The sequence below is a fragment of the Notolepis coatsorum genome, assembly GCF_963971535.1.
Source record: "Notolepis coatsorum genome assembly, chromosome: 13".
In the NCBI taxonomy this organism is placed as follows: Eukaryota; Metazoa; Chordata; class Actinopteri; order Aulopiformes; family Paralepididae; genus Notolepis; species Notolepis coatsorum.
The window spans coordinates 51,926,967-51,999,055 of NC_140177.1; the positions used below are offsets into that span (position 1 = coordinate 51,926,967).

The window sequence follows — 72,089 nt, forward strand, 5'->3', positions numbered from 1 at the left end:
AGACATATGCGTTAAATAATTGGTTTCCTTTTTACAAAGGATTTCGGCATTTAATGAGGTAAAACTTTTAATGCCGTAAAACCTTGTTCGTAAGCAGTCCTACTCCAGGCATTTCATCACGGAATGAGTAACACATCTGTCAGTGAGGAAACTTATGCTACATTAAGCTTTTTAATTTTAGTTATAATGGTGCTGACCTAAAACCAGCAACCTCCCAGCTGCCATCTTGGTTGTGTGTCCTAGAAAACAGATGACACAGCTGTCACTGGGGGGAAAAAAACTATACTCCAACGATTATATATATTTTTTTGTGTTCGACAGAATTAATGCTGGCTTAACGTGGTGTTAGACCAAATCACTGCATGTCTTTGAATACAATACAATATTAACCATAGATTTCAAGTCATGTTTCATATTTATATAGCAAAAGTTGTTGGGTTCAAGTGGATCATGGCAGTGTTAATGTCAATTAAATGTGTCCATTGTTTTCCATACAGTTCCCCTGTATGGAATTGTTTATTGTTTAAACTTCTGTCCTATTGTAATCTTCCTAGCGAGGTGAACCATTTACATCATGCTGCGAATGATTAAAGGACGTCTTCATCTCCATCTCTAGGACATGGCCATAGAGGTGGATGAGAACGGTACCCTGGACCTGAGTATGAAAAAGAGCAAGGAGAATGTGAGAGTGCAGACGAAGGTGCCTTTGGAAGACTCGCTGTCTCCCCCCGAGTCCACCCTCGCCAAGGGGGGGAGTGTCCTCATCAACCCCGCCTTCTACCAGGCCCTGTGTGAACGAGACAGCTGGGATAGCCCCCTCCCCATGAACTTCAGCAAAGCACAACTCATGCAGGACAAAGAGGTAAAACTACAGTATGTGAACAAGCACCATCATTTTTACAATAGAGGCCTCGTATGGCATGTGTGTGTAGTTTGTCTTTCTCCTAGTATGGCTGCCTGTAACAATTGGTAACCCGTTTTCAAGAGAGAATTCCCTAATTTCTGTGCAGTGGTAGAGTAAGTAAAACACTGGAAAATAATGAGATTACTATTCTACTATGACTTGTTTACAAGATCCAGTAATAAGACAACAAATTATTATGTTTTTGTTATATATTCTTTATTATTTTATTATATTTCTCATACAGTACATCAACACATAGCAACCATTGTTTTGCAACCGTTGCCTCCTCCATTGCCATGTACAAAACAAGGGTTGCTATGTTAACAGGCAGCCATGCTGGAAGAAAGAGAACGACACGAACAAATCCGTGCAAGGCACTCTAGAACCCCCGAAACTCCGACGTCATTTGAGGGACCAACCGCTGTACAGTAGCTGTCTGTCACCATGCGGTTTGACAGGAACACACAAGCGATAGGAGCATCCTGTGTAACATCTCAAATTAGATTCTATGAACTTTATCGATGTGACATTTAATTAGGTAGTATAAATGTTAGTACTTGCATTTACATTTTAACAACTTTGTTGACATTCTTATCCAGAGTGATTTACTATAATTAGAAACCATAGGCTCACTATATAGTAGCCAGTAACACTGCTGGTAAAGAAGTACAAGGTAGAAGACAGTAGAAGAGTGAAAGGTCATCTGCTTGGAGACCAGCGTTAGGGGGCTTTTTGAGACCTCTATCTATTTTTTACAGTATTTAGTGTCTTGTCTTTCATGTGAGTCTGCATTTATCTTTGTCAGATTAACACACAAGTAATTGTAGAGCTATAGAAAGTGGTAATTTTTCATTACTTTCAAGGAATTCTTGCAAAAGCTGCTAGGTATTATTATATTGTATATATACTGCATATACCACAGAACCCGGCCACTTGTATATTATCTAATATATCTTGATGGTCTTGAGCATCATTAGTCAAAGATTTATATAAATGTTAGTATTTTTGTTGTTTATGCTTACCTAAAAATACAGACATATATTTAACTGCATTGTACTTATGAGTTATGAGTATAAGCTCCCCCAATGAATAGTATGCTTATTGTTTCATTACTGTAAAAATGATATTAGCATTCAACAATATGCAACAGCCTACAACATAACACCTTAATCCAGGCCTTGAAATATATCTTTAATACGTTTAAAAATAATAATAATAATAATAATAATAATAATAATAATAATAATAATAATAATAATAATAATAATAATAATAATAATAATAATAATAATAATAATAATAATAATAATAATAATAATAATAATAATAATAATAATAATAATAATAATAATAAATAAAGAATCAGCTAAAGAAGTTGTTCTTCACAGTCTGTGTTCTACTGAGGTTGAAATCATAAAGCTTCAAAATGTGACCTGCTTATAACTCATATACAACATCTGTTGGTGAACAGAATCTTGCCCTTGAAAAATAATAAATAAAAAGAAAATCTGAACGTCACAGCTATACATTATAAATTCCATGAGGATTAAGTATGACTTTAAATGGATAGTATGGTTTACAACAGCATAAGTATCCTTAAGCATAATCGCTTAGCCTTGCACTCTAACCTCTAGGGCTTGTATTCTAAGAGTATTAAGTGGTGAGTTTTCCATTGATTATTCATTTTTAGGTCACTGCAGATCATGAAGATTTGTCACAGGATGTATAGCGGTTAAGGAGAGCGTGTTTATTCTCACTTCCTAGCAGGAGGATTTTGATGAAGTCTCCCTGGAGGACCAACACTACCAGGGAGACGCCAGCATGTCAAGCCCCAAAACCAAGCTGCTATTAAGAGACGCTAAGAGGGAGCTAATGAGGTACATAATGTTACACACTAGGTTGGTTTTCTTTTTACGGGGGGGGGGGGGGGGGGTACACATCTTGAGGCATCTTTACTCAGTCATCTGTGTATAATGTGAGATTCTCTTTATAAAGGTCAGCGGACAGATGGCCAGTATTAATAACAAAAGTGTAATTCCAGCCCAGACCTTTGCTTAAATAGGACAGTGTAATTGAAGTGAGTTAGAGCACACTGGGAACTCACTGGCCCATTATCTACCCTATCATTGGCCACCCTCTTGCCCGTGATACATCACATATCATTGTAACCGGTATGTCTGCAGGTTCTATGTGGAGAGGAAAATGTATCTATTTGAAAGTGAGTTTTTACCTGTACGTCCTATATGCAAGCTTACAACTCTTCGGTCTTGTAGTTAGATGTGCATGTTCTATTGGGGGGGCGCTCTTGAGAAACGCCCTGCGAGAAAAGTAGGACTGTCTAGTTTCCGCAAAACACAGCTTACCCGCAGATTTCTTCCAACACAATTGAATGCGGTGCAGTAACGTTACTACTATGATTTTCTACTAAATTTCCCCGCTGTACTAACTCTCCTCCTCAATGTATATTAAGAGGTCTCAATGTTTCTATATAAAGAAAAAAAGGGTTCAGTGAATACATGACAGGTTCAAGAGGAGTACAGCACCCCACATGTCCTAAATATTTGTATTCTCTGCAGCTGTCCGACTCCAGGCTGTGATGGCAGTGGCCATGTTACGGGAAATTATGCATCACATCGAAGGTAGCTGTTATTAATCACAAACACATTAGCATCAGCTAGTAACATGGACTAGTTCAGGGGGAAATCTTGTTTATTGTTACATTCTTTTTACCTGTGATGTAACTTGTCATATTAGTCATGCATATTTTTTTCATTGAAGACCTTTTTTAAAGGAATTTACTAACATGTATGCATAATGACGATTATGTATTGTATTTAGATCACCCTTCTTTTTTAATTCAGCCGTGTGATCAAAGAGTGCATTGAAATGACTGTGAGCTTTTTATATCCTCTATACAGTGTGTCTGGATGTCCCCTGGCTGACAAGACGCTTAAATCACTGATGGCAGCCAACTCTCAGGAACTAAAGTATGTGTTGCTCTCATCTTACCGTTGCTAACGGATGTTGTTTACATTTAAGTGCACCGCACATTTTTGCCTTTTGCTGCTGGGGTTCACTGCTGTCCTTTGAATGCTGTGCATTACACACAAACTCTAGCTACTTACTGTAACCTGCACTTGTTTGGGGGCGTTTGTATTGCTTTTTATGCATATATCAACATGACGCTATTGTTCCTGTCTTTGCTATAAAAAGACACACCTGTTCTCTCTGTGTCTCTCGTTCTGCAGGTGCCCAACACCTGGTTGTGATGGATCTGGACACGTGACAGGAAACTATGCTTCGCATAGAAGGTAACCTGTGTGACCTCACCTGAATACAAATGAGGGGGTCATCAGAACTGTGGAGGAATTTCTTTTGTCATCACAGACATTTAGTCTGAGCAAACAATTCATACAGATATAGTCATGATTGGAGTCCCATTTTACACTTCAAGCTCACTGCACTACAGAAAATGCTTGCTGCACTGCAGTGAGAAACCTTTTTGAACTTAATGTTCTTTTAAATGTTCAACTACCAAAGACACTCAGGGAACCGTTAAAAGACGCTAGTTTCGTGTAGTAAAGTTGTAAAGTAGTTGTAAAGTTTGTATTCCAGCTCTTATTTTTTACAACAATCGACCAAAGGAGTAGGCTGTAGTGCCACACTGCCACACTGCAGTACTAATACCCTATATATGTATGATAGCGGCCTTCTTTATACAAACTCTATAATATTATGTACTTAGTATAGCTAGCCTTATGACCCTAACCGGTTCACTAAACTAAACTGTTGTCCTGAGAAGTCTGCTCATTATTGTTAAACCATAACTAATCATAACCGATGTAATGTTTTCCAGTTTGTCGGGATGTCCCCGCGCCAGAAAGGGAGGCTTGAAGCTCACACCAAACAAAGACGAAAGAGAGGAGCAAGAGATGAAGTAGGATATCCCTCCGATTAGGTCGTCTGTCCTGTTTGTCATCTAAAATAAAGCACAGAAATATCACGAAGCAGTCTTTTGATGCTCTGCAGAGGGTATTATACCTGGAAGCCATTAAGTTCCACAAAGGAAATTATATTTCTGGTTTTGTAACATTAGTGAATTATATTTTCCTCAGGATTAGCAGCATGTTTATAGGGCATGTTTCAGCCATTGTTATTTTTTCCTATTGCCTTTGTGGAATATCTGGCTCATCACTCGCTTCCCTGAGTGCTTTCTTTGTAATTACTGTATACCAATGTCATATTAAGAAAATGCTTGATGAAGGGCTTCTGTACCACTGCACTCAGTTGAAGTGCAATCATTCCAGACAGTTATCTCTGAAATAGTGCTATTGAGGAGGGTAAAAAAGAAAAAAAAAAAAACTAATGTAATTGATTTGCTGCTTAAATCCAAAAGTCAGATATATGAGCTCTTGTTTACTTATACATCTGGACGTAGATTTTTTTTTAATTACTAATGCGAGGGCAAGAGCTTAGGAATTAGACTGGAATAGATCTCATACACATTAAGAGAGAAAGGGAAGTGAAAGGGGGTGTTGGGGGTGGGGGGGGGGGCAAAACTACAGTGCATCAGTAATGCCCCTAGATTATTGTAAATAGTGGACCATATGGCCTGCTCCCATTGTCCTGGTGCCTTGCATCCAGCCACCTACCTGTGATAGTGCAGATGGAAGTAATGGGACCGCTGTTGTCGTCTCCTCTAAGTGCTGTTTTTCCTGTCGAGTAACAAAGTGCTGAAACAAGCTTTCCATCGTGGTGCCTACTGTACTGTGTACCTGTACCATTTCATATCATCTCCAGCAACCTTTCCCCTTTACCGACAAGGGAGAGGGTCGGCAACCTCAAAATTACATTCTTTCACATGAGGGGATACATGACAATTATCTGTAATTCATGTCACTCCATTACTGACCCGCAGACTATAGACCTGGAAACGCAATTACCAAACTCTTAATGATATTCAGGCAAGACTTGTGCTCGTGTTTTTTCCCAGAGCACAAACATCAATAAGCTCCATCCGCTGTATTGCATTCGTACAGTTTCGTTGTTTATTCCATCTAAACTTCCTGTGAATTAGTAAGTTGGTAATACGATTATGTGAGTCCGTTTCTAGTTTTGTTGACTAGGTTTTAATCAGCATTTGGCAGGATTAATCAACATAATGGTTTAAACAAATCTTCCGGTCCAGTTATTAAGAGTTATTTTTTTATGATCTCAGAGAATGATTTGGTTTCAGCATTTTTATATTCTTTTAAAGGGCAGAATAATTGTAATTTTTAATAAAGAGCCGTGAGAATTTATTGTCTATATCGTGACAAGTGTATAGAGCTTTTCCAGTATTATGTAAGTGAAATGAATATTTCTGGGGGGGGGGGGGGTAAAAAAGGTTATTGACAAGCAGTAAATTTCTCTGTGTAATCTTGAGAATAGGCGCCACAGCGTATCATCTCAGCGTGATTGCACAATCGTCCTGCACAATGTGTGAGAGAGGAGGACGAAATTGCACCAAATCTGACTCCCTTGTTTGTCTCCCTGGTAGATGTCCAGTAATTGGATGTGATGGACAGGGCCATATATCAGGCAAATACACATCCCACCGCAGCGCAGGGAGTTGTCCTCTCGCTGCCAAGAGACAGAAGGAGTCCTCCATCAATGGTCTGCCCTTTTCCTGGAAGGCCAATAAACAGGAACTGCCCCACTGTCCTCTGCCTGGCTGCAATGGTCTTGGACATGCCAACAATGTGTTTGTCACTCACAGAAGGTGAGACTCTGCTCGTTCCTCCGTTTTTTTCTGAAAACAATACCTCTTGGTCAGTGAGGAGTTGCGTTCTCACAACAATAGCACCATTGTTCCCATTCAATGTCTCTATCCACCACTTGTATTTCTCGGTTTTGTTGTGTCCTCTCTCTCTCCTAATCACGCTATTTATTGCCTTTTTTTTCTTTCTTGCACTACAGCTTGTCTGGTTGCCCACTGAATGCACAGAGTATCAGGAAGAAGCAGGCAGGAGAGGAGATGATGACCATCAAACTGAAAGCTAGCAGTGGTAAGATGTTGACCAAGGAACAGGGTGGAAAGGAATCCCATCCTGAGCATGAAATAAGATCAAAATGGCCGCCGTGTGAATATGGTCAATTGTGACGCGTGTTGCAAGTACCAGAGTACGGAATGACTTTACAATAGAGATCTCAGGGTTGGGGACCAATTTACTTTCAATTCAATAGATTCAAAATGTAAACAGATATTGTTGTTTGTTTGCTGACGATGGCACATTCATTCTCATTTGACTTATCAGTAGGTTGGATGATACAATCTTTTTGTAACAAAGGTTTTTCTAGTGTTTGAATTTTTTAAGAAAATCCACTTCCTGAATTCACTGAAGTGTGAATTGATCCCAATTCCTGTATCAATGACACTGAATTCATCTTAGTGTCCTAAAAAGCATTTTTCACAACATAATAATGGAGATAATGTTTTGGGATGTCTTTTTGTGTACTGTTATTATTATTGTGTTGTGAGATGTTTTGTTTCATGTTTGAAAAACAAAATAAAAAAGATTTGATCACAAAAAAAACATAATAATGGAGAATTCTCTTTTTCCCATCAAGGGTTTGAAAACAAAGAAGATGTTCAGCACTTGGATCACGAGATCAATGAACTGAACAAATCAAACCTGAAAATAGAAGCTGACATGATGCAGCTCCAAACCCAGGTAAGTATCTACCCTGAGAGAACGATTTGAAACGGTTTGAGATTCTCGGGGGTGGTAACCACTCAATTTGACAACTTTCCTTGTTCCCTCTCTTTCGAAAGCAGATTTCCTCGATGGAATGTAACCTAAAGACAATTGAGGAGGAAAACAAAATTATTGAACAGCACAACGACAGCCTTCTGAAGGAGCTCGCTCGCCTCAGCCAAGCTCTCATTAACAGTCTAACAGACATTCAGCTGCCTCAAATGGTACAGTAAGCCCTCATTTCCCGTTACGCTCCCCCCACCCTTTTTCCACTCTTGACATTATGTTCTGTTTGTTTGTTTACTAATAGTCTAAACATGTCTCGTTGCAGGGGCCCATCAGTGAGCATAATTTTGAAGCCTATGTGAACACATTAACTGATATGTACAACAACTCGGACCAGGAATACTCTCCCGAGTGCAAGGCCCTCTTGGATAATATCAAACAGGCTATTAAGGGCATCCACGTTTAAGCTGTAGAAGTGCCAAGAGGCTTCCTTGACTTGGGATAATGGCTCTAGATAGCTGTGTTTTACCGGAGAGTGCTGGCTTGGCTGCATGTATAAGATAAGACAAGGCATTGGGAAATGTGTTCGATACCCCCCCCCCCCCCCCCCCCCCCACCCCCCGTAAATACACTGCACTGAGGAAATGGACCAGCCAGATTTGTAAAATGCTTTTACTGTTTCTGCATTCACTTGATATCTTCATTCTGGTGAGATTTATACCCTTCTTGCACTTAATTATTTTGTATGGTTTGCTTGATTTGAATCTGTATTTGTTCATTCTTGTCATTTCTAATATTATTGCTATTTATTATATTTGTTCATCAATGTATTTATTTCCTCTTTTTATTTTATTTTATTTATTTCTATAATTGTAAATGCTTAATATTGGGAAATCTGTTCACTTTCTGCACATTTGTAAATTACATTGAAGCACATTCCAGTTTCAATCATGGCTTACTTTCGCCATCTAGTGTTGAATAATTTATATCAGACCATAAGTAGGATCTCCCTTCAAAGTAAAAAAAGAAAAAAATAAGAAAAACCTACCAAAACTACCGAGCATCAATATTTTTTAAGCGTTGCTTTTGGTTTCTTCTATTCCTTATTGAAAACTGAATGTATTGTTAAGACAAAGTGAACGCTTAGATCAAAAAAAATAAATGCAATGCAACTGTACTGTATCATTTTTCTTATCCAATAACAATGAAGGCTGAATGCAACTAGGAAGAGGCAACGGAGCTCTTTTAACAAAATGCAGCATCGTTTTTATTCTATTCAGTGAACTGAATGTCAGATTCAACTTTGCATAACGTGTCACTAGAATAGTAGAACTGACAGCACTAAAGAAAATCTAAATCCACTTTGTCAAGATGTCTTTCTTCTTTTTTTCTTGAGATATATAGATATTAAACTGCCTTCTGTGCCCACACTTAAGAGAGTGTGCATATAGTATGTGCCTACATGTATATGAATCCATAAAAATATACAGTACTATGTTTTGTGGTAGGACAGTATTATGTGAATGGTGTCTAATTTATTATATACAGTACAATTATTTTCAAAATTGAGAAAATGTTCCTAATGACTGTTTAAAATCCTATTGTCTCAGTAGCTGTAATCTCAAAGTCAGGTTTAAAAATATCACAATTGAGATTAAAAAAAAAGAGAAGAAAAGTGTAGTGATTATTTTGGACTTTTTTTTGTTAGCATGGAGAAAGATAAGTAAGGCAGTGTTGAAATTTAGCACCACTTTACAGCTTCTCTTAAGTCTTTTCGATCATTTTACTACTGAATATCTTATACTGCTTGTAGGCCTCTCCATTTCATCAAGTCTTACAGTATGAACATTGCTGTAATTCCTGGGACAGATTTGATAAGTAGCTCAGTACAGCCTAGCCCACTATTGTTACAACTTTCAGTGCAACATTTCAGTTTAATAATAAAAAAAAAAAGAGAAAAAATCATAAAGAGCAGTGATTTTCGTATGGCTAATCGGTTGTTTGTTTGCATTAATGCACTTTTCATTTTGTATTTCAGTTAATGATGTTGCCCATGGCTTCATTAAAAGAAAGGAAAACGATGGGACATTGCAGCAATATTGCTGTGTTATATGTTTCAATTTTACATTTGGGTTTATTGTAAGAGAAATAAAGAAGTGATTTTACTTGATCACCACATTTCTTAGTTCTGCAAAGGAAATCAAAGAAGTGCATACTTCATCTAAAAGAGAAAAACGGAACAGCAAAAGAGCCAAATTACAGTTAAGTTGTGATAAAGTTATGTAAAACCCTGTCTTTTATCCCAAATATTCAATGTGTTTTAAAGAATTTTAATCCTTTTAAATTGAATTGAACATTCTTTAAACTTAATAATCATGTATGGATCATTTATAATATTTTAATTCCTATACCACACATTGTTTGCTCAGGAAGTTGTGAAAAATATTTATTTTTTCCCCCTGTTAGTATTTGATGTTTTGTAATGTGAAATGGGTTTTTGTGAAACGATATTAGTATGATATGAAATTGTATTGTATTTTCTTTTCTTTTTTTCATTAAAAAGTAATGCTTTTTCAGTTCAAGTAGTTTGTAAATTGAAACTTCCTATTACTTTTACTATTTCATAATAAGCAGATATGCGCTATGTTGTACAGTTTGTGTATGGTAGAAATAAACTTTTCAAATGGTTGTGTGTTTCTTTCATGAAAGGTGTAGAGATCACATAAAATACAAAATAACTGCCACATAAACCTTTCATGATATCTATTTACAATGGTGGAATTTGCTTGCCTTAGGAGTTACCACCACCTGGTGGTTGATGTTAAGAAGACATGACATCTACTACAAGTCCAACAACGTATAATAACAACAAATAACAGTCAGTACCACACACTAGGGGTGTTTGGGGTAAAGGAACCAAATTACTATAATATATATATAACCTCGGCACTACCATGAAGGTGTAGAGGATTTGTAGATATTTGTGTGAAGTAATGTCACAGTATTCATGTACAGATATGTATTGCTGTGACAGAGCAACAAAATTCCAAAATAAGACATTACATTTAATATCAAATCTAAAAGCACACAAAAGTGTAGGCCCGGTGTTTAGAAATTGTGATTTTTATCTCAATTCAGTATTCAGATAGGAATACTTTGCCTCTGAAACCTGCTGCACAAGAACCAAATGGGGTGTGGAACCGAGAGCAAATATTACCCTACAACCACAAGTCCAGAGGTAACACTGCTAAATGATACAAATGTCATCATCAAATTGAAAAGGAAATTAAGCAATTTCAATTAAGCATTTAACAATGTGTTGGGGCTTGTTTATACATTTTGACATATCCTAATATGAATCACTATTGAAGTGGGAGGTAGAAGTGGGTCACTGCTTGCTTGGTCATGATGCCAGCAATGAAGTGCAACATAGATGCCATGGGGCAGATCGGAAAACTACAGTCCAACTCTTAGTTCTTGGGGGTCACTAAGGATACTGCATACAATTCAACCACCTTAGTAGCTCACGCACTAGATCTACGTGTCAGAGTTTGTATTTCACAACATTACTTGCATATAGCTGGACAACACATGTTAAATGTGGGTTGTGTGCGGGAGGGGGGGAAACAGCTGGCAAGGGAAACAGAGTAACTTGATAACTGCACACATGATGCGAGGGATGCTGTTACCCTGTTACCTCTTGTAACCGACACTTCTGGCCGGTGCCCATGGGAACATCCATGGGAAGTGTTACAAGGTTTTAGCTATCTGGGCTACCAGGGCCCCTAGACTGGAACAATATGTCTGCAGGGCTCAGGTTGGCAAAAATCTGTATAATCTTTTAAATAACTTAGAGGCATGCATTTCAACAGCTTTTTCTTGCTCTTTTGTTTATTTTGATATTTTATAGCTTGATTTTAACTTAGGTCTGGGATCTTTATTATACAAATACAACAACAGTAATAATGTTCACTTAACTTCACCAGTGGTTATGAATAGTGTGCAAGGAGGAGTATCCTTTTACATGGCCTAGCTCAGATTACTAAAGCAGAGGACTTGACACACTAGCACCCAACGGTGCTGCACTTGTGTTGGCCATCTGGTTTGATCAACCTTGCATTTCAACTTACCAGTAGTTTTATCTAGCCTTAGCCTGAAATAGTCTCCTGTCTGGAATAAAACTGGATGTTGCATAAACTTATTTTGAGCCAGAAAAATTAGCATAGCTTTTAAGACGTCACAATTAAGAGCATATCTTACCATCTAAGTTGGTCTAAAGTTTGCTACTAGTAGCCTACAGTAGATATTTTGTATGAAACAGGCAAATGGCAAATGTCTATAGCAAGTCTGACTGACTTTCTTTCTAAGTTAGCCACCAATTTAAAATAACAACACACTATTTTGTACCCCAGGACCCCATTCAGCCAGTATTCGTGAACATGCACCACTCTTTCCTAAACCTAGAAATCAAATTGGTGATGTACACAGCAAAAAGACCAGTGTTGAATTAACTCCCACAGAGTTGATTTCAACACTTTTTCAGGGTTTATTATAGCTCCACACTCTACAGTTGCATTAACACTTTCAAAATAGTTAAACATTTAACACTATGCCAGAGTTCCTTCTTTAACTCTCTTTATTTGGGTAATGTTAATTTCACTCCCTAAAGTGTCAAGTTATCAACTCAGATTTTTTTTAATGAATTTAATATATACATATTAGAATATATAAGAATGAATTCCAATAAACAAAATAGTTTTTCTCCCTTGCAGTCATTCATACAGCTGAATTAAAACATCATGAATGAAGGTATAATGTACAAACTTCCATCTGACACATTGTATGAGCTTTGCATATCAAACGGTTTATGAAATTTAAGCTCAGACATTCTTATTATACACCTTTCCTCACTTCATAATACTCTGAATGCATGATGATGGTCATAAAAATTCTCTGTGAATAGCTTTTTTGTCAGAAAAAAACGTGATCTTCAACCAAAAGTGGCATGTCTTCTTCCATTGCACTGCAGATAACAAGTCCAGCTTTATACTCTACCATCAACGTTAACCCAACTAGTTGAGAAAACATCTTTTGACAAGATCATTTCAAGCATTTCATTGTTGACCATTCTCATCTCTGAGGGAAAAAGATTTAATTGACCCATACTCATTTTGTTTGAGGGTGAAGGTTTCCCAGTGATAAGCAATGGCCATCTGATGATTTTTAGCAAGTGATTTGGTTATGTTTTTGAAATGTTTTAAATACTCTTTAAACAGCTTGTGTTTGGCTTCAAACCTCATACACCACACATGTAATAAGGGAACAATTTTCCGTATAGAAGATGGATCATAAAATGATGCTTTGGTATCAAGTTTCTATGTGGATACAAGTGCTTAATAGTTTGTGGTGGTCAACAATCAAATGCTTTAAAGATATTGTCATACCTGAGAGAAGGTGAAAAAAACTATCACCTTAGGATCATCCTCACTGTATACCGTTTGACAATCATTAATCAAACAAAGGCGACAGAAATGATGGCTATACTGAATGACTCATTAAAACCAAGAATTGTGTGCATCCCTAGATTATCTCCAGTGATTGTACCATATACCTGCTCATCACAAAATGGAAGACACAGGTCGCTTTCACATATAGTTTTGGTGGACTCGGTGCGGTTCTGGGGGTGAAGTTGCAACATTGTTGCATTCTTCATTTGGTTCGCCTGCGTTCACATAGAAATCTGTGAGGTGGACCGAACCTTCTGAACAATGTCACGCGGTCGAAAAGGGCGCTTGTCTATTGGACAGTGGAAATGTGTGTGTGGCTGCGAGCCAGTGTGTGTGTCTGTGTGTGGACTGCGAGTCCTCCAGATCAGCGGAGCGGAGGCGAGTTTTGACATGGCATTGATCCATTGTTCTATTGAAGCACATTACCACCATCCTCTCGCTAAACAACTTGTAGACCACAGTGTTTTTATGAGTGCCCACAAGTAGCTGTTTTATTAATAATATAATAAGCCGCGTTTTTTCTTCCTTGAATGAATGAATGAAAACTTTATTTAACAGATTGCAGAATGGGTACAATACAGTACGGCTCAATACATACAATTGTTAAGGGGATGCAGACCTGAGAAAGACGTTTGTCTTGTTTCCATCAGGGTCCCCCATTTTCAATTCATATAGACATTTATGACATACACAACATACATGACATTTATGGCATAGGGACATATAGGTATTTAGTACTGATACATTTGTGACATAAACGGTATTCAAATATACAGTACTGTTACCCCTAGATCCTGACAGAGTATATATGATGGGGAGGGGACTGTACATTAGGAGGGGGTGGGTGGGTGGGAGAGAAATATACATACGGCGGGGAGGGAATATACATGCGGTGGGGAGGAGACTGTCTATTAGGAGGTGGTGGGGGTTTTGGGCATTTACGGTGGCCAGTTTCGAATTGCAGCCTCCCGTAGGTGCTCTTTAAGAGCGGTTTTGAATGTGGGTAGTGATTCACATTCCTTTACAGCTTTGGGTAGGGCGTTCCACATTGTTGTGGCATAATTGCGAAACGTGTTTAGTCCCTTGTTTGAGCCGAATCTGGGTTTTACATGATTTGTTGAGCTTCCTCTGGTGTAGTGGTTGTGGTATTCACTGACCTTTGGGAAGTATTTGGACATGTACATGGGTACCCCGGTCGTATAGTGTATCTTGTAGACCAGGCCCATTGCAAGTTGCTGTACTCTGTCGTCTACTCTAAGCCATCCTAGGTTGTCAAAGTGGGCAGGGGTGAGGTGGGTTCTGGGGTTCAGGTCAAGTAGTAGTCTGACCAGTTTGTTTTGTAATTTTGTTTTAAGCGCCTTTGAGGTGCTTTGGTACCATGAGGTGCAAGCATAGTCGTAGTACCCTTGAATGAGTGCTCCTGCCAGAGTCTTCAGGGTATTCTTGTTTACCAGAGAGGAGATCCGGTACAAGAATCTAGTTCGTTGGTTGACTTTTTTTATTACATTGGATGCCATTTTGTCACAGGAAAGATTTGCCTCTAGGATGGAACCCAGGTAGGTAATTTCGTCTTTCCTTGTGACAATATTGTCACCCACTGTAACTGAGAAGCCGTCGGTCTTGCTGAGTTTGTTATTTGAACCGAAGAGAATGGACTCTGTTTTGCCCATGTGTAATGATAGTTTGTTATCAGCGAGCCATATGCAGATTTTGCCTAGTTCCGTGCTGAGGGTTTTTTCAACCTGCAACTTGTTCTTGTCAGAGACCAGCAGGGCTGAGTCGTCCGCAAACAGGAACAAGTTGCAGTCACAGGCTGACGACATATAATTTGCATAAATTAGGAAGAGTAGCGGTCCTAGTATGCTTACTTGTGGAACACCACAGCTCACTGTGAGGGGGGGGGGGGTAGAGTACCGTTTACCTCTACCATCTGTTCTCTCCCCTCCAGGTAGGATTGCATCCAGCTCACTGATAAGCTATCAAAACCAATTGCTTTTAGCTTGTCCATCAGAATGGAGTGATTGACAGTGTCGAAGGCCTTTTGTAGGTCCAGCATGACCATGCCGCAGTATTTGCCCGCGTCCACCTCTTGTTTGATGTGGTCGTTCAAATAGAGGAGGCATGCGTCAGTGGAGTGGGACGTTCTGAAGCCAGATTGGAATTCGTAGATTAGATTTTTTTCCGCCAGGTACTTTTCGACCTGTTCGTAGACTATTTTCTCCATGACTTTCGAGATGGAGGTAAGAATAGAAACAGGGCGGTAGTTGCCTGGGTCTAATTTGCTGCCCTTTTTGTGCAGAGGGGTCACTCTCGCAATTTTGAAGTCCTTGGGGACGTGTCCCTGTTTTATAGAGAGGTTTATTATGTGTGTGATGACTGGGGTGATGGCGGCTGCTGCGTCTCTGAGGAATTTGGAGGGGATGTTGTCATGGCCAGTGGCCTTGTTAGGTTGGAGGGCGCTCAATTTTTTGAGTACCTCATCAGTTGTTACCATTTCAAGTTTGAAGTCATCTTTGTGGACCCCTAGGTTTTTGTAGTATTCTACTATGTGTTCTACCCCATAATGCCCTGAGTGGGAGGGTAGTTTGTTTACCAGTGTTGTGGCTATGTTTGTGAAGAAGATGTTTAAGTAATTTGCTACATCCAGCTTGTCTGTGATGAGCGTGTTGTCCGTCTTTATGTTTATGTTTGAGAATCTGGTTTTAAGTTTTTTACTGCAGCCTAGTTGATTATTGAGTAATTTCCAAAGTTCGCAGGGTTTGTTTTTGTTTTCCTCAGTTTTGTCGTTGATGAAATTTCTTTTTGCGGTTCTGATCATGGTGTTTACGTCATTTCTTAGTCTGTTATTGAATTTTTAGTTCAACCACGTGGGCTTGGAGTTCACTGTTTGAGCTTTTGGAAAGCTTTGTCTGACTTTTATGAAGTTCAGAGCATTTTGTGTCTCTGGTTTTCATAGCGGCCAGTATTTCAGTGTGCATCCATGGCTCAGCGCGATTTTTAACCCTGGTGGTTCTTATGGGTGCCATGTTGTTGAGTATTGCTGTGAATTTGGTTTTGAATCCAAGCCATGTTTCTTCAACCTGTGTACCACTGAGTTCATCTGACCAGTCCAAGCTCCCCAGTTCTAGGTTAAAGGCCTCTCTAGAGTAAGTTTTGAGGTCTCTAGATGTGACTGTTTTGTGACAGCCGGCCTTCTGTTTTAGCTTTTTGCGGGTACAGAAAATCATATAATGATCACTTAACCCGCATGCTATCACCCCTTTATTGGAGATCATGGACTTGTCAGAGGTCAAAATGAGGTCAATGGTGGTTTGTGTCGAATCACATACCCTTGTGGGTTGGGTGATTAGCTGGCTGAAACCGTGCAGATCAGAAAATCTACTGAATCATCTTCTTCCCAAGATGCACAGTTAGATATATAGATAGATAGAGAGATAGATAGATAGATAGATAGATAGATAGATAGATAGATAGATAGATAGATAGATAGATAGATAGATAGATAGATAGATAGAGAGATAGAGAGATAGAGAGATAGAGAGATTAGATGCAGTGTGCTTGTTTTGCAGTGAGTGCTGCGAGCAGTGGTAATAATAATCACTTCCTATATTTGGTTCGCGTTTGGTTCGATGAAGCCGAACCGAGACCGACGTTTTCAGGCGGACCAGAGTTCGCCTGTTTGGTCCGCGAACCGAGTTCGACACGCATTCACACAAACCCGAAAAACCGGACTATCGAATTCTGGTCCGAAAGTCCGGACCAAACAGCCCCTGTGTGAAAGCGACCAGCCCTTAGATTTTCCAGTTTTCTCATATAATTTATCAATGGTTCCAGTATAACATCAAAAGCACATACGCAGATCTTGTTGGTGAAAAAGTGATACTAAATGAATGTTCATCAAAACTTAATTGAATTTTGGGGGTAAGTTTCTTACAACAAAATGAAGACAGCCAATTTTGTGAATTCCATGTTTGGAGCCAAGGGGATTGGCTCTGTCAGGTTCTGATCTACACTCTTTCTTTAGCAAAACACAAATGTCTGAATGTCTGCACGTAAACTTCAATGTTTCTAAAATTGGTACGTATATAAAAGTATCCTTCACAGGTACTTGATTTTAAGTACCGGATTTCTGATTTCACCTGTTGTCATATCTCACTCCCAGAGTTTTTTTCTATTGGCTCGACAACTCACATTTCAGGTTGAAGTATTTATTTCGTTTCCATTCTGTATTCAGATTTGTGAACGTGTTTTCAAATTTTTCAAAAGATTCATTTATCACAGATATGTTGGGGTCAGTTATAGGTAAAGCAGAAATAGCAGTATACTTTGCTTGTGAGCGAAGCTCACCTGTTGCTGTTAGTTCCTCCAAATCTCCTACAATTGAAGATTCCAAACTGTTAGAAATCCCACTCCCGTGTAATTTGGCCACGATGGATGAACACATTTCTTTGGTTGGATCTTTAGTAAGTCCTGAATCATTGCTCTCAGAAGGAACACTGGAAGAGCTTCATAGATTTGAGGGATTAAATTGGTCCTCAAATGCATGAGCCTGAGATGAAGTTGCAACTGGCTCACTAGAGGAACACACAACAGTTGAAGTTTGAGAAATTTGCTGAACATTGCTATGAACGCTATTAAGGTGCTTCTGAAAACCTGCATATGTTAATAACTGATGCCTAGCCTTGCCGAGAACAAAACAATTTGAACTTGTTGAACTTGTTCAACTCTTAAATGTGAAATCAACTGCTGACTGCTGGGATACAATTTCTGACACATGAAACAGGTCAGCATTGTTTTAGCCTCTTAGTCACAGAGTGAGAGTGCTACTGGCTGGTTAAGCAGTCTGGCTCTCAAGTCTCTAACTCTGGGTGACTCCTTCATTTTCCCCACATCAATGTTATACACTGTTGTCTGCAGGAATGCGTAGAAATTCAAAAGTGCAACACCATAAGCTAAATTAAACACAAAATGTGCTTTGAAAAGTTCATCACATGCCCCAAGGGAGCGTTTAGCCTGGCATGGGATGAGGTGCTTATCCATGGTGATCTTCAATTGTAGGAGATTTGGAGGAACTAACAGCAACAGGTGAGCTTCGAGCAAAGCATACTGCTATTTCTGCTTTACCTATAACTGACCCCAACATATCTGTGATAAATGAATCTGTAGAAGCTGTCAATCTTGTTTTTCTGACGTCCAACAGCGAGGAGGTACGGCTGCCGACCCTGCTGGTTGCGGAGATGCTCCTCCAAACTGCAGCATATAGGGTTGAGAAGGAAACTGAACATTAGACACAAGAATAATGTGCAGCCACAGAGAAAACTACATTATAGAAGTGACTATTCAAACATATTCTCACTGTCTAGTGCAAGACGGGAATGCCTATAGACTTCATTTACATTTCATCCACTTATTAACAATAATCATAATCATAATAATAATAATAATTTCAATTTGTAACACACTTTAGATTTGACAATCTCAAAGTGCTATGGAGATAAAGATAAAAAGTTAAATGAATAAAAACAATTAAAATGAATAAAACAACCAATGAAATGGAAGAAACATATAGATCAAAATCTAAAAAAATAAAAATAAAATAATAATTCAGGCAAATGCCTTCTTAAAAAGAAATGTTTTTAGGCCCCTTTTAAAAACCTCAACGGACTGTGGTCAACCCTCATTTACACATGTGGCTAAGAAGGTGACTTGTGACAAATTATTATAATCACCTCAATATAATTACCTTATGAAAGACTACAAGTCTCTCAATTGACAATTGCATCACATGCACTGATTTCTGGAGGCTTCGGTCACCCTGGTGCTGGAGATGTGTTGAGATGTATCAGCAACAACAGGGAGGCCATTTCTTGGCCGTAGGCTGAGGTCTGAGGTCTCTGAGGCTGAGAGTCACAAGAATTAACTGAAAACTCTTCAAATTGAATACTCTCCAAGTGTGAATGAGAACAGTCAGGGAGGCATTATGGGATAGTTTTAAACAGTCATCCATCTATTGTTTATATTTATCCCAAAAATCAGATCAACTTTCAGAGATACACAGAATAAACTAATTAAATATAGTAAAATAACTATCTCACAGGTGCTCTTGTCATAGTTAATCATAGTCATGAAAATAATGAATGAAGAAACTGTAGCTAATGCTTTAAAACGAGCTAAACAAATACAACTCACTTGTTGCCTCATCAAGATCAATTCCTGGGGGACTTTCTGCTGACTGCACCAAGTGATGCAACTCTGGTGTTGAAGTGAGCCTCTTTTATGACATTTTGGCTTGAAGAACACATCCCATTTCTGAAACAGCCTGGAGGATGTCTCGTCATCAAAGAGGAGTGTGAAGTCTCGATCCACCTTTAAGAAAGAATAATTAAATTACTACTATAGAGAAAATACTTTAACATTTCAAACCATTCTAAACATCTCATTCCAAACATACTGTACCAATCTGCAGGTTCTATACAACAAGAGGTGCAAATCCAGAGCCTGCAGGATAATGAAAGACCCTCACCACCCCAATAACAGCCTGTTTCAGCTGCTGAGGTCAGGCAGACGCCTGCAAATCTCAGCTACTAGGACAGAGCGGTTTAGGCTCAGCTTCTTCCCCCAGGCCATCAGAGCCATGAACAATGTACATTGAGTGCTCAGAACATTGAACTGTCCACACACAAGCACACATGAACACACACACGACACGCACACTGTGCACGCTCACACACGAGCAGCCACTTAACACTTTAACATGAGCGGGCACACACTCATGTCGCACACACGCACACTTATGGCCAAAGGAAAGGTCACTTTAAATTAGAATAACAGGAACAGTGTATTGCACTACCAAAGCTAACTAGCATGTCACACATGCGCTGTAAATAACTATGTACAGATACCGAGATGTCACTCCATGTTACCTGCTATCTGTTACTGCACAATGTTGTTTCTTCTTTTGATTCTATTATATGTACCACTGTATTGCACATCGTTGCGGGCAAGACCACCCGCATTTCATTGTATACCTGTATGCCGTGACAATTAAAACTCTTGACTCTTGAATCCTTTTGTATCCAAGAATCTTGGGAAGGAGGAGAGGATATCAACACTTCTGCCTGGGTCATTAACACGCTTCTGAGAGAAAGGTCTCTCTCATCTTCTGGAAAATCAGGGACTCGTCTGTGCAATGGTTGAGCAAAGGTTGAGCAAAGACATGGCTTCTTGGCAAGCATCCCCATCAAGCTGCCTTTCAACATTAACCCTTTCACTGCCGCACTACCAAATTGTTAACCCTTTCACTGCCACACGACAAAGGGTTAACCATTTCACTACCACACGACAGAAGGTTAACCCCTTACTATCACACTGGGAAAAGGTTAACAGTCCTTTGGAAATGTGGGCCTCCTGGAGAAAAGTCAGAGCTGTGCAGATCCTCGACAAATCTTCCTTTGGACTGTTTTCAGACGCCAAGAAATGTATCCTGTGCTTCTTGCAGCATCGTAGAAGTGTTCCTGAAATGAAAAAAAAATGTCTTGTCAATGTCAAGCACACAGCTTTGTGTCACAACATGCAAGTATGACATGAAAGTGACATGCAAACAATAATAACTAATACATAGCCTGTCATGTACGAAGGTCTAAGGACCACACAGAATAACAACTGGAGCTGGCTGCACATGAGCAAAAGCAGCCTCTCTCAGTAAATGCTTTCAAAACAATGTCCCAGGTAGGTAAAAAAAGACACAACACAAGACGTTTTCCAAATAGTAAATTATGTATTGAATGGAGGTAGGAATTTAAACCTCCTCCATGGTGCACAGGGGAAAAGGTAGGGGAGGACAAACAAGATATACATATAATACAAACAAACACTTAATAACTAATACAACCACGTGCCCATCATAGGACACCACAGCTAGAAGGATTAATCCACACTCATGTGATAAATGGCACCAAGCCACACAGTATTGCTTCACGCAACAGCTAGGCGAGAAGGGAAAACCTCCCTCACTCCACTCTGGAACGTGGCAGTGAACTAGTGAGGCCCCCCCGTGTGTGTGTCATCTTCCAGGTTATATCCACTCATCCACTTGACTGCCCACAGGTGCTATCAAGCAGGTGCAATCAGCTCAATCAGGGGGATGAGTGGTATCTGGGAAGGGAGAAAGAGAAACAGGATTAGAAGATGACACATCACACAGGTAAAAATAACATAACACATACTAATTATACTAACCTGATGTTCACATGGTCTTCCAAATACAGTAATAATGATAATGACCAACCCACGTACGTCACATAGCCTTTCGTGGCATATGGATTCTTGAGGGAAGGGAACAGCATCACTATCCCACTCTTCTCTGTGATTGCTTTAGTGGGGAGGTGCCTGAGAGGACATATTCAATTAATTAGTCATCTAAATGTATGCAATGGCCATGCAGTTATTTGGCACAAATAAAAAGAATATGAAACACACATACCCATGATTATCAATCATGTGAGCCACCAGTATAACCATTAAGTCTTCTTGCGGCATCTGTTAGGGTTTCTGTTGTTTGGTACTCCTGTAGTATACTTCTTCACCACCGGACTTGCCTCTTAGCACAGCTTCAATCAACTAATAAAAAACAAAAACAAGAGAATGCAAAACATGGTGATGACCGTTTTTTTTTAGAGACTCAGGGTGATATTTTTTTTAAGTGTTAAGAAACACATGAGAATCTAGCTTTGTTATAACCTGTTTAGCAGACACTGCATCACATGTATCCTCAATTCCTTGTCTCTTGCTAGGGACCTTATCCAAGATTACAGTTGATGCACTTGAGCAGAAGCTTGAGTCAAACATCTCAGAAGCAGAAGACAAGGACCAATCAGAAAATTCTAAAGGAATAGAATTTTTTTTATAATAAATAATTGTATTCGGTATGGTGTAGAGTGCTTGATTATACTTGCCTTTATATCTCACCGTCATTTGAGAAAACTGTCAGCACCACATTGCCTTGTCCAACGAGGTCACTGAATATTTCTGCATCAACTTCTGTCCCTGTTGCATCCTTGTAACTTGTGCATCAGGTGGCAGGCAAAATCTCTCAATGACTGGAAAAGATAGTAACATAAAACTGAATGTGCTTTTGAAGTCAGCACTGTTTCTTGCCTCACAGAGAATGACGATGATGTTCACGTTAAATACATTCATCCACCACTGTATAATCATCAATACATAGACCTAGAGCATTTTCTAATAGCTTAATTACATATCTGCAGATTTGGGCTAACACTGATATGATCAACTCGGTCAAATAACTCCAACACTGAACACCATTTGAATCAAAATGTGTTAAAATTACACTTTGGGAGTGAAAATCAACTCCTAAATGTTTAACCCTAAATAGGGCACTGCATTTTGGAATTCTCGCACCCAAATTAGGTTAATATCCTAATATTGCAAAAAGGTCTGAAGTGGAATTTAAAACTTGTGTAGGTGTAAGAGCTCACATAATTGTATTTATGGGCCCACAAAGTTAGTGGCCCATTCATTGTCTATGGAGCAGCTCTACATTTTACTTGCCATCATAAATTCCAGGGTTCAACTCTCTGATTTCTAGCTTTAGGAGAGAATGGTGTGTGTTCACAATTATTGACTGAACTCTCCCGGGGAACAGGAATAACATAATGTGAATTCTTAAAATGGGTGGTATTCCCCTTTAATTCAAATTAAGTTTATATGGTCACGTGTGACCCGACTATATACAACTGGAATTAATTCAACTTAATTGTGTACGTGCTATATTATCCTGAGTCTCATTTGGAGTCTCTGATCCTGGCCATATAATCAAAATATAATTTTTTCTCTGTAAATAAATTAGACCAAATAGGCCTAACAGCATCAAGGAGACCTATAACGTCCAGTCAATCTATATGACTAGGCTACCTTTAACTAGTTAAAGCAGAAATACCTTTGTGCTCTGGTAAGTCTTTGAAGTTAAATTGAAGTATGTGCTTTTGTCCTTGCTCTGATTGCCTTCAGTCTTTTAAAACCGACTGGGTGGCTTGTATTATTTATGAACTGACCACATGTTTTGCACACAAAACATTTGAATTCAGCAGGCAAAGCTGGAGTTAGACAAATAAGGTGGATAAAATGTTGGACAGCTATTTCCTTTGAAATTATATTGGGGTTCAAGTATTCAATTCCCTAAAATGTTAGTTCTTAAAATAATACATCTAGTCTACCACAAAAAAACATACTTTAGGCCTACATGCAGAATTAGGGTAAAGGTAGGCTAAAGGGTTATCTTCTCCAGTGGTGGAAAGTAACTAAACATTTGTATTTATGGAGTATAACTAACTATAATATCATTTTAGGGAACTTTATACTTTTACATCACTACATTTCAATGGGAATATTGTACTTTTTACTCCCATCAGTTACTAGTTACTTTGAAGAAAAATATTTTGCATAGAAAACATGGCAAAAATGTATGAAGATGATGTACTTAAAATGTGAAACCTGCCAAATTCAAGAGGATGTAATCAGAGCCAGCATAACAGGACCCCATGTAATTTTACCATAACCATAGGTCAATGGTTCAAGGTTGAATGCTTCCAAGCGCTAGAACACACAAACATCATGTAGAATCAGAAGAACTTAACGAATTTCTACTCATGCACAATAGAGAGCATCCTGACTGGTAACATCACCTCCTGGTTTGGGAATAGCACTACACTGGAAAGAAACAGACTAAGAAATGATGTAAACTCCATGATCAAAACAGCAACAAAAAAAATCATCAATGACAAAACCGAGGAAAACAAAAACAAACCACGTGAACTTTGGAAATTACTCAATAACCAACTAGGCTGCAGTAAAAAACTTAAAACCAGATTCTCAAACATAAACATAAAGACGGACAACACGCTCATCACAGAAAAGCTGGATGTAGCCAATTACTTAAATAGTTTCTTCACAAACATAGCCACAACACTGGTAAACAAACTACCCTCCCACTCAGGGCATTATGGGGTAGAACACATAGTAGCATACTACAAGAACCTAGGGGTCCACAAAGACGACTTCAAACTGGAAATGGTAACAACAGATGAGGTACTCAAAAAACTGAGCGCCCTCCAACCCAACAAGGCCACTGGCCATGACAACATCCCCTCCAAATTCCTCAGAGACTCAGCAGCCGCCATCACCCCAGTCATCACACACATAATAAACCTCTCCATAAAACAGGGACACGTCCCCAAGGACTTCAAAATTGCGAGAGTGACCCCTCTGCACAAAAAAGGCAGTAAATTAGACCCAGGCAACTACCGCCCTGTTTCTATCCTTACCTCCATCTCGAAAGTCATGGAAAAAATTGTATACGAACAGGTCGAAAAATACCTTGTGGAAAAAAATCTAATCTACGAATTCCAATCTGGCTTCAGAACATCCCACTCCACTGACACATGCCTTCTCTATTTAAACGACCACATCAAACAAGAGGTGGACGCGGGCAAATACTGCGGCATGGTCATGCTGGACCTACAAAAGGCCTTCGACACTGTCAATCACACCATTCTGATTGACAAGCTAAAAGCAATTGGTTTTGATAGTCTATCAGTGAGCTGGATGCAATCCTACCTGGAGGGGAGAGAGCAGATGGTGGAGGTTAACGGTACCCTATCCCCCCCCCCCTCACAGTAAGCTGTGGTGTTCCACAAGGAAGCATACTAGGTCCGCTACTGTTCCTAATTTATGCAAATGACATGTCGTCAGCTTGTGACTGCAACTTGTTCCTGTTTGCGGACGACTCAGCCCTGCTGGTCTCTGACAAGAACAAGTTACAGGTTGAAAAAACCCTCAGCTCAGAACTAGGCAAAATCTGCATATGGCTCGCTGATAACAAACTATCATTACACATGGGCAAAACAGAGTCCATTCTCTTCGGTTCAAATAACAAACTCAGCAAGACCGACGGCTTCTCAGTTACAGTGGGTGACAATATTGTCACAAGGAAAGAAGATATTACCTACCTGGGTTCCATCCTAGAGGCAAATCTTTCCTGTGACAAAATGGCATCCAATGTAATAAAAAAAAGTCAACCAACAAACTCGATTCTTGTACCGGATCTCCTCACTGGTAAACAAGAATACCCTGAAGACTCTAGCAGGAGTACTCATTCAAGGGTACTACGACTATGCTTGCACCTCATGGTACCAAAGCACCTCAAAGGCGCTAAAAACAAAATTACAAACATCTCAAAACAAACTGGTCAGACTACTGCTTGACCTTACTCCTAGAACCCACCTCACCCCTGCCCACTTTGACAACCTAGGATGGCTTAGAGTAGACGACAGAGTACAGCAACTTGCAATGGGCCTGGTCTACAAGATACACTACACGACCAAGGTACCCATGTACATGACAAAATACTTCCCAAAGGTCAGTGAATACCACGATCACAACACCAGAGGGAGCTCCACAAATCATGTTAAACCCAGATTCGGCTCAAACAAGGGACTAAACACGTTTCGCAATTATGCCACATCAATGTGGAACGCCCTACCCAAAGCTGTAAAGGAATGTGAATCACTACCCACTTTCAAAAACACTCTCAAAAAACACCTAAGGGAGACTGCAACTCGAAACTGGCCCCTGTAAATGTCCGAACACAACCCCCTCTAATGTACAGTAAATTACCAAGTATGGTCTTGTCAATAATCCAATGTACAGTTTTGTTTGTACAGTTGTACAGTGTCCCCCCCCCACCCCTCCTACCCAACCCCCCCCCCCCCCCCCCACTCCTACCCAACCCCCCCCCCCCCCCCCCACCCACCCAACCACCTCCAATGTACAGTCCCCCCCCACCCCCACCTACCCAATCCAATGTACAGTTTCTACGTCTAATGTATATACTCTTTTTTTTTTCTGGACTCTTTTTGTATCACAAACAGTACTGTAATTGCAAATCTGGTATGTCATAAATGTATAGATGTAGCAGTACTGTCTATCTGTATGTCATGTATGTCATATATGTTACAATGAATTGAAAATGGGGGACCCTGATGTAAACAAGACGAAAGTCTTTCTCTGGTCTGCATCCCCTTAACAATTGTATGTATTGAGCTGTACTGTACTGTACCCATTCTGCAATCTGTTAATAAAGTTTTCAATCAATCAATCAATCAAACGTGACCACAGCAGACTGCAGAGAGTGGCTCGATCAGCCGAATGCACAATTGGAGGTGGGCTTCCCACTCTCCAGGACATTTATAACAAGCGTTGCAGGGCCAAGGCTAAGAGAATAGTCAAAGACTCTCTAGCCACCCAAACAACTGCCTCTTTGCACTACTGCGGTCAGGCAAGCGCTACTGGAGTCTCATGGCCAGTACACTCAAAAGGAGCTTCTATCCCCAGGCCATCAGGATGCTCAATGAAACAATGAATGAATGTAACATCAACACACTTTTTAACACTCCACCATATTTGTATCTATTTATTACAAAAAGATTTGCACTACATCCATACCTCATTTTTGCATTTAAAAAATTTTTGCATGTTGTACCTCATTGTTTGCATTTTGTACTTAATTGTATACTTTAGTTTGTATATTGTATATTTTGTATAGTGTTTGGACTTTATTCTTTTTTACTGTATGAAGCACATTCTCGGGGGGCCCATACAGAACCAAGCATTTCACTGTAATGTACATGTACTATACGACAAATAAACAAAACTTGAACTAGAATGTGTACTTTTACTTTTCGAAAAATAAGCACATTCAATACCAAATACTTCTCTATACTTTTACTTAAGTATAATTTTGAATGGAGGACTTTTACTTTCACGAGAGTACTATTTCATCTGTGTATTTCTACTTTTACTTTGACTGTGTCCTTCTTCCACCACTGCTGCTCTCCTCCTTACCACCATGAACGCCCAGTGCACTAAGCAGCAGTATTGGCAAGAAGCCATGCTGCTAAATTTAGAATATGCATAGATAACTATAGCATGTGAGAGAGTTAGAGTGAGGTTATACGGGGCAAGTTGGTTTTCCAGGAACATTCCCGTTTTAATTTCCTTTCCTGATAATTCAGAGGGGGTGTCGTAATACAATTACTTTTCACACTTCACTTGAGTTATTAATTTAGGTTGTTTAATTAAAGAACAGGGTTTGTGTTGATCAGTCTTCTTTCCTGTGCACCTCGTCAATAGTGCAGCTCAGTTGTCTGCAGGCTTGCAGCTAGAGACCCAGAGAGACCCAGGCTGACATCACTGCTTGTTGCACAGAACAAAACACGTCCTCAATATTTTGCTTGACCACGTGACCTGTGTTTACATCCTCTCAGCTGTTCCTTGTTCGACGTCGCTGTGAAGAAACAAACAAACGGCTGCAGCAGCACAATCAGTCAACTAGTAGGTTAGCTAACGTCAACTAACCCAACGACGGCGACCGAACGCTGTCTAGTTAAGACACTGACTGACCAGTTCACTGAAGCGAGTTGATAACGACACAACATTGTCATTGTGAGTACTTTTTTTTCAATTCATGTTTGCTTGCGACGTGAACTAGTTTTGGTAGCGTGTCAACAACCTCTTTTGTTGTTGGCTAACGTCATATTAGTCTCCGTTTGGGCTGGATAGTTAATAATGCAGCGATGTAACGGGTAACATTAGAGAAGCCAGCGAGCTAACTAACTAACCGACCCTGCTCTGTGTGTGTTGACGGTGATGGTGGCGCACACAGGCCCGCGGTGACAACACACGTTATAGCTAAACGCTAACTGGTTAACGTCAAGTTATTATGTCGGATAACATTAACTTAACACTAACTTGCTAACGTTAGATAGGAAGCATACGAGTTCACTTCACGCTACTAGCAGCGTTATCCGTTTACGATTTAACATGAACGCTAATCTAGAATGAATCCAACTACTGTCTAATTTCCAGTTTTGCAACCCGTTCGTCAAATCCGACTTAATAATATCTAATGTTAGGAGTTTTAACAGCCTGATGGTCTGATTTATGATGAATTGAAAATGGGGGACCCTGATGTAAACAAGACGAAAGTCTTTCTCTGGTCTGCATATTGAGCCGTACTGTACTGACTACTGTACCCATTCTGCAATCTAAAATGTTCAATCAATTTCAATCAATCTGTTGTGGTTGGATGTGATGCTGTGAGCTTTAGTTAAACAAACAAACACAGCTTTAGTTAAACAAACTGGAGAACGCTTTTGTTTGTCGATCATATCAGCCTCCATTCCAGGCTTCCTCGACATGTATGACAGTTTTCCTGCTGCTAAAGATCGGGGCTTGTTTAATCACAGCCATGCGATCTGGCTAGCAATTGATTTATTTTACGTTAGCTGGCTAACGTTAGTAGCGGTAGAGGTGTAATAATTAAAACACATGTTATTCTCTATCAATTTGGCACATTCAAAATAACGCTGTCTATTTCAACACCGTTTGTGCACAAAGACAACACCGTGACATCCTGATGTTTTTGTTGTTTCTTATCGTCGCACGCAGTGCGAAAGGGCCGAGTCGAGTCACAGTGATTGGCTACAAGGCGCTTCCTGTGTGGTAATAACAGCAGCACGTGATCAGCAGCTGATAAGCTCATTGGCTTCGCACTACGTCGGTCGTGGGAACGACGCACTCATGATGTATATCCTTGTTGCGAAAAGTATTGGACGAGAGTGAGACATGCGTTCTGTTTTGATTTCAGCAGCATGGTCTGAAAAGTGAAAATCGACTCATTACTCGAAGGACCTGTTTATGTTGTTAGCACGTTCATCATCACCAAAACAAACTAGTCCTACTGCTTGACCTGACTCCTAGAAGTTGAACCCACCTCACCCCTGCCCACTTTGACAACCTAGGATGGCTTAGAGTAGACGACAGAGTACAGCAACTTGCAATGGGCCTGGTCTACAAGATACACTACACGACCAAGGTACCCATGTACATGTCGAAATACTTCCCAAAGGTTTGATTGATTGATTGAAAATTGTATTAACAGATTGCAGAATGGGTACAATACAGTACAGCTCAATACACATAATTGTTAAGGGGATGCAGACCAGAGAAAGACTTTCGTCTTGTTTACATCAGGGTCCCCCATTTTCAATTCATCAGGTCAGTGAATACCACGATCACAACACCAGAGGGAGCTCCACAAATCATGTTAAACCCTGATTCGGCTCAAACAAGGGACTAAACACGTTTAGCAATTATGCCACATCAATGTGGAACGCCCTACCCAAAGCTGTAAAGGAATGTGAATCACTACCCACTTTCAAAAACACTCTCAAAGAGCACCTACGGGAGACTGCAATTCGAAACTGGCCCCTACAAATGTCCTAACCCAGTTGTACAGTAAATTACCAAGTATGGCTTTGTCAGTATTCCAATGTACAGTGTCCCCCCCCACCTCCAATGTACAGCCCCACCCACCCACCCAACCCCACCCCACCTACCCAACCTCCTCCAATGTACAGTTTCTACGTCAAATGTATATACACTCTTTTTCTGGACACTTTTTCTATCACAAACAGTACTGTATTTGCAAATCTGATATGTCATAAATGTATAGATGTAGCATTACTGTCTATCTGTATGTCGTGTGTGTCATATGATGAATTGAAAATGGGGGACCCTGATGTAAACAAGACGAAAGTCTTTCTCTGGTCTGCATCCCGTTAACAATTGTGTGTATTGAGCTGTACTGTACTGTACCCATTCTGCAATCTGTTAATAAACTTTTCAATCAATCAATCAGTTCAGCCCATGCTGCTTTCCCGTGTTGTACAACAACAGTAGACATCTTGGCATCGTGCCTCCTCGAGCATGCGGCCTTGTTGTTGCACGTGCACGTCTGTTATATCGAGTTGTCCTCCCGAGTCCCAGGACATAATATATGACTGATCGTACATGTTTTTAATAAAGCCGGCAGCCAGCGTTCCCTGGCTGTCGGCAGGCAGTGTTCCATGGCTGTCGGCAGGCAGTGTTCCATGGCTGACTCATAGGCATCCAGGTCTAGGTCAGTGATCCAGATGCTTCCCAGGATAGCAGCAGCACGCACGCTCTTTCCATATCATGCACAGACGTGTCAACCCAGGCCACCGACCCTGCGTGTTGTAAATAGTCCACGGAGTCCAGTGTAGCAGACAGACGCATGTCTTATTTCTTCTCAGGACAAACCTAGCTAGATAGCAGCATACTTTGCTATTACCTAGCTTTAAAAACAAATATGATGTATTATTCCTCTTTGAGTTGCTAATAAACCCTGCTCTCCATTTTAAGTCCATGGATTATCATTAGTAGTAAGACCACTGCAGTGCCCAACAGCCATTTGCTTGTAAAATACCTTGCATGGGCATGACCCATTTCTCTGGCTTTATTTTTGCTGCAGAGAAAACTCAAAGGACTATGCATTAAAGAGAGAGAGGGTGGGTGGGGAGGAACTAGGACAAACACGTTGCTGCATTATCACTGTTGGTGAGGGGGAATCGATGGTTCTTTTGGCCGTCAGAATGAAAGAGCCGATGGAAAATTACCTCACCAGGCCTCACACTACAATGTCACCTCTGAGTTTAATCTTTATTAGCTGAGTCAGATGTGAAGATGCTGAGGAAGCAGAGAGAGAATTCTACACTTGTTTCCCTGCTGTATCTCTTGCTCAAGGTTTTACAGATTAGCTATGCTCATTCAATGTAACTCGGGTTGGTTTTGATTGATTGATTGAAAACTTTATTAACAGATTGCAGAATGGGTACAGTACAGTACAGCTCAATACATACAATTGTTAAGGGGATGCAGACCAGAGAAAGACTTTCGTCTTGTTTACATCAGGGTCCCCCATTTTCAATTCATCAATTCATGGTATAGGCTAACTTACTGTATGTATCAAATCCCCCATAGAATTTGTATTTTTCTTTTCATTCTTCATTTCAACAATTAAACTTTAGATTTTTTTTCGATTTGTTTAGCTGTAATGGGGAATTCGATAGCTTAGTGCTGATTGACAAGGCGGTTGTTTATTTTTTACGAGTTGCAGGACAGTTTGTCCTAACTGTTTTTGGCCTACATAGTTATAGCCTGATGGGCATTTCTTATTTATTAGATACAGTGGAGAGAGTGACAGGAAATGGCAGAGAGAGGGACTGATGTGACAACGGTAATGAATGAGGCAGCATCCATTGACCATATTCACATGGTGGCCATTTTGCTCTTCTGTTGTTGCTCAGGAAGGGTTCCTTGCCACCGCGTGAATACGCTCGATGGGCCAAGACCAGACATTTGACTAATCGGTGACCCAAGGTGGCAAATTCAAAGTATTTCCAAAAGGTACATGTCTGTAGATAATATTAACTATTATGGAGCGAGCGGTATCTTAGTTATATTTGTAAGCCAGAGAAGATACCCAGCCTCCATAATAGTCTATGGGAAAGACCAGATATTGGTACCACCTAACCTAAAGTGGCAATCTTTTGCAGTGCAAAATAGTTTGCAGGTTAAAATAGATTGCTGTGTGATAATAACCTTTTAACGAGAGGAGCATAGTGGCGGTTTATTGCATCTCGTGTTATCCCAATAAAACCAGTATAAACCGTCTGCTTAGAATTCAGCCAACATTACTGTACTCCGGAGGCTCTGTTCTAAAGCTAGAAGCAAAATAGAGGTGTCACCTCACCTGAAACTAAAGATCTTGAGGTATCACTGGCAGGAAAACCCTGGGTTTTGGGAACTGGATGTATAATGCCCCCCCCCCCCCCCTTAACTCATTCAACGCCAGACCCAATGATAGTCGGGTTAACTCGCCGACCGGTCAGCGCCAATCACGAGTATAGTCGGGTTTTAATCGTTATTTATTTTATTAGCGATATCCATTCATATCCAGCCTGATGTTATCGTTGGGAATGGGTCTGAGCTTGCAAAAGGGCAAATACCGCCGCCTACGCCTTCCAGCTGGTATTGCACTCCATTGGGAATGGTGTAGTTTCTTTTCTGGGGCGATCCGAGTTTGGGAGTTTAAATACTCAGGCGAGGTAGGTCTATACAACGATGGCATGGAACAGTAACCCCGCCCGCCCGCCCATATGTAACTGTCGGTAATGTGGTACGGACCTCCACGAGCAGTATTTGGAATGGCGATCAGATAATTGGATTATTTCTTTTGCATTACATCAGATACAAGGTAAGAACACTATATATAAATTTGATCGTTGATCTGATATTTATTTCTACCCCGATCGACGCTGTCTCTGTGTGTGTGGCTGTGTGCCGTTGGGTGCAGGGGGGGGGGGGGGGGGGGGGGGGGGCGCCGCGGTCCAGGGCTCTTTTCATTCTTGCATGAGGAAGGATAATAATGATCTAGCGTTGATTTCAGGAAGATTCGATAATCAGGCGAAAAATGTCGTGTTTAGTGTATTCCACTAAAGGGCTATTATCGTGTCTTTCCCTGGAATTACTAAGAATCACCAAAACTATACTCGTATTCAAAACGGTATAAAACGGAAATGTACCCATGAAAAAACAATCCGTTTTGTACATGTTGACTGGAAGCAACTCACTGATAATCGACGGGTGTATTAGACCCATAGCTATAATTTAAGATATATTTTAAGCACTCGCAAATCTCACAGTCCCCCCCCATTGACTTACAGCGCTGGCGTAATAGCGCCCTCTGGCGCCCCGACCCGTGGCGCCGAATGTGTTAATACACACCATTGAAGTGCCCGAGCCTGCTGCAGGGGAGCTGCTCTGTGGTCAACAGTGTCTGCTTGTACTGGGCAGCTCCCCTGGATACATTTGTAACTTGCTGAAAAAGAGCATCTGTGCTCAGTAAACTGGTACCCTGGATAAATAAAACACAAAAAGAAAGATATATATATATAGATGGATGAATGGATAAACTTACACTGTATATAACTACACTTTACACTATAGGCTATATCACACCAGTATAATTTACACAAAAGGAAGCAGAAACAAAATCAAACAAAAGATGCACACACACACACAGCATGACAGCAGTTTCAGGCACTTGAAAAAAAAAACATCTACATTGGATAATGAGGTGGCAGGCTTTAGTGCAAGCATACGTAGCCTATAGCCTGTATTCTTTTTACCACATCCAATTTCACACACTTTATTCATTTAATCAATATCAATAAAACTTTGAGTGTGTTGTGCAAAGAGCTCATCCCTGACATTGTACAATAAAGTAGAACATGAGCCTTTATTCTCAACAGACTCATGGCGGCATATTTAGATTTAGCTGAACAACATCTTGCTTAATTAATATCTGGGTTCTGATGCAATATCACTTGAGAACCACTGAATGCAGTTGCCTTATTTGGCCTCTAGGCTGCCTCACAACATTCATTCATTGAGCACAGATACTGAATATAAGGAAAGTGACACATTTAAAGCCTTGCTTGTCAATGGGATGAAAATTCCTGTCTGACTTTTACACAGGCACCATCGTTTACACTGACTGAGGTCAGGTCACTGGACAATTCTGAAACAAAACAGTTTTTCCTTGGGACCTTCAAGTCAGATAATCATCGATTCAGTGTTAGAATGTTTAGAACACCTTCAACTTGTCAGCGAAGGTCCAATTATGAGCGGCTATGTTATGTTGACCTTGATTTCTATGGGACAGATTAAATTAATAAGACAAAGCGGGGCTCGCAACTCACTTGTTGTTCCAAGGTGTTTTAATTGACAAAAAGGCAGTAGATACAACGTTTCCAGTCTTCTTCAAGCATGAATACAACACAGATTAAATTAAGCCACGTTTGATCAAAACCTCTACATCTCCCATTCGGGTGAATGGAACCTGTCATTATTATTATTATAAGGTGGGGTGGCAGTAGCCCATGCCTTGTATAAACCATGTGTCTCATAAGGTGGGGTGGCAGGAGCCAATGCCTTGTATAAACCGTGTCTCATAAGGTGGGGTGGCAGGAGCCAATGCCTTGTATAAACCATGGGTCTCATAAGGTGGGGTGGCAGGAGCCAATGCCTTGTATAAACCATGGGTCTCATAAGGTGGGGTGGCAGGAGCCAATGCCTTGTATAAACCGTGTCTCATAAGGTGGGGTGGCAGGAGCCCATGCCTTGTATAAACCATGTGTCTCATAAGGTGGAGTGGCAGGAGCCCATGCCTTGTATAAACCATGTGTCTCATAAGGTGGGGTGGCAGGAGCCCATGCCTTGTATAAACCATGTGACGCAAAACAGGAAATGAGAACGAGCTGGTTCCTTTCACTTTCTGCAATGTCTGATTTCAAGTACAGTCCTGATTGTGGCAGAACTCTCATATAGCGGTAGCGGGTCAACTATTTCATTGCCGGTCTGATCAGATATAGGCTACTCTCGCCAGGCTTATTGCTCGAACTCATTTATTGTTGTCCCTTTCAGCTCCCCGGGTCCTTTGGACATGCCTGCGGTCTAAATTGACCTCGGCAGAGACACGGCTGCGGGATCTTTCAGGCGGCATCTCGTCTGCCATGCCACTCTGAGGGGAACGGCACGCGGCACGGGGGAAGAGTATCGCACCTTTTTCTTACTTTTTTCTTTTCACCATGGGGGGTGCCGTGAGCGCTGGGGAGGACAACGATGACCTGATTGATAATCTGAAGGAGGCCCAGTACATCCGCACAGACGGAGTGGAGCAGGCTTTCAGGGCCATAGACAGAGGGGATTACTACCTGGACGACTACCGGGACAATGCCTACAAGGACCTGGCGTGGAAGCACGGCAACATCCACCTGTCTGCTCCCTGTATATACTCTGAGGTGATGGAGGCCCTGAAACTGCAGCCCGGACTATCTTTCCTTAACATGGGCAGCGGGACGGGCTACCTGAGCACAATGGTTGGTCTTATCATAGGTAGGCCTAATGCCCCTCCCCCCAAATGCTTTCGCACTACCATTTCTCATGTGTGTCGACCATTTCAGATATTAAAATATATTCACGACTAACCTGTGATAAAATTAGGCTAGATGTTATAGGGGCACAATTTATTTTGCACATAATCTCGCATATATTCTAACGGTCTAAACTGAATGCACACAATTAATTTAGTTTGGCAGTTATGGCGATTTAATGAGTTTGAATATGGCCACTCGGTCATCAGAGGACACTGGATCCTTGTTGTGTTAATTACAGCTCAATGAAATGATGAAAACGAGTGAAATGAACAAATCGAGAAGGGTTGCAATAGGGATTGCTATTTCAGTATTTCTTCATCTACATAATTTCATTGAGCTGTAATTAATGGCTTCAGTGTCCTCTGATGACATCACTGGTGGCCATATTCATACTCATTAACTGTCAAACAAAATAATATAATAACTTTTATTTGTATGGCACCTTTCATACAAAAATTGCAGCTCAAAGTGCTTCACAGCAGTAAAAACTAAAGACAGGCATAAAATGGGCAATGCATAAAGTGCAGACATAAAACAGACATAAAACGAAAAAAGCTAAAGATAGCAGCAAAGTGAACAAGGTAAGGCAAATCAGTTTTTCACATTAGGATCTAACATCCAATAGGCCTCTTTGTATACGGTTTGATTCCGTGATGTGCCCCTTTAACATTGACTAATTGTTGACACACAGTCACACACCTTCACACATAATATGATGCATTGTACATTTTAATTTAATTTAATGTAATTTAATTTTGAAGGGCCGTTTGGCGTGAATCATGGCGTTGAGCTCCACAAGGACGTGGTGGAATATGCCAGAGAGAAATTGGATGATTTCATAAAGAATAGTGACAGCTTTGATAAGTGAGTAACATACTTTGTAAAATGCAGGTCACAGTGCTAGGGACTGTCCCCGATTTTAATTGTTTTCTTTTGTCTTAGCCGACCAAGACTTTGTTAGTCGATTAGTCCATTTGATGCTTTCTCACATGCTGAATGAGTTGTTTCCTGAAAGACGATAAGCACATCTCTGGTACTAGATTTAAAGAGGTCCTTCTGCATGTGGGAAACTCAAACTTTACTGATTGTTGATGATGTCAACTAATCAGAGTTAGTTGACAAATCCTATGACTATTAGTCGACTAAGAATGTCTTTGGTCGAGGACAGTACTTTACAGAGGTACTAAACAGTACTTTACAGAGGATGTAATGATGCATGCGGTTCAGCACCACTAAACCTCATAGCAGATTTACCTTGTTTTTACTCTTTGCCATTAAGAAGTTTTTCTTTCAAATTAAATATATTTTAATGTTAAAACCTCCATTTGTTTTGCACCTCTCACACACGACTCAAACATTGCGATGAGTATGAAAATGACAAATATATACTGTACATTTGCCATGGTTCCAATGCGATTTGTGTGAATTTCCACAACAGGTTTGAGTTCTGTGAACCCGTCTTCGTGGTGGGGAACTGTCTAGAAATCGCCCCGGACAGTCACCAGTACGATCGCATCTACTGCGGAGCGGGAGTGCAGAAGGATCATGAAAATTACATGAAAGTGCTGCTCAAAATCGGGGGCATTCTAGTGATGCCCATCGAGGACCAGGTACGTGGTAGAATGTGTCCTGAATAATAGAGTAAACGCACAACTGTAAATATTGCCATGTCAGCACCTACCTGTTTTTAATTATCTGTAGATATTTAATGTTTAAATCTCCTATACTATTGCCTCATCAGCATCTTACTTTCTGCATTGCACTTTCTGGTTGGATGCAAGACTGCATTTCGTTTTGTAGGCCTACTATGTGCAATGACAATAAAGTTTAATCTAATCAACATCTGCAAGCATTATTGAGCCAGCGAAAGCTCCTGAATTATTATAGTGTCCGTCTGTAAGGAAATTGGGGAGGGGGAGGGGGTATAAAAAATGCATTGGATGGAATATGTTGGTGGTTTGAACACGACGACTTATGTGTGAGCACTCATGCAGAGAGCAGCATGCAGAAACACGTATGATGTCGGTACGGGACATGCTCACCGAGAACACTCATTTCTGAGAGGAGGGTGAAGATTTCGACAAAGAGATTTGGGGCAGAGGTCTCGCGGAGCTTAAGCAGCTCAAAGAACCGGAGAGAAACTCAGGCCAGATACTGTGGCCCATTTCAGGGTTTTACCAGTGATGTTTCCAAGCTCTCATTAGTGGTGGCCAATACAGGAAAAACATGAATATTACGATATTCAGAGGATTTAAAGATTCAGTCCAATGAAAAGCAAGTTTTTCAGTATTGTTACATATTTGAACAGAAGGTTTTGTTGACGTACAGTAAAATGACCCCAAATGTTAGAACTGTTGTTGTTGTGAAAACGATGACTAAATCCCTTTGATCTTTATCCCCCTGGATATCAACAAAATCAAGCCATTTCAGTTATCCAATCTGCCTCCTTTTGAAATATGACATAATATACACGGGTTACTCTGATTGCCACATCTAGCTGCTCTGATTGGCCCGTCAGTTAATCCCGCTATGTCTGATTGGCCTGTCAGTCAATCCCACAATGTCTGATGGGCTCATCAGTCACATCTAGCTGCTCTGATTGGCTCATCAGTCACATCTGGCTGAGTGGTCAGTGAGTCGAGCACTCCTACACTGCCCATGGTGTGTGGGACGGAGTTATCCCGCACTGCTGCCAAACCTCAAGAAGGTCACGCCCCCTCAGCCTACTGAGAGTTGGCTGTGCTCAGAGAGGGTGACCTAAAACACTTAGAACAAATCAAATGATGGATCTGAAGCTGAATAAATTATACTCATGACATTAACATTCCACAATTAGTAATTTATGACTGAATTAAGACATTATTGTACTGGTTTCAATTATTGAATTTCAATTAGAGACAGGATTGACGATTTCTGTGTCATGTAATGTTTGGCCAACACTTTAGTGAGTAAGCGTGTGCTCTAACTTGGCTCAGATTGTAAACAGAAGTTGATGTGCTATAGTGCATAACAATAGCTAATAGAGGCTTTGCATAGAAAGTTGGTATTAGTTTTCTTTCTTCCAACATGGCTGCCTGTAACCATTGATAACCACTTTTGAAAGAAATTGCTGGGGTATAGTAGGTGATAATACTGTTCCACTGTGACTTTTTTCCAAGATCCAGTAATAAAACACCATTTATACATTTTCTGTTGATATATTGCTCATATCCACACATGGCAACTGTCGTCTCCTCCAAAATAGAAGAAAAATGGGCATTTGAAACATTCTCAAGTCTATACCTCGGTAAGCTACCGCTACCTTTTCCAGACACAAACCTCGTAACCTTGCGGTATCGTGACACAGTCAACAGTAACACGAGTTACCAACATGACTGAATTTCATTATAAGCACGTTGCCCTCGCTGTACAATAATGTAAAGTCTAACATTACTGAGGGTCTCTGCAATGCAGAATTAATGGTCCTGACAAGGATGGGTGGACATCCAGCACACTAATGAGGACTGGGAAGTAGAAAATCCTTTTTTAAACTCTCCTGTAATGCTCACACAATTGATAAATAGTTTTATAGTTAGATATTTTATTATTGAAGGCTCATCTTTGTTATCTGTAAAGGTAAATGTTTCTTTTTAATGAAAAGATTTGTTTTTCCATACAAATAAAACATTGTAATAAAATAATGATAAATGTTATTTATATAGCACCTTTCATACAAGGATTGCAGTTGAAAGTGCTTTACATAATAAAACAAGCAGCAAGAGCAATGCATAGCACAAATAAAAATAGCAGCATGATACAAAAAAAATCAACCTATCAAAACCTAAGGTTCCAATAGGCTTCTTGAATCATTGTAATCTCGTCACAAAATCATGAACAATAAAATTAAATAGTTTAAACCATTGATTGAAGAGGTTGAAAATGGAATTGAATCGAACGTCAAATTGAATGGTAGATTTGGTGAATCGTTACACTCTCGGTATCGACCAGGTCTTCATCAGGGTCAGTGTTTTGGATATTAATGTACAGTATATCACAGGAGATGATTGGTGTTGTAAATAACTTCTTACATAACCCTGGTTGGTGGTCATCATATTAGACTGCATGGTAATGGGAGGTGTGACACAGTATCATTGTCCTTTTCAGTTTACATTCTCAGTTGACATTTTCAACAATTTCATACAATTAACTTGAATTTATGGGACATCATTGTTAAAAAAAAAATAATAATAATAATTCTAAATCTAAATAGATCTTTCTTCCCTTGTATTGAACAGGCCATTCTTGGTGGGGGTAGCTCACACAAACTTTTAAATGAATTATTCCCTGCCCTGCCCGGCTACCCCACACCCAACAATAAAAAAAACTTTACAAACTGAGCAGTAAATTAGTTTGGCAGTGTTCCTGGTTCCAAAATGAACAGCTAATTGATTCATTAAACATAATTGATTGCTTGTGTCCTTGGTGTGACATCACAATGGGGAATACCCCTGAACAGCTTGTCAAGGCTCGTTAATCTGAAGACCTTTTTTCAGGTAACAACCTTAGCCAATTTACCATATCGGTATCAAAATCCATTTTCCATAATATGACCTTTTAATATTTTCTCTCTGGTTTAGACAAACTATTCTGTATCACAATTTTAAAAACAAATGACAGGTGACACAGGTGAATGTACATACTGATCTGTTGCCTAGCACTCGTCATACCTTCCAAACTAGTGACAAAACATTACGTGAAACAAGAAATGTCAATATGTTATATTTCATTGGAGTTCCGCTGGTTCACGTGCAGTTCTTGGGTCTGTTCTTGCAGCTGACCCAGATGACCAGGACGGGTCAGTGCTCCTGGGACAGTAAGAACATCTTGGCCGTGTCCTTTGCCCCTCTGGTCCAGCAGAGCAGACCAGATGGAGCTAAGCCTGATGCCGTTGAACTGCGTGAGTCCTCTGACCTTTTTCTTTTTTCGAGTTTGCAATATACAAGGCACACGGTCCATTCAAAGTTAGACATAAGGCCACACGTGAAGACTATTTTCAGTTCTATTTCTTTAACCACACTTGTTTGTGCTGACCTACTTGAATGACTAGTACTGTAGGTTTTCTTAAATTTTTCATACATTTCCCTTAAAGAGATATTTCACTTTAGTAGAACTTTAAACAGTATTACCTCTATCTAAAGTTCTCTACAAGTAAACTAGTGACCAACTGCTGTACCCGCCGTCCGCCGTCAACACCACCAAGGTGGACCAAATCTAAATACTTCTGAATTTTAAACAAACACTACAGCAATATTATCCTGTGTAATATATTTTTCTGAGTCAAAGGTACTTATTTTCTTTTAGATAATATTGCTATTTGCAAATTATTATATTATAGGAATTTGTCACTCGAGCTGGAGTTTGACCAACTTTTCACAGAATCTTTCCTCCAGCAAGGCAGCAGGTAACCATGGTAAGCACTCTCCAAACATTCTATGCAAGGCAAAGATACACAGCACACTCAAACCTACAACTAACTGACTGGATCTGTTTTTATTTTTCAAAGGTAATAAATCTGTAAAGACGCATCAAATGTCAAAACAAATGTGTACCTTTGACTCAGAATTGTCTGCATTATTGAAATCTTCACGGCAGTAGTTTGTTTATACTTCAGAAGTACAATATTTAGACTAGGTCCTCAAAAGGGAAGTGAACGAGGAGCCCAACACCTGGGAGGAAGGGTCGAGTTGACAAGAGGACGACAGACGCGTCTATTCGAATACCAACCGGTTTGTGCGTTTTGCTAATCTGATTGGCCACTGACGTTTCTGGTCATGTGACATGTGCGCCCAATCGCGTGACGCGCCCATTTCCGCCCCGACCAGCAGCAAACTACCTAACGCCTAGTTTATCACTGGTTAAGCTTAGGCGACTCTTTCGAAGTTGGTTAAGGTTAGAGTTTGGAATCAGGGCTGGCGTTCTATCGCCCTGCTCTAAGACAAACTCTAACCTTAACCAACTTCGAAATAGTGCCTAAGCTTAACCGGCGAAAGAACTTGCCGTCACACGATTGGTGCACATGTCACATGACCAGAAACGTCAGTGGCCAATCAGATTCGCAAAACGCACACAAACCGGTTGGTATTCAAATAGACGCGACAGGGACAGCAGTGGTAGATGACTAGTAGATGACTTGAGATGGTCAAATGAAAGCGCTTGTGAACTACACATGGTTGTAGGGCAGTAATGTAGTCTGCCTCGTTTTCCTTTGCCCTCAGCCCCCGTCGCCGTCCGGAGCCTCCAGGACCTCTCTCGGATCCACATCCGCCGCACCCTGAGGCGCCTGGCCGCTGCCGCCAGCCAGGACAAGAGCCCGGCTCAGAGGGTCCCCCACAAGCGCAAGCGCAGGCGCTGCCGCCGCCGCCACATGAACACCTACGTTTTTGTAGGAAACCAGCTGATACCCCAAACTGTGGAGAGTGAAGAGGAGGAACAGACCGAGGAGGAGCGCAAGGAGGAGGAGGAGGAGGAGCAGGAGGAGGAGGAGAGGGACGTTGGCGACGTTGAGATCCTTAAGCAAGTGAACGTGTTGAGAGACCAAATCATGGCTTTGCCTCTGCCCGTGTCGCTCAAGGCGTACCTGCTGTATTACCGGGAGAAATGACTGATCTCACCTGGTGCAGCGCCTGCTCTAAGGCTTTTCCCCTCCCCCTTTCTCAGTACAGATGTAGCATTGTTTTCATTTTTAATCTTGATGGTGAAAAATGTAACAGAAAGAGACTTCATAGATAATGTTGGATAATGATGTTATGATTATGATTGCTTTACTGGTTTTCTTTTGACATTTGTTTTTGATTTGTATATCAAAAAAGAAATTCTATGTAAAAAGTCTACTAAACAAATCCTTTTCAGAACCCGGTTTTAGGATTCCGATTTTATCTCACAATATTGATATTTCTGCAGAATTGTTGCAGATTTGAAAATTCTTACTATATTTGCTAAGACGATCATGGGAAGATCGAGAGTTTTACCGTGGCTTTTTCTAGAAGCTTTTAACTCGATATGATATCACTTACAATTTACGGATGCCGAATGGAGCACGAGACTATAAATGCAAATATGAAGAGAGCCACATCATCCCATTTGAGTCATTGACTTAGATTAGACGTTGCTTCATGAATCATGGATGAAGCGGCTCCGTCATTATTCCTCTTTCTATGCCGTCCTCCTAAGTAGAGGGATTTTTATATGCCGCCCCACTACGAGAGATCAGTGAGAGACCAGATTGGTTTCTAATTCCTTCTGCAGGGCATCTTTTAAATCTAACTGAAATATTTCTCTATGGGGTGCTTTTATCCTCGCGTTCGATCTCACTTTGATCTTTAGTAATTGGTATTAGGGTTTATATGAATACGCATTTTAATGCGGCTATTTAATTTTCATGGCCTTGAATGCCCATCCACTAGACATTCCCTCCCACTCCCTTGTTTTATTTTTTTTGCTCACACACATAATAGTGTAATTGTTTCAGTAATTAGAGTAATTAATGAAACGGATGGATTAGGATATGTAATGATTATTTTAATTGATCTTTCACTAAATTCCATTGATTCCACGTTTTCTCACCTTTTTCGGTGGGCTGCTAGATGTTTAAGGGAGGAGCTTACTCTGCACCCGTTAAAGGGATAGTCTGTATTTTTTTAAGAATCCTGTCTGATTTGTTGCAAACTTGGGCAGTCATTGCAGTCCATCTGCACAGTGCTTACACCAGGGTTATTTGTTTTTGAGAGACTGGAAGCAGAAGATCTTAGCATTTATAAGCAATGCTAGTGGAACTGGAAGTCAACAGGACGCAGGTCTGAAAGATCATTTGCTCCATGGCCTCTTAACATTTTATATTTCTAATATCTCAAATAAACAAAACGCAACTCCAGTTTGTGACAAACGGAAACAATTTGGCCTGTCCTTTTTAATATCTCCTAATTTATTACAGCCTTTAGTCCACAAAGTGATCACTGGAAGTGATGTCCCAGGTGATCCAAAAACCGAAATGTAGTTCTCTGTTTTTGGCAAGGTTTTAAAGAACTTTGATAATATTAGAAAGTAATGAGACAGAAATGATAAATACAATTATATATAGTAGTACATCTTTCTTTTATTTTTCCAACGATGCAAAATCGAAATCATTTGAAACCTTTTATAATCTGGACTGTAGACTTATCCAATGACGCACATTATTCTGCAGTCCGCTAATGAAAAGAAGAAGAGAGGTGCCATCTTTTTTGTGGCTTAATTTGTATTGTGGACTGGAGATGTAGTTACACTATTGTGTATCAAATTACATATTTCCGTTCAGAAACTCTAATAGTGATGGCTTTTAAGTGCCAACATGGATGGGATGTTTGTTTATAGCACTGTGTAAAATTTGCCGGACAGATGGTGTGTTTCTACATTCCGCAGTTGAAAAGAGAAGAGCATGTCATTGATAGATGTTCACGTTTTGTGTTGATGCTTTACGACAGTGTCATCTGACTCCGATTTCTTTCTTCATCTTACTTTGAATGCATATTTCTAGTTATCCAAAAGCGTTCTGTTCAGTATAAAAGTGGTTATGGTTATTTACAGAAGATAATTTGTATTTGGTTTTGTTGTAGTGCCCTCTTGCTGTACTATATCTTGACACTGGGAAGTCTGTCTGTAGATCCAATCTCCACTGCTGTCTGTTTGATGGATAGACACGTCTCTGCTCTAAGTCTTCATTCTGTTCTTGTGTAATGTAAAATGTTTGGATTTAAAATGGGGTATAGTTTCATTGGTTGTTGTTCTTTTTGTGTGTGCGTGTGGAGAGGTAACATTTATTATTTTCTATTATTACATGGCGTTTTCACATTCGCCGAAATGCTTGCTTGTGATTGGTCAATAGCCCCCCGACAGCGGTCATTATTTTTCAATAATGACCGCTGTTTTTTCAATAATGACCGCTGTGCGCAGCTGTTCGCAATCAAGCCCACTGACACACACTGTTTCAGTGCAATTAGACACTGCCGGTGTTCTGCTGCCGGCGATGACAGGGGCCGGAGCGACGAGCGGAGCCAGAACGCAGCCAGAACCAGTGTTGCGAGTCGATGTAAAATGAATTAGGTATATTGTTAGTAAGTTAGCCATGTAATAAGCGGGATAATGTCCCACATCAGTGCAGCAAATCAGAGAACACCTGCCGCGGCTGCACTGACAGCGGAGTGTGTGTAGATTACAGCGGAGCCAGAACAGAGGCTGCCCGCGATAATAATAATCACTTTATTTGGGCTGACAGAGCCACAGAACAACTGCGATTTGTCAAATGAATTAGGTATATTGTTAGTAAGTTAGCCATGTAATAAGCGGGATAATGTATAGCTTTACTCGGTCATTGTCGCAAAATAATTGACCTTCACTGACGTTTAAAACACCTCGCCGAAGCGGCTCGGTATTTTAAACTACGTGTCGGTCAATTATTTTGCGACAATGACCTCGTAGCTATACATTATCCCTTACTTATTCTCTATGAGGTTTTTACACTGAGTGGAAAGCCTTTAAAGTAAATTAAGCAATAATACAGTAATTCCTCCACCAATAATTACCAATAATAACACCTTATCTAAGTCCTAATTTAATTGTATGGCATCCATGGAAAATACAGAGATGCCCAATTATTGCTAGTGCAACAACTTAAATCACCGCAAATGAAGAGGGGACATAACATACAGTATGCAGGGGACCTACATACCAGCCTCGAAAGGTCATGCCTTGCACCAAAGTTAATGGAACTTCCATGATTATATTACATGATATGAATTAGGCCTGTCCCAGACTAAGGATTTGTATAGTCGACTTTGATTGGCCAAAATGTGTCGATAGTCGACTACCCCCCTGAATGCAAAAAAGAAAATATATATAATTATTTTCTTTTTTTTCCCTGATCATTCCATTTGGTCTGTGGGGGGTGCTTAATGTCTGAAGGAGTCGACTGAAGGCTTCTTATCCTCTGCGAAAGCATGCAATTGGTCCACTGATGGATACATCTTGATATTTGTCTAGTGTGTTCATTAGACGGGTGAAATCCTCTCAGTGCCTCTGTGCCTGTTTTCTTAGGCAGTTAGCCTCGCTGGTATGCGCGCCATTAGCGTTAGCCACACTTCTAGGCCTCTTTGCTTTTGGAAAGAATGATATATACATATATTATACTCTTCTTTTTTTTTGCATTTGACTACGGCTCCTTTCGATCGATTAGTCGAGGTCAGCCCTAATGTGAATTATGATTGATGACAAGAAAATGGTACCCATAGCAAAGACCAATTAGCAAGTAGGCCTATATGGTCTTGCATTCAGTTATTTTGTACAGAGCCAGTTTGGGCTGTGATATTTCTTATACAGCGTGCAATTCATTTAAAAAAAAAAAACGTGTGTTTCCTCCATAAATGTATGGCACACAAATAAAGGTCACAATCACATGTTGTGTCTCTTAATCCTGGAATATTCACTGCTCTCTGGCATCTTGTTCATTTTCCATATCAAGGACGTTTTCTCACCCAAGGATTTCTAACATGGTCAAGTAGTGAGTCATGTGCCTCCTAGAAGCTGAATAATAACACTGCCAGTCTGGCTCTGATATACATCATACTAGAGAAGTAAAGCATGTATATACAGTAAGGCTAAATAATGGTTCATTCGAGTGCCATTTCACACCGTTATCCCCAGGGTTCCCACATTTCTGAAAAAAATAATATATATACACATTTGTTAGCTAAATCAAAAATATTTAATTTCATATTTTGTGGTCCTGTGTAGCTCAGTGGGTTGAGTGCTTGGGGCTCCCCATATGTTGTAAATGATGGCTAGTACTAGAAATGCTGACATTCATAATAAAAAAAAACATCAGGAAATATTATGGCTTAATTTCTGAGATATCTGCAGACCTTGCCTGGCAGAGGCTGAGGTGTGGCTAGAAATAGCAACCTATCCCCACCCAACTCCAACCCACACATCAGACCAAAACAAAAGATGTAAACAAAGGGCAATACCAAGCGGAGCTCTTTTGCCTAGAGAGGTTGCTGTTTGACAGCATTACACATTCTACCTTTAAAGTCATTCTGTTTAGCATAACCGCTCTCCAAATCCTGTTGAGCCAAATGTTGAATGCTGAACATTGTTAGCTTCCTCTTGGCTCGTTGTAATGTGGAATAGGAGCAGCTTTCTGAGCTGAGGCATAAAACCAAAACAAAAGAAAAAAGCTCAGAAAGCTTAGAGAATAGTATTATTATTTGGGCCTGTAGACCTCGCCAGCTCCCTCTGTCACTTTCTTTTTTGACATCATAAGTATAAGTCTTTATTAAGTCATCAGATTAATACACACGCGATGGGCGACCCACAGGAACACACACACATGCACTGAGTCGCTGACGAAATGTTCTCTGCACCTCCCATCCCGTCGCCCTTCCTTCCAAGGACAGCCGGGAGCAGACGAGGGCTGTGGTGAGCGCTGCGCTCGGGGACCAATCCAAGTGCTCCTGTCCGTCTTCGTCAGGGACGCGACAGCGTTAGCGATCTGTTGTGCATGTTTTTCCATTGGGTTTATCTTATCGGGAGGGGAAACCCTTGCAAGCATGGGGAGAACATGCAAACTCCACACAGAAAGGCCCGGGAGATACCCCACCTGGGTAACTGGCAACACGGCAACCTGGTCCCCACGTGGGAATCGAACCCACAACCTTCTAGCTAGGCGACAGTGTTAACCACTACACCACCGATCATGATATATGGACAGATCCTGGTCCATCCATATGTAGCAGTCTGGAAAATATGGTATATTATTCAGAACTGCTGACTGTGTCTTATATCCCTTTTGTACACAAAGACATTCTAACTAGTGTCATTGATATTCACACGAACAATGACACAAGCATCCCCTTCTGAAGAGCATTGGAATATGGATTATAAATGACAGTACTGAATCATATTCTACAATGCATCTCCCCTTGTGACTGGCAGGCGGGACCAGCAGGGGGCGGTAGCAGGCAGAGAGTGGCGGAGAGAGTTGGGAGATGATAAAGGGAAGTCTCTCTTCGGCAGTGAACTTGACAACGAGTAGTCACAGCTAACGGGGGCTCTGGATAGCCCCGTTGCTGACGTTATGCCAGAGGGCCCCCGGGAGAGGACAACGGGTGATAACCAGTACTGGCTAGTGGACACGATATCCTAGCAGTACCAGCGGTATTATATGAACAATAGGTGCAGAGCCAGGCACTAACAGTCGAGTTATAGTAGTTACAGTGTGCGGTATAGGTAACGTACGGTTAAACAATTATCCAAGTCTTTAACTACCGAGTTATAGCAGTTACAGTGTGCGGTATAGAGTGCGCGCACCAGGACGAGCGTGGGCCAACAACCATTCTGCTCCGGCGACTTCGACCAGACCTGCGACCGGCTGCCTGCATTCAGCCTGCGCCGGAGGACTTCCCTCAGACCTGCACCAGGCTGCCTGCAGGACACGGGAGTTCTTTTCCCCCAGCAGAGGTCGTCATCGCCCAGCCCAAGCTCAGCCAGCACTGCCTCTCTGCTACAGCTCCGCCTGCTGGTGTACGCGCCGAGAGTGTTCGACGCCATCTTGCCTCACGGACAACAGTGGCACGGCGAGGCGGCCATTTTAGATGAGTATAAACAAGCGTCTATGCTCCGGAGCTTTACACCCTATACAGTGTGGTGCTGCCCGCAGGCGAAGTTAACGTTGCTAACCACAGTTCATAAGGGGAACCCCAGACAATATATGCCGGCTTTAGAATAGGACTTTTGCAAGGTATTTTGTGGGCTCACTCTTTTATTTCATTCCTTTTCTTTGAGCGTGATAAGGTGTGTATTTCATAATATTTCCCGTTCAGTGAATCCCTTTTATTCTCCTTCCCTATGCTCCCCATTCCTTCCCCATACTACCAACCGGGAAACAGTATACGTGTAATACCTTAGAGAAGGTAAATACTGTGTTCCGCCCAGACGTGGGCAGCACTTAGTCTGGGTACCTTGAGAGCACTTGGTGCCTGGGTGTAATACGATAATTGATTTATGCCAGTGTAATCATTGTGTGGATACCCATGGTGCAGTAATCACCAGACGTAGCATTGTTGTAACTAGGCTGAGTTACAATACATCCATCCAGAACGGGAGCACTGTGTGCGTGTCTTTCATTGAACCTAACCCAATCCTAACCCTTTGATGCGGGTAATATATTTATCATTAACCCCTTCCTATTCTACCTTCCATTTCCACTGTAAGGTTTCTGGTGTTACTAAGGGAGTGGCTGGCTCTGCGCTGACATGGTTGTCATCATACCTCAATGACCGCTCCTACCAAGTGTCATGGAGAGGGACCCTGTCGGCCACCCGCCCCCTGCGGACGGGTGTCCCCCAGGGCTCGGTTTTAGGACCCCTTCTCTTCTCCCTCTACACTAAATCACTGGGTAACATTATCACGTCTCATGGCTTCTCCTACCACTGTTATGCCGACGATACTCAACTCTTCCTCTCCTTCCCTCCCTCAGATATCCACGTCTCTGAGCGGATCTCGGCCTGTCTGTCCGACATCTCCGCCTGGATGACGACCAACCACCTCAAACTGAACCTAAGCAAAACAGAATTGCTCCACCTGCCGGCCAAATCCTCCCCCCTGACCGACCTTTCCATCACAGTTGAGAATGCAGCTGTGACCGCGTCCCCGACCGCCAAGAACCTTGGTGTTGTCCTCGACGACCAGTTGAACTTCTCTGCTCACATCGCAGCGACAACCAGAACCTGCCGATTCCTCCTGAGCAACGTCAGAAGGATCCGCCCCTTCCTGACAAAAGAAGCCACCCAACTCCTCGTCCAATCAACAGTCATCTCCCGCCTCGACTACTGCAACGCACTGCTCGCTGGCCTCCCGGCCACTGCCACTAAGCCTCTTCAACTCATTCAGAACGCAGCGGCCCGCCTGATCTCAAACCTACCGAAGTCGGCCCATGTCACCCCACTTCTTAGGGACCTGCACTGGCTCCCCATTGCTGCACGAATCCGCTTCAAGGCCCTCGACCTAGCATACCGTGCGGCAAAGGGAACTGCTCCCGCCTACCTCCGGTCAATGGTCTCTAACTACACACCCTCAAGACCCCTACGCTCTGCATCTTCTGGCCGCCTCAGACCTACTCCTATCCAAGCTCCGGGAGGGTCATCAAAGAGAAGTCGCCTATTCTCAGTCCTTGCCCCACAATGGTGGAATGAACTACCCACCCCAGTTAGGACAGCCGAAACACGTCCAATCTTTCGCCGTCGACTAAATACGCACTTCTTCAACCATTATCTGAATAAATAAAAAAAAAAAAAAAAACCCTAACCCTAACTAACCATACTGTCATGCACTTGTCCTAATAAACTAACCTACACTGTAGCACTCAACACTTTGATGAACATTGTTACTCAGCTGATAGAGTTGTGCCCTTCCTGATGGCTTGTCGTACAGAACTTGTAAGTCGCTTTGGATAAAAGCGTCAGCTAAATGACTAAATGTAAAATGTAAATGTAAATGTACTGCTTGCGGGGGGAACCAAGTTATTTCTTTACCATCCAGTCATTAGGTGTGGGAGGGCTAAAGAGACAATTGTGGAGGGTGAGGGTGTGTTGGGGAGTACTGCTGACTGCTCCAGAGAGAGGGAGGAAGACCAGAGTACCGGACCAGGTTTGTAAACCCTGGGCCTCATACATTCCCACTGCCAGTCTCCAGTTGACGCTCCGGACCCCAAAGACGGAGGTGCAGCTGGCCAGAGTGCTACTGTGTCTCGCTACCTAGTGACCGCGCCCCACAGTTCCCACAAAGCAGGGATAATCCACCCTGCTACACATAGCTATTTCAAATGTCAACATATATATCAAATGTATTATTTTTGGTTCAAACTATTTACTGAGAAGTGAGCTACCACTTGCACTCACTCTGAAGGAAATAATTATGGAGCAGGTCCATGAGGTATGGTGTCACCCTGGGATAACCTTAGTTATATTTCGTTCTGGCTTTGCGTTCTGCTCGCTATTGGACAACGGAGCAGAGCAGGACGTGAAGCCCTATAAATGTACCCGCTGATGTCCCCTTTACAACCATCAGAACAATGGGGAGGGTCCGGGCCCTCACACCCGTCCTAGTGAGGGGCGGAGCGATAGAACACAGACTGCGGAAAAAAAGGGTGCAGCACCCAAAAAGATGCACAAGGCGAGTAGACTGCGTCTACCTCGCTCACCACGCATCCCGCTCGCTATAAGTGAAAACGTACGCGAAGCACATGTTCGCTTTACCGCTTCCACATATCGTGGGGTCGGGGTTTTGAACCCTGACTGCCAGTGAGGCACCTCGTGGGGTCGAGGTTTTGAACCCTGACTCCGCCAGCGAGGCCTTAGCGGCGGGATGCAGAGGAGGTCCCAGCCCCATGGACTGCCCGAGGAACAGGCCTGACAGGTTCCTTAGCAAGAGCATGGCTCGACCCATGCCTGGAGGACCACGAACTACACAGGGGCGCTTAGAGGGGCTGACTGCCAAAAAACAGTACCTCGATGGCCCACCCGCTGAGCGGGGGGAGAGACCCCTGTGACGTCAGGTCCGCCCCGGTATTCCCTCCTGGAAATGCACAGGGCCCTCGGGCTGACAGATACATTGCACGAGCAGAGCTCGACTGTCGGAACACCGGGCTGGACTGATCAGGTCCGGCACGACCAGAACGAGTCCTGGGTCCCCAACGCTGCCGCCCGGCTTAAAAAATAAAATTATACCGGTTACCCCAGGCGGAGGGGTACACGTTTTGATCAAAAACCACAGGGGGCGCCACCGAGACTGACTGCCAAAAAACAGCTCCACGGTGGTCCACCCGCTGGGTGTGAAACCCCCCTGTGACACTCGATCTGCCCCGTCATTTCCCCCCGGAAATGTAGGGAGCCTTCAAGCTGACAGATACCTTGCACGAGCAGAGCTCGCCTGCCGCTCGGCAGAGATGAACTCCCTCCTGGCTGACCACATAAACGCTGTTATGTTGCTCGGACAGACCAGGGCGCGCCGGTCTCTAAGATAGCTAGTTCAAACCAGATAATTTGAAACGCCCGGGACCAGGCGCTGATATCGAAGGATAGGGAACAGACTTTTACATTATGCCCATTCAATGGGCTGTAACTGTCCCGTTTTGAAAAGGAAAAACAACGGTCTCTGATTGGCCGGGGCTTGTAGCCGTGGCCCCGATAACAGCGCTAGGTTCGTAAAACCCGAGAACGGTGTTGGGTGAATTTCAATAAGACAAGTCTTTCCCCCCATTCGAGTAACAGAAGGGAGACCCGGTCCCCCGCCAGGGCCCTTGACACGGGATTTATACACAGAACCTTGGGGGAAAAAACATCGTTACCTCCGCTCTCTTCGAGAGGGGGAAGACGCTAGTTTATCCCGCAGAAACCTCTTTTGACAGCGTGAGTTGGGATCTTAACGACAGGTTATGTATATAACCTAGTTATATGAGTACTGGCTAAGCGTCCCGCTCTTAAGCCATACCGAGATATACCTCATCTCATGTACCTATTGTACTCCATCAACGAATAAAAAACCAAATACACCCACCACCTGCCAGGCCCCGCCCCTTTAGTAGCGTACTATAAAGTACTAGGCATGGTCACCACTCACTCTTCCTCGGAAAAAAATCGTTTCCAGGAAAAGATTCCCCAAGGGAACTCAGGGCACGCTAAGAGCGGGATGCTTAGCCAGTACGCATATAACTAGGTTATATACATAACCTGTCGTTATATAGCGTACTTGCATCGCGTCCCGCTCTTAAGCCATACCGAGATATGGGGTAGAGCGGACGCGAGGCCCGACAGATGCACCCCCTGAGGACCCGTAAACCCACATCAAAGGGGAAGGGAAGTCCCGTCACCCCATCCTTCCTAATGAAGAGGGGGCGCAGTCAACTCCACCCGAGTGCAAACAAGAGGGAACTAGAACCCCTTGAACACACAGCACAGGCGGAACTACGTGTGACACAACACACTGTGGCCCATACCCACACACCCCTGCTACCCCACCAAAGGATGGGAAGCAGGAGAGGCCACAGACCCCAGAACCGCCTGGGAGACAGAACCCCCGGTCATGTCCATGAGGTAAAACCTTACGAAGGGACCCGGGGAGGACCATGAAGCTGCAGCACAGATGTCCTCCACCGAGGCCCCACCCAGCAGGGCGGCAGAGGCCGCCACCCCACGAGTGGAGTGCGCCCTGACGCTCCCAGGGGGAGCCAGCCCGGCCAACGTGTAGCAGAGGGCAATGCCCTCGCACAACCAATGGGACAGGCGCTGTTTCGATAGTGCCTTACCGGCACGAGAACCACCGTAACAGACAAAAAGCTGATCGGTAGCCCTGAGGCCCTGAGTACGGCTGAGGTAAATCCCCAAAGCACGGACCTGACATGACAGGTGAAGGCCCGCCTCCAACTCACTAGCGTGAGGAGGCGGATGAAACGCCTGAACCACAATATCCCTGGAGCCAGGGGCGGAGCTATAGGCGCGGCAGGGGAGGCAGCGGCCTTAGGGCCCGCCCACCGTCTGGCGGGAGGGGGGGCCCGGGCCCCGGCCCCCCCTCCGGCCCCGGGCCCAGGCCCGGGACTGAATGGAGTTGCCGTTCGCGTGTGGGACTGGATCGAACACAACTGGTGGTAACGGCAACTGGGACTGGTGCGTTTGTTTTGATTCTAGGCTCCTCCCGTTTTGCCAGTACTGTGGTACGAGTACGACTGATAGCGTGTGGTTTAGGAACAGGGCGTTTTGCACAAATCCAGCGCTCCCTTTCCTTGGCTGTGACGTATTTTTCTCTGATGTCGCGTTCACGTTACGTGGGAAGAATCGGAAGAATCAGCTTCCGACTGGGAAAAACCATTCACGTCAGCCTCCTAGTTGTAATTCCTACTAGGACATATGGGATTTTTTATAGACCCCGATATCTCCCACTTCGCGTCACGAATTGCGGAAGTATGGATGTGGGCGTTTTGATCGAGTCAATGCGTGAAGGCTTCCTAGTTGTAGCAACGAGATGTCCTCTGGTTCTTCCGCTTCTTCCCACGTAACGTGAACGCGACATCAGAGAAACACAACATAATAAGTCACCTGAAACATGAATGAATGAAAACTTTATTAACAGATTGCAGAATGGGTACAGTACAGTACAGCTCAATACATACAATTGTTAAGGGGATGCAGACCAGAGAAAGACTTTCGTCTTGTTTACATCAGGGTCCCCCACATCACCACCGTGGTGTATTAAAATCCGACGACGCCGAGCAGCTAAAGGGGACATTTACCAGCACAAAGTGTGGATATATTATGATTTAACAAGTCTTATCTGTCCAGGACGATGACAACATTATTGCAGGTAAGCTACCTAGTACTACTAACGTTATCACGCTAGCTTGGATGCTAACTAACGTAATGTGAATGAATGAATGAAAACTTTATTTAACAGATTGCAGAATGGGTACAATACAGTACGGCTCGTTAAGGGGATGCAGACCAGAGAAAGACGTTTGTCTTGTTTACATCAGGGTCCCCCATTTTCAATTCATAGTGATCATAGAAAACATATACGTTACCACCTAGCCACAATCTATGGTATTTCTAGGTTACCACATGGGTGGCGCATGTGAACACTTTGTGAATTATGTGAGGGTGTATCATGATGATGGTAATTTGGCACTTAACGAACGTTACCTATCTCTTTGCCGTTTTGCATAGTGCACTGCATAGTACCAGAGATGACAAAAGTTATGTGGTAACATAGGTCGCATCACTGCCAGTAGTCGGCATATTACCCAATTCTGACTCTGGTATTAGTCAACTAACGTACTGTTAGCCAGCTACTGTAATAACGAAACTGAAATATCTAATGATGATAGTCAATCATAAAGACAGAAAACACTCTCATCACAGACAAGCTGGATCTGGCCAAATACCTAAACATGTCATGGTGAATGAATGAAAACTTTATTTAACAGATTGCAGAATGGGTACAATACAGTACAGCTCAATACATACAATTGTTAAGGGGATGCAGACCAGAGAAACACTTTCGTCTTGTTTACATCAGGGTCCCCCATTTTCAATTCATTATAACATAATGACATACAGATAGACAGTAGTGCTACATCTATACATGACATACCAGATTTGCAAATACAGTACTGTTTGTGATACGAAAAGAGTCCAGAAAAGAGAGTATATACATTTGACGTATTATTATTGTATTGTGATATGTTTTGTTTCATGTTGGATTTTTTTTTTTTTTTTTTTTTTTTTTTTTTTTTTAATAATACAATAAATATCGGGGGGGGGGGGGGCCCGAGCTGTCAATCTCGCCTCGGGGCCCGTGGGGCATTCCAACCGCCACTGCCTGGAGCGGAAGGAACTCCGGATATTTTTAGGCACGAAGGCAGGATTAGGCCGCAGAGTGGCACCGCAATCAGAACGAAAAGACAGGCACTCTGGTCGTACCGAAAGAGCACAGAGCTCACCCACGCGTTTAGCGGAGGTGATGGCCAGCAAGAACGCAGTCTTGAAAGACAGCTGTCCCAACGGCGCTTGCTCAAGAGGCTCAAACGGGGCCAAGGACAACCGACCGAGGACCAATTGAAGATCCCAACTCGGAGCCAAAGAGCGGTGTATTCACGCGTCAAGCGCCAAGCAGGAAACGCTTCACAAGAGGGTGGCTGAACAAAACATCACCCTCAAATCCCTCATGATAAGAGGATATAGCTGCTGCATATACCCTCACCGTCGAAGCCAACAGTCTATCAAGGAGAGACTGGAGGTAACCCAGGACAGCATCCAGGGGGCAGGACACTGGGTCCCGGCCCCCCGCCTTACACCACTCTTGAAACATACGCCATCTGCCCGCGTAAAGTGCGACAGTGGAGGGAGCATGCGCATTCCGGATGGTATCAACCACAGAAGGGTCCATCCTCTCCAGATTCACCCTCTCACCAGCCACACCATCAGACGTTGGCCAAACACCGGTTACTGAAACAGCGACCCGTGTGCTTGAGAGAGGGCCGTCGCCGACCAAGGAATAAGCCATGGCGGAGCGACCAGTAGCTGGATCAGGACCGGGAACCACACTGCCATGCCCCGGTCCGGCGCGACCAGGATCACCGTCCTGCGCTCCCTCCGTATCCGCTCCAACAGCTGACTCAACAGCTGTAGAGGAGGAAAGGCGTACAGAAGGCCGGGCGGCCACGGAAACATCGAGAAGGCATCCACCCCCAAGGGGGGATCATCTGCCCGACTGACCGAGAACCACAAGGGGCACTTGTGAGAGCGTCGGCTCGCAAACAGATCCACTGAAGCCTCCCCGAAGCGATCCCAAATCTGCCTGACTATGTCGTGGCGCAGTTCCCACTCGTCGCAACGAGGACCGCCCCGAGACATCACATCTGCGCCCACATTCTCCATACCAGGGATGTGGAGCGCCCTCAGACTGCGCAGCCTGCGAGATGCCCATAGCCAGAGTTCGACCGCCGCCCGGTGCAGGCGGGTGGATCGAGCCCCACCCTGCCTGTTGATATACACCGCTGCCGTCATACTGTCCGTTCTGACCAGAATGTGCTCGCCTACCACCAGGTGGTCGAACCGTTTGAGGACCAGGAGGACCGCCCTCAATTCCAACACATTGATGTGCAGGGTAGACGGAGCAGCATGGACGTCCAGCTGCCCCCCACTGCGTTGGTCCGACACGTCCCTCCCCAACCCGTGAGAGAAGCGTCGGTGAAGACCGTGACGAGATCTCCCCATATCGACAAAGGAACCGTCAACCGTTTCCATTTGTCCCTCACCGGATCTATTCCCATACTGAAGAACCACCTCTGTATCCTCCTCATGAAGAGGAGGCCAAGAGGAACCACTGTGTGAGCAGATGCCATCATACCGAGCAGGCGCATCACTTGCAGCGCCGTGACCGTCCCTCCCAGCGCGTGTAGGATAGACACCCTCCGTTGCTCTGAGAGGGTTACAATCATGGGCCTTGACCTCAACGTCAAGCCCAAGTACTCCACCTGTTGACTGGGAAGAGGCGTACTCTTCTTCCAGTTCACAGCAAAACCCAGCCTGGTGAGGAATTCCACCACCAGCCTGGTATGAGACCTGGCAACCTCCTCCGACCGGCTGAGGAGTAGAATGTCGTCGAGATAGAATAGAACCCGTATTCCTCAACGAGGTAGAGGCTCCAGCGCAGTCGCTACGCACTTGGTGAATGTGCGGGGAGCCAGAGAATAGCCGAACGGCAACCTCTGGTACTCATATGCTACGCCCTGAAACAGGAACCGTAGGAACTTCCTGTGAGGAGGGAAAATCGGGATGTGAAAATACGCATCCTTCAGGTCTATGGAGGTGAACCAGTCTCCCCTTCTGACAGCAAGCAGCAGGAGTTTGACGGTCAACATTCTGAATGGTCTCGCTACAATCAGACGATTGAACGCGGACAGATCCAGTATAGGTCTGACCCCTCCCGTTTTTTTGGGCACCAGAAAATAACGGGAGTAGACGCCTGACATCGCGTCATCTCTCGGGACCACGACTATAGCCTGCTTCGCCAACAGAGATCGATTCTCGTCGGCCAGGGCTGTCACTGCTTCTGACCCTGACAATAGGGTCTGCACCAAACCTGAAAAACGGAGGGTGGGGTTGTGCGAACTGCAAAACAAGCCCCTCCTTCAACGTTTTCTCTATCCACCCCTCCAAACGGCATTCTTGTCGCCATATGTGAAAATAATCCCACAGCGCACCCGCCGTCAACTGACGCTGGGCCGCAAGGAACATTAGATAGGTGGCCCGGTCCCTCCCGCTGTGCGACGCACTCAAGGGGGGACCCCGACAGAAAGGGCCAGTTTGATACGGGAGAAGCTGCCATCAAACTGGTTGACACACCCCCCCCCCCTGAACACCCCTCTAGCGCATGCTGAGGAGTTGTTCTACAGCTAGACATGCAAGGCGTGAGGACCCCATGGGCTCCTACACGCCGTAGCCCTGCAGTGATATTGCTATCACCCAAATCACGCTCGCCTCTTACATTTACATTTACATTTACATTTAGTCATTTAGCTGACGCTTTTATCCAAAGCGACTTACAAGTTCTGTACGACAAGCCATCAGGAAGGGCACAACTCTATCAGCTGAGTAACAATGTTCATCAAAGTGTTGAGTGCTACAGTGTAGGTTAGTTTATTAGGACAAGTGCATGACAGTATGGTTAGTTAGGGTTAGATAATTTTTTTTTTTTTTTTTTTTTTTTATTCGGATAATGGTTGAAGAAGTGCGTCTTTAGTCGACGGCGAAATATTGGACATGTTTCTCTTCTTTGCAGACCACTGCCGCTCTCACGGGAGTGGGAGGCATCAGCGTGATACCCTGCCTGGCGAAGGCGAGGCTGGGGTAACCCTTGCTGAGCATTCAACCGAAGAGGCCTCGAGTCCCCCTGCTGACCACTGTAAATAGTGGCAGCCGTAACACCAGGCTCACCCATCACACAACGTGTGGTGCAGGAGCCACGCGACAGCACAACATTCTCACGGACAGACCCAGGCTCAGCCATCAACTGGGTGTCAGCCCCTGTCTCCATGAGAAGCGAAAAGTGGGGCTGCATGCGCTTCAAAGAAGGTTCGCGGCCCGCAGCCAAAGGAAAACGATCAGAGCCCCGCTTCCGTGGGTAACGGAGAGAGGATTGAACGGGGAGCGGGCTGCTCGTGGCAGAATGACGACGGCTTGTTTGTTCCAAGCCGAGTACACCCAAAATGGCCGATCCCTCGGCCGCCAAGGCTGTCGGCCTTGTGGATCCCTGTTGACTCTCCGCCCAGGGTACTACTGGCGGGGGAAACATGGCCGCCTGTCGAGGGCCTCGCCACAGTCGCTGACGAGGCCGTGCTCCAACCTCTGGCTGCATAGCGTGAGGCGGTGTGGGACCCAGATCAACAACCGCCTGCGCCTCCGCAGAACGACCAAACAGTCCTTCTGTGGAAAAAGGAGCCGTGAGGAGAGAAAATCTAACTTCTTCCCCAAGAGGAGATTGCTCCAACCAGATATGCCTATTAACAAACGTTGATAGCATCCTAATCCTCCCTGCAGTTATAGCTTGCGACTGAGTCAAGATCTCTATAACACCACAAACATGCAAAATGTTTTCAGTGTCGGCTGGTCCCGTAGCCCCACTACCCGACGCTAATGTGGACAGGAAAATAGTCAGCTGAGCCATAACACTGGCCGCCGCTAAATACCATCCTGCAGCAGTATAACACTCATCCGTCCATACTGCCACCCTCCGAGCCGATTCGCTCTCAAGCATCGGCCGGGTGGGACATCGTTCATCCCCGCCGGGGCACAGGATCAAAGCTACCTGGCTACTTAGCCACGGTACACCCGGCCTGCACCCTGTTGTCAACCCATTTACCCGTAAAAAGGGTAAATAGGACTCAGCAAAACCCCCCACATTAGCTACCGACTGACCTTCATTAACACTTTGATCGCCAGGGTTAAATTCATAATTTACCATCCTTCGCCAGCCCTATTTAACATGGAGAAGTTCCCCTTCTTTGCAGGGCTATAACTTTTTAAATTGTATTGCTAAATTGACATTTCTATGGCCCATTCAACGTCCTATATCTATTGTTCAGGGTGTAGCAACGTTATACTTTTTCATTCACATATTCATACTAAAATACGGTCTAAAGTATAAGTATGTTTTTATCGTTTTCTGCAGCTTTCTCCAGAACTTGATTTATAGCCCCAAATGCATTATATTGATGATGAAATACAGTTTGATAGGAATCTGCGCGAGATAGAAAATTTCAACTGGACGTGCTTCTAGAAGTTACTAAGTATGATCTGATGATGACCGGATGGGGGGGGGGGGGGGGGGTCGTTTATAATTCCGTGGCCAACGTTATATGATTCATCTAGTGTGGGTGATATGATCATTAGAGCAGTTGGTATCGAACACATTAAAAAATAACGTTGAATCTTACCGTATCTTCCTCGCGCCGTTGGGCGATGAGCGTGGAACAGACATTTTCCTATTATGGGATGTAGAAATATCCGATCCATTTCCAGGTTGTATAATAGTATATACGTCCAAATCATGTTGTTTATTGAGTTATTGGTAACGGATTGCTATCCGTTGTGATCAGCTCGAGTCCTGAGACTATTACCGAGTGATCGGACCGAATTGAAATGAGCACCAGCTTTCATTTCCTGTTTCCGCCCTGGGCGATCCGCCGATCGGCCACCAGATGGCGCTCTTGAACCGTTGGAGAGTTGAGAGGGGCTCAACAGTAGATATCAGGTCTCCGGGGGAGAAATATGATTTCGATCACAGATTTTTGAAATATTGATATCAAAGACGTGGTCCAGCGTCTTTGGCAGAATGAGCATGGCGGGAAAGACGTGTTCCAGCGTTTTTGGCGATTAAAGTGTTTTAATGAACCGGGCAAGAGGAGGAAAAAGCGGCAACATCCCACGGCGGGGAACATTAGAACAGCGACCCATTTCAGCATTAGCATTAGCATTAGCAGTAGCATTAGTGTTAGCAGCATGCTCCAGGATCGCCCGGAAACCGTCCACTGCAGTGGAACGTTCACCAAGCCATCCCGCCCCCGGCGCCAAAACACACTTCACAGCATTACTAACACTAGCACCAACGCCTGATGACACAGGGCCTACCTGTGTACAAGCCGGCTCGATAGCCAAACCTTGCACGCTGCTCCTCGATCTGCTGCCACAAGATGAGGAAACATCTCAGGGTGCGATCCACGGGGGGAGCTGGGTCCGCTATAGCTCCCCTAGATCAGACATCAGCTCCCCTGGGGGTCTCTAAAGCTCCCCTGGGGGTCTCTAAATTACTGAAAATAAATGCTACTTTTGCCATGCATTTCTCATTTTTCTGTAATTTTCTGTATCATCATCGTGTATAATAATAAACGTATGCTATTTTGGATGTATGATTAATGATTTGCGCACTAATTCACACGTAATATGGCAACATGCATGCTATTCTTGCAATTACCATTCGGAGCGCGGCGGCGCTGCAGCCTGCACGCACGCACGGCACAAATCAAACTTGACCCACTTTGTAACCTGTGGCTGTGACTTGTTGACACTGATCGTTTTGACAGCCAGTAAATAAGGTCACTCAGGAATGCATAATGTCTAAACGAAAACAAGTAAGCCTAACCAATTTTGGTTTCACGAAGACAGTGAAGCTGACAGAGCAGCAGGAGGCGGGCCGCGGGATCATCTACAGGCGACGCCGTTACAATTACACCTGCTTGGTGCTGCTCCGGTGGCGACTATTATTAGTATTACAACGCCCGGTGACCGTGCCGGCGCCTGCGGTCGTATCAGAACACAGGATAGGATACTGTAGACAGTGTTGGATGATGATCTATCATCTATCTAACTAAATGGATACTTTTTTTTTTATCATGGAATGTGCTGTGGAAGCCCAGACCGTTCAGACGGCCGGACCTCAACAAGTGAGTTGTCTAGTATTATGTGTTCTGTAGTTACTGAAACTGATTGAATATATGACAGGATTCAAGAGGTTTATTTGTCACATACATACATACACAAGGCCCATGCTACAGGCTGCGATCACAGTATCCTCCACTCCAACAGTCCGCGCGCCGCGCACCCCCCCCCCCCCCCCCCCCCCCCCCGCGCGCAAAAAAATATTATTTGGCTCACTCAAAGACCATGCTATGGTTCGCACACTGAGGCCCGACGTGTCGTTGAAACATGCCCCGAAGATTCCAGGGGTAAGCAAACCTCCGGTAAGCATTCAATATTACGCAATTTCTCTAATCTTTTCATATCGCTAGTTGCATAGGGCGACTTGCATCCGCTATGATGGAAACGAAAAAAGAGGAAGAGTGAGTGGTGACCACGCCTAGTACTTTATAGTACGCTACTAAAGGGGCAGGGCCTGGCAGGTGGTGGGTGTATTTGGTTTTTTATTCGTTGATGGAGTACAATAGGTACCTGAGATGAGGTATATCTCGGTATGGCTTAAGAGCGGGACGCGATGCAAGTACGCTATATAACTACGCAGGCCCCAATTCACAGGCATAGCATACCCCTCGGGTCAATTAAAAACTGGAACCCTGTGACGTCGTTATGGCAGAGACCCACCCCCAGCCCCACTCTTTTGAGTTGGCGGGCATGGGAACCCCCCCCCCCCCCCCCCCTCTGCGACGAGCAGGATATGTTAATATCTGCTCTGACACTGAGGACGTCAGTCCAACCTGACAGAGTGGAATCCCACGTACGTACGTCCTTACGCTGGTGCATACAGGGAGTCCCCTTAGTGATGAGAGCGCCTGTCTCAGGCTATTGCCCCATTACATGCACCTGTCAGAATTTCACCAATTTGATATAACTGTTGGAGCCAAATGTATGATTTTGTTTACTTCGTAAATAATTGTATAGGTCTATAGTCTATATTTCATATATTTCATACATAGCCTATAGAAGCACTTAAAATGCCATAATCTATATAATCACTGTTAGTGCCAAATGTATGGTTTTGAAATTATTATTATTATTATTGTTATCGGTATGAATGAAGTCATGACCATAAATAATGGGTTTTGTGATCATGTAATGTTGTAATTATTATATTTTGATAAGCTAATTATGAGATGCCAATGAGATGCATGTGGCTAATTTGGGGAAACAGGCATCAGGTGTTTAAAATGGGCTGGCCGTCACACAGCCAGTGTTCTAAGAATGTTTGGTATGTGGCGACACGGTTTTTTGACCGCTGCAGAGCAGCCTATGTTTTTATTCTACAATATGATTTCGCAGTCAAACGGTAAGATAAACATTTCCTATGGTTCATTGTGGGGATTATTGGAATCCGAAGATCTAAATGGAAAATATGAAAGGAAAATAAATGTGATATACAAAATCCGATCTCCCGAGTGCTGCTATCTGAGCGCGTCAACCAAGCGCATACCAGTAGAACCAGAAGATGCATTTACGTTGTATAAGGATTGCATCTTTATAGTAAAAAAAAAAACCTGCAGCTTGTTGATGAAATGGACGTTGTACATATTTCGCGCTGCGAATGGAAAGCGAGCGGTATCTGACATTTACTACGGATCCAATACTTCCGCGTTGCCGTGTTGTTTATGAATGAACGCGCTCCGCCCTCCGCTGAACGGCTGTATCCAACGCGTCACCGCGGTGTGTGTAAAAGCATAAAGGGAGGTTTCAATGCACCCAGAAGTACTGCATGAATGAAGTGCATTTAAAACGTGCAACGCGGCTGAAGTAAAATAAAACTGAAACGTTGTGTTGGTGTTTTTGTGAATGGAGAAAATGCCTGATCAATTGAAAGAAGGTGGTTCTGAACAATCGAAGGAAGAGGGTGGAGCTGAGCATGAAGAGAGAGAGTTGGAAAAGAAAAAAGAAAAGCTCAAATGTTTAAAGGCTTCCAGAAGTGCAAGACTGGGTTTAATAACTAAAATGAAAAATGAAATAACACAATTAATGCAAAATGTGTGCAATGTTGAATTGGTGAGATCCAAACTGGAAAATGAACTTCCACGATTGTGCAGTGACCTGGGTACATGCAATGACTTGCTGTGTGAATTACTGACCACAGAGGAGATGCAAAGTGATCAAGTTGACTGGTATGACCCCAAAGTGGACTCTCTTCTGGAGTACAAGGCTACAGTTAAAAATTGGATTTCTGCTGCTTCCGTTCAGAGTGAATCAAATGTTGTAAAACCACGTGACAGAGTTTCACGGAGGTCAAGGTCAAGCATCTCTGGATCATCTCTTGGCTCACTAAAGGTTACTCTGGAATGTAAGGAGGCGGAGCTTTTGGCAAGAGCTGACAGGTTGGCACGGCAACAAGCTATGGAAAGGGAGGAAGCCAAGCTTGAAGCTGACAGGTTGGCACGGCAACAAGCTATGGAAGTGGAGGAAGCCAAGCTTGAAGCCAAGCTGAAGGCAAATCGGAAGCAGTTTGAACTGGAAACGGAAATAGCAGCAAATGCTGCAAAACTTGAGTGTCATAAGGAAATATGAGCATTCTGATGTACAACCTGCCACTGCCATGCTCTCACATCCCACCATGCCCCATTTAGAAGATGGGATGAATGACTATCTGGAACATGGACTACTTGACGTAGAAGAGGATGGGCTTGTGGATGTGCATGGTCAGGATCTATTTTCAAGCACAAACCTGGAACCTGAGTTCATTCAGCTGCCTCCCCCAACTGTACAGAGAGCAACTATCAGAGTGTGATAATGATAATACAAGCATCCTCAATGTAGTTGGAGCTACTTCCAACTTCCAAAGTCTTGTACAGAATACACAAGAAAACACAAGCTCCAGTGCACAAGCCACAAAGGCCCAGCCAAGCCAGTTGCCACCCCCATCCAGCAGCTCATCTTCCGGCTCTGGAGGAGATGAAATGAGCAACCTGGTAAACATAATGGAAAAACAAAACGTGATAACTGAAACACTCGTTAAACAACAGAAGATGTCTTCATTACCGCCACTCAGTATCCCAACATTTAATGGAGATCCTTTAAATTACCAGTTCTTTATCAGAGCATTTGAACATGGTATTGAGAAGAAGACGGAGGACAGTAAGGACAGGCTTTATTTTCTGGAGCAATACACTGTTAACCAACCAAGAGAGCTGGTGCATAGTTGCCAGTACATGCAACCTGACGCAGGATATACAGAGGCAAAAAAGTTGTTGAAGCACCATTTCGGAGATGATTATCAAATCGCCACGGCCTACATCAACAAGGCTCTCAGTTGGTCGATTAACAAAGCCGAAGACCCAGAAGCTTTAAAGGCCTTCTCAGTATTTCTCAGCAGCTGTCTGAACACAATGGATACAGTGGACTACATGCAAGAAATGGACCACCCAACTAATATGAAAGCCGTTCTCTCCAAGCTCCCATATACATTCAAAGAGAAATGCCGAGCTATAGCTTGTGACATACAAGAAAGAGAGAAGAGAAGAGCCAAGTTTAAAGACCTGGTGCTGTTCATAGATAAACAGTCAAGGATTCTTTCCCACCCTGTGTTTGGTAACCTCAAAGATTCTCATGCCACCACAGCGGCCAAAACCATTTATACTCCTGCGCCTACTGCATCCAGCACAACCAGTGTTACAAAGGGTCAGATTAAACCGAATATATATATTTATTGCTTGAGATCCCTTGTATAATATTTGTATATCGTTTGATATCCCTTGTATATTCTTTGTATATATACACGGAATATCCCTTTACCTGGGTACAAACCAGACCATAATATTCGTTCTCCTATTGGACAGCGACCCCTAGGCGCCAGCGACCATACCCCCAATGGCAAGTTCAAAGGCAACGCCAAGGCATGTCTCAACATGTCCAGGTTTGCGCAGTAATACGAGACAGAACTGAGGTTGGCACTAGATAATTCACCTTACATATAAATACGGCGCAGGTGGAAACAGCAGCAGTTCATTCAGTTCATCGTTCGTTCATTACTAGTAAAGCCTTCACCACGAGTCAACGACCAAGTGAAGTGAGCAACTTTGCGTCTAAATAGAGCACTTATAACATGTGCGAATAGGATAGTAAAAGTGTCAGTTTAGTGAAATAACGTCAAGTTCGACCTAGTTTAATGTGAAGGATAGTGCACAGGAGAATCTACACCGGCGAATGCAGAGCCTTTTCTGGCTGGATTATATTGCTTTGGTACCGTGACTGCTGGAGCAGAGAACCGTCTACCCACTATCGTGTGGGATCTACCCCAGTGAGGAGCATCCCTCGAGCCCGCCTCTAGGACCAGAGGCTGGCTAGCTTTCATCCATGCTGTCGAGCATACTGGATTATAGCTGCTGCTTTGTCTGCCGATCAAGGGGAGTACGTGTACCGACTCCCGTAGCTGGAGCTTCTTTATTCCTCGTTGACCCAGACTTTGCACCCGAACATTCCTCTACCCTGCCGGCTTACAACCGGAGGGAACCCCCCAGTGTCTCCAGCTGACTACTAGTGTGCCTTATGTAATTGCTATGCTACAGGTGGCGTTAGTTATACCCATCTTACTATTCTCATGGACTTACGCTCTTGACCTACTTTAAGTGTTCTTCGCCTTACAAGCGCAAGTATAATTCTCAATCTGTAACCTACCGTTGCTGCTCTAATAATAATAAATCCCTCTAACTAGAACTTTGTGTCATTGCCGTATTCTTGTGTGGGTGTTCACCAGATATATCATGTACTGTATGGCCAGTAATTAAAGTACATAACTAAGTAGTGGTTTAATAATACCATACTCTCAATACAGTCAGGGAATTGTACCCCTCAGTTACAACCAGCCTAAGGGCCAAACAGAGTATGAGTGGTTTTGCCACAAGTGTAACAACGCTACAGGCAGCTACTGAAACAACAACACCACCAGCAGCAATGGGACCGAAAGACAAAAGGGTTAATCGGCTGCCTAACCGCTGCATGTTTTGTCAGGGAGAGCACACTATTGCCACCTGCCTTAAGATCCTCAAGAAAGCCCACAAGGACAGGCTGGAGTTTCTGAAGACTAAGGGGCTGTGCTTTGGATGTTTGGATCTAGGGCACATGAGTAAGGGTTGTACTCAGAGGCTTACCTGTAAGGAGTGCAAACTAAAACACCCCACAATCTTGCACATCGCTAAAAGGCCACAGCAAATTGAAAAGGCTGTAGCAAGTGCTGCTTCCAGTGTGGACTTGGTGGACAGGGGTAAGGATGGACGGAAGGATACTGGGGCCGGGGAGCCCGAAGGCATCCTAGCAATTGTGCCTGTAAAAGTGAAAGCACAGAAGGGTAATAACATCGTAACGACTTATGCGTTCCTAGACACTGGAAGCACCGCAACCTTTTGCACTGAAGCACTTCTACATCAGCTCCAAGTAACCGGCCGAAAGGCAGAAATACTGTTGAAAACACTAAACAAAGAGGAATCCACTAAAACCTCTGTCGCATGTGACCTGGAAATATGTGGTCTGGAGAGTGATGAGTGTGCAGATTCCACACGTGTATACTCAGAAGGAGATTCCAGTGCGTAAAAATAACATCCCCACCCAAAAGGACGTGAATTCATGGCCGTACCTGAGGGAAGACATCAGGATCCCTCAGATTGATGCAGAAATTGGTCTGCTAATTGGATGCAACGTGCCAAAGGCTCTAGAGCCATTGAGAGTCATTAACAGCCGAGGGAATGGCCCATACGCCGTTAAGACTATCCTGGGTTGGACGGTAAATGGACCGCTAAGGACGATGGTTCCATCCCGCACTAGAAAACCTATCATAAGTGCAAACGGAATATCCGTCACAAGAGTGGAGGAACTGCTGCAGCAGCAAGTCAAGCTCGACCTCTCGGAACACGGGCACGAGGAAAGGAAGGAAATGTCCAAAGAAGACTATGTTTTTGGAGTTAGTCTCCAACTCGGTCACACTGGTGGACGGACATTATGCTATTGGGCTCCCACTGAGAGAAGAGCGACTTGAGCTCCCCAACAATCGTGGTGTTGCGGAACAAAGAGCTTCAAACTTAAAGAGAACGTTTCAAAGGAACAAGAAGTTTGATGAAGACTACAAAGTTTTCAGGAAAAGAAGAAAAAAGAAGAAACTTGACAGAAGGAGACGTGGTCCTCATCATCGACGACACCTCTCCAAGAAACTCTTGGTTAATGGGCCAAGTCACTCAAGTCCTACCGGATGCAGGAGGATTCGTGTGGCAAGTGCTGGTTAGGACAAAGACGAGCACACTTCGCCGGCCAATCTCAAAGCTGGTTCTGCTGGTAGAGGCCCAAGAGGAACCACAGCCTGCATCCACTCCCTTCTCCTCACCCTAAGATGGCCCTTACCCTGCCCCCCCCCTCCCAAGAAGACACACTCCCCCCCCCCCCCTCCCAAAAAGACACACTTCCCCCCCCCCCGCCCCCAAGAAGACACACTACCCCCCCCATCCTCAAGAAGACACACTACCCCTCCTCCCTTTACACACGCACACATTACACGCATCGACTATACACACAACTATTTCGTAGATGAACTGTGCGCTACGTTTTTCACATTCGCGCTACGCTCAAGGAGCAGAAGATTGGACAGTGTGCAATATGACACAGACTTTGTAAAACAAAGAAGTATTGTGTTGGCTCCGTTAAGCATGTTTTTGGTAATTGCCATGTAAGGTTCCACGACAATTAGGGGCCGGCATGTTGGAGCAAAATGTATGATTTTGTTTACTTCGTAAATAATTGTATAGGTCTATAGTCTATATTTCATACATAGCCTATAGAAGCACTTAAAATGCCATAATCTATATAATCACTGTTAGTGCCAAATGTATGGTTTTGAAATTATTATTATTGTTATCGGTATGAATGAAGTCATGACTTATATAAATAATGGGTTTTGTGATCATGTATTGTTGTAATTATTATATTTTGATAAGCTAATTAACTAAATAAGCTAATAATTAAATAAACTAATTTGGGGAAACAGGCTGATATCAGGTGTTTAAAATGGGCTGGCCGTCACACAGCCAGTGTTCTAAGAATGTTTGGTATGTGGCGACACGGTTTTTTGACCGCTGCAGAGCAGCCTATGTTTTGATTCTACAATATGATTTCGCCGTCAAACGGTAAGATAAACATTTCCTATGGTTCATTGTGGGGATTATTGGAATCCGAAGATCTAAATGGAAAATATGAAAGGAAAATAAATGTGATATACAAAATCCGATCTCCCGAGTGCTGCTATCTGAGCGCGTCAACCAAGCGCATACCAGTAGAACCAGAAGATGCATTTACGTTGTATAAGGATTGCATCTTTATAACACACCCAAAGAAAAAGGGGGTTTATACCCCCCCCCCCAACAACCTCACGTAAAGTGAAAAACATACGAGGTGAAAAGGAGTAGTGTGTTTAGCCCTGTGTTGATTTATAAGTGAAAGCATACACGAAGCATATGTTCGCTTCATCGCTTGAAAAGCCAAACACGACAGCCAGCCACCATCCGTGGGCTCTGGGTCTACGTTTGTTTAGTGTCCACACGAGTCCCACGGCTCCAAAAGACAAGAATTGCTGCCTGCTTACTTTTACTTATCAGAAAAAGGTAGCGAAGCCCTCATCGCCACTTTGTTTGAGGCATACACAAAACACATTAGTGAAATGACTGCACGTTGTTTCAACAAAAAGATGCCACTCTTAAAAAAGAGGGTCTTTTTTACATGCATTGCTATTCCTAGCACTATTTGGGCAACTTTACACAATTCCTGTGAGTCTATTGAACACATCTGTAAGCTTTTATAAAAAAAATGCATTGTTTTATATATAAATATATATATATATATATATATATATTTTTTTAATCTTTTTCCCCCTCCTTTTTCCTCAGTTTTTCTCCCATCCCAATGTTAGTCGTTATGCCAATTCCCAATCCCCTTCCTGGTCGCTGCACACCTACCCCCTACGGTCGGTCTGGGAGAGTGGAGGCTATCACATGCTACATGTGTAGCCAATAAACCGCTTCTTTTCACCTGGCAGCGCGGACTCTCACTGAGAGGGTGTAACGTGTGGAAGGATCACACTACCACCCTTAGATCCTTTCCTCGCTGAGCAGGCGCCCCGACCAAACTGTAGGAGTCGCTGTTTACAACGACCAGGACCCACCCACCAGCTTTCCCACCCCTAACACTGCCAATTGTGTTAGTATGAACAACCAGCCAAGCTGGTAGCAATGCCGAGAGCTGGGCTCGAACCCAGCATCTCCTGCACTAGTGGCGAGCGCCTTGCCCACTGCGTCACTTAGCCGCCCATTGTTTTATATTTCTAATCAAGTACTCAAAAGCCAAATTTTTCTCCCTTTGGATTTCAGGCTGTGTTGGCCTGGCTCTGCCCATAAGAACTTTGAGTGACCCACACAGTCATCCACACAGTCTGCGACTGGCACAGAGAGAGAGATAGAGATAGGGAGAGGGAGGGAGGGAGAGAGGGACACAGAGTTCTCCACTGCTTCCCCACAAGGTCCAGGTTGTGTGTAAATGAGTATGTGCTACTGCTGCTTCCCCGCGAGGTCCAGGTTGTGTGTAAATGAGTATGTGCTACTGCTGCTTCCCTGCGAGGTCCAGGTTGTGCGTAAATGAGTATGTGCTACTGCTGCTTCACCGCAAGGTCCAGGTTGGGTTGTGTGTAAATGAGTATGTGCTACTGCTGCTTCCCTGCGAGGTCCAGGTTGTGTGTAAATGAGTATGTGCTACTGCTGCTTCCCTGCGAGGTCCAGGTTGTGCGTAAATGAGTATGTGCTACTGCTTCTTCCCCGCGCGAGGTCCAGCTCAGGTTGTGTGTAAATGAATATGTGCTACTGCTGCTTCCCCGCGAGGTCCAGGTTGTGTGTAAATGAGTATGTGCTGCTTCCTCGCGAGGTCCAGGTTGTGTGTAAATGAGTATGTGCTACTGCAGCTTCCTCGCGCGCGGTTTGTTTCCCCGACAGAAGCTCCTCTCTCTCCCTCTATCTCTCTCCCTCTCTCTCTCACTCGCTCGTTGTCTGCCTCGCTCTGTTTGAGGAAGTGAAGATAATTCCACTCGCTCTGCTGTCGCTGTCAACCATAGAGGGGGCGTTAGTTATGCAAATCAGTGCTATAGTCACGTCAGCAAAACCGTCAAATCAGAACAGCTTAGTTTAGTGAGGAAAGATCTCGTGAACTCGAGACTAGACTGATGAGTCAATATGGTAATTAGAGACACAGACCCATTGATACTAACCCATATTACTATAAAACCATGCTAAACACAGAAAAAAACATTTATAATTCATGTCCCCTTTAACAAAACGTAGTTTGGGGGAAAACGGGGGGAGGGTGAAAAGAGAAAGGTGGAGGGAGGGGGAACCACAGGCGGTCTAGGCTCGGTCCCACGCCCATCACCTCCTGCCGTGGGACACATCCCATCATATGGGGGTCCCCGGGGCTTTTAAAACTCTCTGAGGAGGAGGCTCTGAAACTCTCTGAGGAGGAGGCTCTGAAACTCTTTGAGGAGGAGGCTCTGAAAGTCTCTGAGGGGGAGGCTCTGAAACTCTCTGAGGAGGCTCTCCACGCTCATAATGTCCGGGGGAGAGAGAGCGAAGCTTCATCTGCTGCCTCTCTCCCCAAATCTCGTGAGGTCTGGGTTTCGAACCCTGACTCTGCCAGCGAGCTTGCATCTCGTGGGGTCTGGGTTTCGAACCCTGACTCTGCCAGTGAGGCATCAGAGAAGGAATTTGACATAATCGACACAAGCAGTGTTAGCCTCGTGTTGTTTACAAATGAAAAGCATACGCAATTTTTAGCATTTTGAAAACCCCACACGAACCACCACGGCTCCACTTCACAAGATAGACAATCTTGTCATAACGTTTCGGGCACACATTTAAACACATTTGAGTGACATCACTGCACGTCCCTTTATTGAACAAAAACATATGCAAACAGAGGTTTGAGGGGGAATCACCAGCGTTTTAGCTCGGTCCGCAACCCCTACCTTGTGCGGGTCGGGGGTCGTGTGCTGCGCAATGCCTCGGACTGCGCTGAGCCAAACAGCGTTTATGATAAATTGCAAACATGGGGGACTCTGATGCAACAAGACGAAAGTCTTTCTCCGGTCCGCCCTGCAACAACTGTGTGTACCGAGCCGCACTGCATTGTTAATAAAATTTTCAGTCAATCAATCAAACACAACTGGGAGAGGCAAGCAGTATTATCTTCATATTGACTGCCACGTACATGTTCCGCGAGGCTCTTGGTTTAACCCGAGTGAGCCAAGCGAAACATAATACAGGCTTGTCCGGTGCTCACGCTTCCGATTAAACAGTGCGACGGGGGACAGTGACAGCCTAAAAACGCCGGTGCCACCTCCCGCCGCGCGTTGTCACTTTTCAGCCGGAGGAACTCTCTTGTCGGGTCTGAAGAAAAACTCTGTGACGCACGGCAAGCACCAAGCGCTTCCTTGCTTCTCTCTTAGACCATCTAGGGAAGAGAGAACAATGTTCTCTGGGCTGTCGTCTCTTTTCCTCCAGTTGCATCTCGCGGCGTCGAGGTTGCTAGGCCCGACACGCCAGCGAGGAAACCAGATGCCGGTCCAAAGAACCCCCGCGATGAGCAGTGGAAGCCAAGCGATGGAAGTGCTGGTGGTGTTGCCATCTCCAAACTAAATTCACACTAATAACTATCTCTATCTCTCAAGCTGCAGAGCGCATGTAGCAACACTTTCGAATGAAAGAAACGAGGAGGATGAGCACAGCACGCCACAGGCTATATGCGTGCCCGTGAGTGGGCGTGGCTGGGTAGATAAGGTGCATGTGGAAAATACTTTCAATGTATACGGTTAGAGTATGAACGAGCTGTCCAATAACGAGCAGAACGCAAAGCCAGAACGAAATATAACTGTGATTAACTGTTTTATGGTGTTCAGTTTTGTTATGTGTAGACCCCAGGGAAATTATCTGCTACCATTGTGGTGGTAGCTAATGTTGATCCAAATAAACTCCTTAGCTAGTTTAGACACCACCAATAGTAGGTTTCTAATGTCTTTCGTTTTATGAGAATATAGCGCCACCATGAGGGCGGATGACTCAAAACGTCTCTGGCCTCCTTGTTATTGTAAGGCAAACAAACAGGTTTGGTGTAAATTGGAAAGTGAATTAACAAGTAGCCAATCACTTCCTGTTTACCAAGTATCTTTCTGAAATTTTATTTGGATCATATGGTTTGGCCTATCAATTATATAAATGACACATTTAAAAATGTTAGTCCTCAGATTCCACACAGCAGGTTTGGTGAGAATCAGGTGAACAGGCTAGGGGGGAGTAGGGAAAACAGTAATTTCCCAAAGATTTCAAAATGGTGTAAATTCCAATATTACAGACTTCTTAGGTCCTTAAGAC

At 43.4% G+C, this 72,089-nt stretch overlaps 2 protein-coding genes across 3 annotated transcripts in view; both read left to right on the forward strand.

Moving 5' to 3' along the window:
- The window catches only part of st18 (ST18 C2H2C-type zinc finger transcription factor), a gene marked incomplete at both ends in the record, with an annotated part of 47,133 nt that extends 39,020 nt beyond the window's left edge, over positions 1-8,113 (forward strand). Inside the window, 11 exons of the mRNA XM_084327661.1 lie at positions 617-862; positions 2,669-2,781; positions 3,481-3,543; positions 3,823-3,891; positions 4,153-4,215; positions 4,761-4,841; positions 6,444-6,665; positions 6,863-6,951; positions 7,514-7,617; positions 7,719-7,865; positions 7,973-8,113. Of these exons, the coding sequence (XP_084183787.1) occupies positions 617-862; positions 2,669-2,781; positions 3,481-3,543; positions 3,823-3,891; positions 4,153-4,215; positions 4,761-4,841; positions 6,444-6,665; positions 6,863-6,951; positions 7,514-7,617; positions 7,719-7,865; positions 7,973-8,113 (1,338 nt within the window). The remainder of the gene's footprint in view (positions 1-616; positions 863-2,668; positions 2,782-3,480; positions 3,544-3,822; positions 3,892-4,152; positions 4,216-4,760; positions 4,842-6,443; positions 6,666-6,862; positions 6,952-7,513; positions 7,618-7,718; positions 7,866-7,972) is intronic.
- A 19,404-nt stretch (positions 8,114-27,517) lies between these two features.
- Positions 27,518-43,880, forward strand: pcmtd1 (protein-L-isoaspartate (D-aspartate) O-methyltransferase domain containing 1). 2 transcript variants are annotated; one of them, XM_084327329.1, is made up of 7 exons: positions 27,518-27,674; positions 31,400-31,499; positions 34,581-35,051; positions 35,854-35,956; positions 36,531-36,702; positions 39,905-40,028; positions 41,347-43,880. In XM_084327329.1, the coding sequence occupies exons 3-7, from the start codon at positions 34,745-34,747 to the stop codon at positions 41,730-41,732; spliced, it is 1,092 nt and encodes a 363-aa protein (XP_084183455.1). In that variant the 5' UTR covers positions 27,518-27,674; positions 31,400-31,499; positions 34,581-34,744; the 3' UTR covers positions 41,733-43,880. The 2 variants fall into 2 exon arrangements, with proteins under 2 accessions (XP_084183455.1, XP_084183454.1); XM_084327328.1 differs by lacking the exon at positions 31,400-31,499.
- The last annotated feature ends 28,209 nt before the right edge of the window (positions 43,881-72,089 follow it).

Excerpts from the sequence above, each read along its gene's own strand:
- pcmtd1 (XM_084327329.1), top strand. The coding sequence starts at position 34,745 with ATGGGGGGTGCCGTGAGCGCTGGGGAGGACAACGATGACCTGATTGAT. Across the intron at positions 35,052-35,853 it reads AATGGTTGGTCTTATCATAG|GGCCGTTTGGCGTGAATCAT; the intron begins GTAGGCCTAATG and ends TTAATTTTGAAG. Across the intron at positions 40,029-41,346 it reads GCCTGATGCCGTTGAACTGC|CCCCCGTCGCCGTCCGGAGC; the intron begins GTGAGTCCTCTG and ends CTTTGCCCTCAG.